General features: G+C 34.6%; 4 protein-coding genes, 4 long non-coding RNA genes and 1 pseudogene across 13 annotated transcripts; 5 read left to right on the top strand and 4 right to left on the bottom strand.

The window, feature by feature from the left end:
• The first annotated feature begins 4,771 nt into the window (after positions 1-4,771).
• On the top strand, positions 4,772-10,418 carry LOC104759783 (disease resistance protein TAO1-like). The gene is made up of 5 exons (XM_087496824.1): positions 4,772-5,235; positions 5,377-6,481; positions 6,634-6,918; positions 7,130-7,287; positions 9,265-10,418. The coding sequence occupies exons 1-5, from the start codon at positions 4,772-4,774 to the stop codon at positions 9,791-9,793; spliced, it is 2,541 nt and encodes an 846-aa protein (XP_087352950.1). The 3' UTR covers positions 9,794-10,418.
• Positions 10,419-13,305: 2,887 nt separating this feature from the next.
• Positions 13,306-14,795, bottom strand: LOC104742172 (photosystem II 22 kDa protein, chloroplastic). The gene is made up of 4 exons (XM_087494490.1): positions 14,531-14,795; positions 14,333-14,446; positions 13,999-14,242; positions 13,306-13,684 (listed from the first exon to the last, which is right to left on the bottom strand). The coding sequence occupies exons 1-4, from the start codon at positions 14,720-14,722 to the stop codon at positions 13,437-13,439; spliced, it is 798 nt and encodes a 265-aa protein (XP_087350616.1). The 5' UTR covers positions 14,723-14,795; the 3' UTR covers positions 13,306-13,436.
• A 6,496-nt stretch (positions 14,796-21,291) lies between these two features.
• LOC104757732 (uncharacterized) lies at positions 21,292-22,479 on the bottom strand. 2 transcript variants are annotated; one of them, XR_015586446.1, is made up of 3 exons: positions 22,345-22,479; positions 22,177-22,249; positions 21,292-21,870 (listed from the first exon to the last, which is right to left on the bottom strand). It is a non-coding gene; the product is annotated as an uncharacterized LOC104757732 (long non-coding RNA). The 2 variants fall into 2 exon arrangements; XR_762513.3 differs by lacking the exon at positions 21,292-21,870 and having other exon boundaries at positions 21,978-22,249.
• Positions 21,399-23,203, top strand: LOC147924539 (uncharacterized). Its single transcript, XR_015586445.1, has 3 exons — positions 21,399-21,799; positions 22,391-22,537; positions 22,935-23,203. It is a non-coding gene; the product is annotated as an uncharacterized LOC147924539 (long non-coding RNA).
• A 924-nt stretch (positions 23,204-24,127) lies between these two features.
• LOC104757954 (cyclase-like protein 3) lies at positions 24,128-26,003 on the top strand (annotated as a pseudogene). Its single transcript, XR_015586444.1, has 6 exons — positions 24,128-24,713; positions 24,795-24,839; positions 24,932-25,004; positions 25,114-25,211; positions 25,317-25,387; positions 25,668-26,003. The product of XR_015586444.1 is annotated as a cyclase-like protein 3 (transcript).
• Positions 26,004-30,901: 4,898 nt separating this feature from the next.
• On the bottom strand, positions 30,902-31,470 carry LOC147924538 (uncharacterized). Its single transcript, XR_015585856.1, has 2 exons — positions 31,300-31,470; positions 30,902-31,135 (listed from the first exon to the last, which is right to left on the bottom strand). It is a non-coding gene; the product is annotated as an uncharacterized LOC147924538 (long non-coding RNA).
• A 2,236-nt stretch (positions 31,471-33,706) lies between these two features.
• On the top strand, positions 33,707-37,211 carry LOC104757953 (uncharacterized). Of its 3 annotated transcripts, XR_002036241.2 has the most exons (8): positions 33,707-34,121; positions 34,213-34,289; positions 34,421-34,488; positions 34,598-34,652; positions 34,799-34,858; positions 34,942-35,020; positions 35,210-35,278; positions 35,530-37,211. It is a non-coding gene; the product is annotated as an uncharacterized LOC104757953 (long non-coding RNA). The 3 variants fall into 3 exon arrangements; XR_762588.2 differs by lacking the exons at positions 34,213-34,289; positions 35,530-37,211 and having other exon boundaries at positions 33,724-34,121; positions 35,210-35,465; XR_015586443.1 differs by lacking the exons at positions 33,707-34,121; positions 35,530-37,211 and having other exon boundaries at positions 34,179-34,289; positions 35,210-35,465.
• A 4,308-nt stretch (positions 37,212-41,519) lies between these two features.
• LOC104757952 (chlorophyllide a oxygenase, chloroplastic) lies at positions 41,520-44,665 on the top strand. 2 transcript variants are annotated; one of them, XM_010480746.3, is made up of 9 exons: positions 41,520-41,935; positions 42,089-42,328; positions 42,557-42,661; positions 42,754-43,029; positions 43,111-43,258; positions 43,338-43,522; positions 43,610-43,722; positions 43,808-44,102; positions 44,188-44,665. In XM_010480746.3, the coding sequence occupies exons 1-9, from the start codon at positions 41,849-41,851 to the stop codon at positions 44,350-44,352; spliced, it is 1,614 nt and encodes a 537-aa protein (XP_010479048.1). In that variant the 5' UTR covers positions 41,520-41,848; the 3' UTR covers positions 44,353-44,665. The 2 variants fall into 2 exon arrangements, 1 of the variants encoding a protein (XP_010479048.1); XR_015586441.1 differs by having other exon boundaries at positions 41,764-41,935; positions 43,610-44,102.
• A 29-nt stretch (positions 44,666-44,694) lies between these two features.
• On the bottom strand, positions 44,695-45,298 carry LOC104757951 (uncharacterized). The gene has a single exon (XM_010480745.3). It carries the CDS (start codon positions 45,192-45,194, stop codon positions 44,883-44,885), a length of 312 nt encoding a protein of 103 aa, XP_010479047.1. The 5' UTR covers positions 45,195-45,298; the 3' UTR covers positions 44,695-44,882.
• Positions 45,299-60,948: the final 15,650 nt, after the last annotated feature.

Genomic DNA, 60,948 nt, shown 5'->3' with positions numbered 1-60,948 from the left:
TCGCTCAAGAAGCCTAGACGATTCTGCCGACATCTCAGAATCTGACATATCAGAAGCCTGTTTTGATGGGCAAGCCCCAGAGGAACTAGGAGACGAGCGCTCGTTCAAATATTCTTCGCAGGTGTTCGACATCGAAATCGAAATCGGTGATTACAACAACAAATCCAATCAGGTACAAGTATAACTAATGCGACAAAGCCTAAAGAAAAACTAAAGAAAGAAAACTGTTCCAAGGAAGGAAAAGAAAGGGTTACCTCGGCTTTTGCGGCTGGAGAAGAAGTGAGGAAGACACCCTAAAGAATCTCCTTTTATAAGAGGCAGGGGAGGAAACCCTCGAAACGACGATTGGGCGCGAAACGGCACAACCCTAAGATGCAACGCTTTGATTCCCCTCTCCTTGGAAGGACGCAAAACCCTAGCTCGAAATTTCGATAACGGGCCAGACCTAATAATTCCCAAGCAAGCTCATTGGCTCAAGGCCGACCACAATGAACTAAGGGGGAGAAAATTGTTGGATATGGGTTCCACCCAGCCTTAACAGGCCTCCCCTCAGACCCATTATCGAAATAGTCAGCATAACTTCCAGGAATGTTGACTGACCGAGTCTCCCTTATTGGGCCGACAGAGCTTCTAGAAGGCCCAATTGAGACAGACAGCCTCGTTAGTGACGGCCCGCAAAAAAACGATCACCGCCTTTACTTGAAGACAGTACCACATCGATTCCAAGGCAGAAAGATGAAGCGTCTCATCAACTATAAATACCGAAGGAGTGATGTGTAGAAGGGAAAAAGGAACAGAAGGCATGAGTCTGGAGCTCGTGCGATTCTAGCTTTCAGTGTTATTAGTCAATTTGAGAATACATAACTCTGTAATTAGCCAATCGACTTTTAGCAAATACCTTGTAATTCGACGATCTTTGACAATCTTAATAAAGTCCTTTGTTACGCCTTTTTTAAATATTATTCCTGAGCTAGTAGCATTACTCGTTCAACAATGTAAATAATGTTCTGTACAAATATTACTCCACAAGATGTACGAGTCCAACTCTAGTAATTTTTTATTTAAGTTGTGTGACGTTTGAAATCATGCAACGAACAATACGTGCATAATTCTCTATTGGCTTATGAGAACGATGCTATGCGCCTCTCAAACCTCTTTCCATTTTAACTTGTTACAAATTTTGCAGTATCACTAATTTTTTTATTCTGACCAAATCGTCTCACATTTTATCTTTATGTTTAATTTAAACCGCATGCGGTGCAGATCAAATTTTGTTTCTTAATTAGAATTTTACAAAAATATTTGTATAATTTATTTAGTGGTGACTTAGTCGCGGTTCTAACCAGTATTGGAGAGAAGGTCTGTTGAATCTCATCTCCATTAATATAATTCTGAAAGTCATGTTTAAAAATGATCAGAACATGATCAACTTCGTGGAAATTAAAGAGGCAATATTGTGCATGTAAACAATTTGAATAAGTAAAAGAGATGGTCAAATTACTATAGCTTAACCACGAGGTGGTGGGCTAGTGGCTCTAGTCTTGGTGGAAGAGTCGCCCTGTTGGTCTAGACCAGAGATCAATTCTCCCCAAACGCAAGAATTACTCAGGTTTATCTCTTTGACCACATGGATATGGGCTCATTGCTTACAATCCATTTGCATAATTGGGAGAACCCTACCCGTGGGTTGCCCTTTCCCTAGAGAGATTGGTCTCGGACCCTCCATAGGTCTGGGGATTTACTTTCTGAGTTAAAAAAAAATTATTATAGCTTTAAGTTGGGGTTGATCCATTAGTAAATAGGATTTTTTTATGAATAAATTTAACATTCATACAAAAAAAATTAAAAATAATAATCTACATTCTACAGGGTATATTTTAGCCCTGAGATAAGTAATTAAAACGACCAAGCCAAACTGATTCAAACAACTTTTTTTGGTTTTGGGGTCGGTTTAGGTTCTCTCTGCTGAACCGATCTGCATGATTCTAATTTTGGTTAGGTTACTCGAGAATTCTTCTGTTCAGATCAAACTGATTGGTTTATCAGATTATTGATTTTAAAAAAAATAAAAAAATAAATAACCGGACTATAACAAAATTACACCATTTTCGACTGGTTTTTATTAATATTTGAACCGAATCGAATTACTCAAAATTTAACTGAAATAACTAAATAAAGCCAAAATAGCCAGAATTTGAAACAAAACAAACTCTTCGGTTAATTTCAGTTTTGAAACTTAAAACCAAACAAAACCGAGAACTGAATTGAAGCAAACCAATTTTATGTTTGGGTAATTTTGGCATATCTCTATTTTTTGTTAACAATTATCGACCTAAACGTTGTGGGATAAGCGAGTATCATCCGCTGTCTTTCCTGGTACGGATGTGCCACAACTTTATTTCAAAGGACTAGAATGTCCGGATTTCTCATGTGTATTGAGAAACTAATTGTCCTGCCGATGGATTAGCAAGCTATGTGTTTTCTTTACCTTTAGGTCTTCATACTTTTGCTTCAGCTCCGGCTTTTATGATTTCTCTGTTAGACGATGATCTTCGGGGACACTCACGGCCTCGAAGAGTCTGTTTGTAATTTTTTCATTTTAAGTTTTGAATAAATCATGGGGGGCTCTTGCAGCCCGGTCTCCAACCAAAAAAAAATTATCGACCTAAACGAACTGACTAGAAGAACCAAAGTCACATGCCTTGTATATATTGTACTAGATTAAGACCCGTGCTAGAGCACAGGTTGAAATTCATTTTATTTCTATTGTAACTTTTATATAAAGTATAATTTATGTGATATTCTTAAAATCTTTTTTGGATAAAACATTATGCAATAAAATCATATGCTAAATATGATGGCTTGAAAAAGACACCTGTTTTGTAAGTTTTATATTGTTAATGATTCTAGATAAGCACCCGTGCTATAACACATGTTAAATTTCATTTTATACAAAATTTTGTATATTTTATATTTTAAAATAAAATTTTAATATGTTGTATTAGTTTATGTATGTGAAGTTATTTCAACAATGTATATTCTACTTCATGACTTGGATGTCATTATAAGACATACTTTTGTAAATTTGGTTTTTAAAAAGCAAGTTATTATATTATGAGTAATTTAATATATTGTTATACTTTTTGTTTTAATATACTTGGTTTCTTGAAATTTTTTCATATTACAGTGACATATTATTGATATTGCTATAACAAATCAATTTAGAGTGTTTATAGTTTCTAACTTTTATATCAAGTTTCAATATTTTAATTTTTTCTAAAATAAATTATTTAAAGTTTATTATATTAAATTAAATTACAAATTTCAACAAAAAAATAGGAAATTAAATTTAAATATTCAAATTTTGACCGGTTACTCAGTAAATTTTTTAATTCAATAGATATTATTTTTAAAGAATAATATTACTAAAACTTGAATATTTTATAGATTGAACACTTTATATTTGTTTTTGAAAATTCAACCTATGGTATATCCGGAAATAAAACTATTTTTTAATTATAATAAATAATATGATAATTTATTTGTTTCACGAAATAGACTCGTATATAAAAATGAGAGGTAAAGTATAATGATAATTAACAAATTAATATGTTAAGTTAGTTATCAAAAGATTTTATTTGATGAATAATTGAATAAAGAAAATTAATATGGTAAGTTAGATGATATCAAATGATTTTTTAGAATATTCTCTTTTAAGATTTTTGGAAACAACGTACTCCACTAATAAAATCTTCCAAAAATAAATTAAGATTTCACCCACTATCTTACTTGTAATCAGTTAATCTATCAATTAATCTATAACCTATTTGTAACCAACTTATTAAAATTATATAGTCTACAAAACAATTTTGTGTACTTCCGTTTTATTATAAAGGGGATATGGATGATTAATTTTAAATTTGAAGGACATATGATATTCCACCTCTAATTAAATAGATGACACTTAATAAAATGAAAAGATGATGCTTAGAAAGAAAAAACGACGATGCTTATGGTACTGACCCTAAACAAAATAAATCATGACAGTTCAAATTAATAATCCAGATTTTGAATCGTAGTCTAAAACTATAAATAAAACAATGATTTTGAAGTAGAAGTTTGAGACATTCAATTCGGTAAATTCAAGGAGTTATTATTTTCATTTTCATTACCCGCGTAGACCACACAAAGGAAACATCCCGGCCCTGAAGCTTGCTATTGACTTATTGTAGTGTAGTGTCAAGATAATGAATTCAATAATGTATGCACACAAATCTTTCTTTGTTAATATATAGCTGAGATGTAAAAATTTCTTTTGATCTTGATCGTCTCTAAACTTATTGTTGTACCCACGATCTGTCATCTCGGGCAATAGGCAAGAGGGCCTAGGCCGGGCTTGTCTAATGGGCCAAGAGCGTATTACTGATCAGCCCATCAGGCCCGGAGAAAGGAAGAGAGCGCGGAGATGCTTCGTGCTGGTCAGCTCGCAGCTCGGGCCCGGTCAAAGATTCCCGCATTCAAGAGGATTAATTAGACCGCGCAAATCGCGTCCTATTAATTGTGCATTAATTGGGTAATAAATTGGTCGGTATAAATATGTAAGGGGGGTGTCAGTTGTAAAGGATCAAACATTTTTCCAAAAAAGCAATACAAATTCAAATACTCAAAAACTCTCTCAATCCAGTTCGGAACTATTTAACGGCGATAAGCTCCTCCACATTTAAATCACTTCGGAAGAAGAAACTCGTTTTCAGTTCTCACACTTATGCTCATGGATTCTTCTTTATCTTGCAACAAGATTCACCATGTCTTTCCGAGCTTCCGTGGGGAAGACGTTCGCAGAAACTTTCTCAGTCACATTCAAAAGGAGTTTCGAAGAAAAGGAATCACTCCTTTCATTGATAATGAGATAAGGAGAGGGGATTCCATCGGTCCTGAACTCATTAAGGCCATTAGAGGTTCTAAGATCGCAGTTGTCTTGCTCTCTAGGAACTATGCTTCTTCAAAGTGGTGTCTTGAGGAATTGGTGGAGATTGTGAAGTGTAAGAAAAAGTTTGGTCTAACAGTATTTGCCATTTTCTATGAAGTTGATCCATCCCATGTTAAGAAGCTGACTGGAGAATTTGGAGCTGTCTTTGAGAAAACTTGTGAGGGTATGAAAAAGGAGGACATTGGGAGATGGAGACAAGCTTTTGAGGAAGTGGCTACAGTTGCTGGTTATGATTCAAACAACTGGTTCGTCCTTTTTTAAATTTCATTAATTGTGTTCTTATTCTTTCAACTCATCAAATTACATTTAATTTACAACTTTTGAATCCATACGTAAAACTTCACTTTTAATTTAGAGGATTTATTGTTTCTCTGTTTTTTTGGTAGGGATAATGAAGCTGCAATGATTGAAGAAATTGTCACTGAAATTTCGAAAAGGTTGATTAGTTACACACCATCAAGTGGTTTTAAAGATTTAATTGGGATGGGAGCTCATATGGAAAAGATGAAAAAATTGCTTTGCCTAGACTGTGTAGATGAAACGAGGAAGGTTGGGATTTCAGGTCCTTCTGGAATTGGTAAGAGCACCATTGCTAGAGTTCTACATAGTCAAATCTCCGATGGTTTTGAGCTGAGTGTTTTCATGAAATTCAAACCAAGTTATGAAAGACCAATTTGTTCTGATGATTACGATGTGAAATTGCAATTAGAGCAACAGTTTCTATCTCAGTTAATTAACCAAGAGGATATCAAGATTCGTCATTTAGGAACTGCACAAGACTTTGTGATGGGAAGGAAAGTGCTTATTGTTCTTGATGGGGTAGATCAGTTAGTACAAGTACATGCCATGCCCAAAGCGGCATGCCTCGGTCCTGGATCTCGTATTATCATCACCACACAAGACCAAAAACTTTTGAAAGCAATTCAAATCAAATATATTTATAATGTGGGATTTCCACCAGATGACAAGGCTGTTCAAATCTTCTGCATTCATGCTTTTGGTCAGGATTCTCCTGATGATGGTTTCGAGAAGCTTGCATGGGAAGTGACAAGGCTTGCTGGTAGGCTCCCTTTGGGGCTTAGGGTTATGGGTTCTCATTTACTAGGAATGTCTAAGCAAGAGTGGAAAGCCGAACTACCAAGGTTAAGGGTTTGCCTTGACGGAGAAATTGGGAGAACATTAAAGTTTAGTTACGATTCCTTGAATGTCGAAGACAAAGATTTATTTCTCCATATAGCCTGCTTTTTCATCGATGAAGGCATCGATCATACCTTTGAAGATACTCTTCGTCACAAATTCTCGAATGTGAAACAAGGACTTCGGGTCTTAGTTCAGAAATCTCTCATATCCGAGGACATCTTTTCCCCGATGCATAAACTACTAGTTCAATTGGGTAGAGAAATTGTTCGTAACCAATCCATCTATGACCCTGGGAAACGTCAATTTTTGGTTTATCCTATGGAGATCTATGAAGTACTCACTGATCAAACAGTAAGTATTGTCATTTATTCTTCAATTCATTTACTCTTTTTTTTTTTTTTTTTTTTTTTTTTTTGAACTAAAAATTCCTTTACTCTCAATACATATTCTTTACATTTGATAACTGACCATATGTACTTTATATATGTGTGTGTTTTTTTCAGGGTAGTAAAAGTGTTATAGGCATAAATTTGAACTTTTCTTCAATCGTGGACGAATTAATACTAAATGAGAGAGCTTTTAAAGGAATGTATAATCTTCAATTTTTAAGATTCGCTCCCAAAAGATTGCACTTTCCACAAGGTCTAAGCTATCTACCTCCAAAACTTAGAATTCTAGATTGGGATTATTTTCCGATGACATGTTTTCCGTCTCAGTTTAATCCGAAGTTTCTTGTCAAGATATTATTGAGATACAGCATGCTCGAGAAATTGTGGGAAGGAATTCATGTAAGTGCTTAACATTATTTTATGAGTATATGATTTTTTTTTCTCTATGTAATTATTGTTCTACAAAATTGTTAGCTTAAAAAACAGAAGGTAAAAAGAGTGAATTTAGCCTTTTAAATCCTTTAGTTTGACAAAAAAAAAAAAAAAACCTTTTAAATCCTTCACTACTAGTCTTGTTCTCGTATGCTGTTTTTTTTTTTTGTCACTACAGCCGCTTATCAATCTCAAAGTAATGGATTTAGCTTACTCAAGAAATTTGAAGGTTCTTCCTAATTTATCAACGGCCACTAATCTCCTAGAATTGAAACTTAATGATTGCTCAAGTTTGATAGAGCTTCCTTCCTCAATGGGGAATGCTACTAATATACAGTGCTTAGATCTAAGCAATTGCTCAAGCCTGGTGGAGATTTCCTCATGTATTGGAAATATTATTGGTCTCCAGAAAATGAGTCTTAGTAGATGTTCAAGTTAGTGTATAGAAACTTTGTATATGCAAAAAGAAAATCGCTCCCAGACACTATTATCGAGGCCTTTATCCTGCTTTCGAGATCCGACGCCGGTAGAGCTCTAGCTCGCCGGCGTCGGAATATTTCCTCTGCTCAATAGTTCCTTCACTCTCTTGTTCTCTCTTCTTTGTTAAGCTTTTTGTTTCCCCTTTTGTTTCCCCTTTTAAAATCTTTTCAACCCCTACCATTTCCAAATCCTTTGGTGAGAGCTTCATCAGCAAACAATTTAGGGAGAAGAAGGTATCAAGCGATATCCATCATTCACCCTCAATGTGTATCACCTCCGCCGAATTCAACTCTAACAGAAGCACCACACTCTAGATCTGAGGTTTCTTTCTGCCCCTGTTTCTCCTCCTCTGTTTCGGTCCTTAAGCTAAGCTACCAAGGGGGGACCCTACCTTCACCGGAGATGCTTACCTCATCGACAAAATCCTCGTCACCTCCGTACGACGGCCGCCGCAACACAATCGTCTCTTCGCCAGTCAGGAAACTAGGTTTCCAATTGGTGGACCTCATCAACTTCGGCCCATTAAGCTTCCTAAAGCCCAATCCGTCAAATGGTGATCCAGCTTTTCATTTACTAAAGCCCAGGTGTGCTCTTACTCTTTCTTTGTCAAACCTTAGCCAACCTAAGTGGTTATCCAATGCCTTTGTCCGAAGACTGCAAATGGCTCTTAACACGCTTCTGTCGCTTTGGTTATACAAGAATTCTCTGAGAACCCTGCCATTAGTTTCACCTAGGATTATTAATCATGAGCTTATAAGCTTCATAAAGAAAGGTTGTTTGTGCCCAACTCAAACTTTTATGAGAACCTTGCCTATTGAATCATCTAGGATTAGTACTCATGTTGTTAAAGGCTTGAAGAAAAACGGCATTATGATCATGTCGCTTAAGAGCGGTGATTACCGAAGCTTCTTCAGCCCCTTTATCCCATACCCCCGATTTCCTGAACCTCTTTATGTGCAACTTAAATTCTTAATGGAAACGCCTCCTACCCTCAAGAGCTTGGAACCGAATTTTAACCCATCCTTCTTCAACCTAACCTTGTCCGTGTTGTTAAAAACTAAATCGACCAGGCCTGCTCTGCATCTTCTTTTGTCATATTGGCTACATGCTTTGTGTGGACTTCTTAATCTCCTTGGCCAAGGGCTCCAAGTGAGAGAGAACCCACCTGTATTGTTACAGTTTGACATTTATCTTTGGCATCTTCTGGCTTTAGTTCTCATTGGAAGGTCTGTTTTTAATGGCTTAAAGTTTTATGGTCTCTCGCCCTGCAATCCATCTTACTCACTCGACGACTTCAAGCCAATTTACTGCAGTACCTCTGCCATCCCTCGGATCCTATGGTTTGAAGATTACCCTCGCTCCAACGGAAGCTACCTTCTGATTTGGGCTTCGCATCAGCCTACCCTGGACCTTAACACCATGGTCCCTGGAACCTCCGCCATTGCGCTATTAGTGTACCTCGTCTCGGCGAGTTGTTTGGCTTTGGCTCCCTCTTTAACGTCCAAGTGTCTAATGACCGTGACAATCTTCTCATTCATCGATTCCTTCGATGATGATCATTCGAGCCTCCGTGATCTCTCATGTTCCTATTTGCTTCACAGCATTTGTTTCATAGCTCTCATGGTGTTAATCTCGATGTCTTTTATCTTCTATTTTATGGTATTGGGGAATACCTTCCTTTGTAACCTTTTAAACTTTGAGATCTGTGAATCTCCACCTTTGTACCTTGATTTGGTTTGAATGAATGAAATCATATGTTTGTCCAAAAAAAAAAGTAGATGTTCAAGTCTATTGGAGCTTCCCTCATCTATTGGGAATCTCATTAATCTTGAGGAATTGTACTATTTTTGGATGCTCAAGCCTAGTGGAACTTCCCTCATCTATTAGAAATCTCATTAATCTCCAAAAATGGGAACTCGGTAAATGTTCAAGCCTAGTGGAATTTCCTTCGACTATTGGTAATATCATTAATCTCCAGAAATTAGACTTTTTTGGATGCTCGAGTCTAGTGGAGCTTCCCTCATCTATTGGAAATATGATTAATCTCCATGAATTGGATCTTCGTGGATGCTCAAGTCTAGTGGAGCTCCCTTCATCTATTGGAGATCTCATTAATCTCCAAGTATTGGTTCTCGGTTGGTGCTCAAGTCTAGTGGAGATTCCTTTATCTATTGGAAATAACATTAATCTCAAACAATTAAATCTCGGTTGGTGCTCAAGTCTAGTGGAGCTCCCTTCTTCTATTGGAAATCTCATTCATCTCCAGGAATTATATATTCGTGGATGTTCAAGCCTAGTGGAGCTTCCCTCATCTATTGGAAATAACATTAATCTTCAGATTTTGGATGACAGATCCTCGTGAAGGGTATATTAGCCAAGTCCCTGGTAATTTGAAATTCTTTAAGGTGATTTCTTAACCTGTTGAAAATCTCCCTTGTGCTGAACTAGCCTGGTTCGTACTTTGGATACAAGTTTTATTTCCTATCATTTCAATATATCTTGTGTATGATCATTTCATTTCAATATGGCTTGGTTATTCTGTAATGAGATAACGGAAAAAAATTACTTATGCAATTCATACGTGCTACGTTCTGTGATGGGAACCCATTTACTTAATTAATGAAGCTTCTGTTGTTGATCTCTTGTTTCTGTTTAACCAAGAGGACTTATCACATGTCTGAAGAGTGAAGAGGAGGTAGAACCGTAGTCGGTAGAAGAGCCAGACCAGTCTCTGCAACAAGTCACTAGTCTCTGCAACAAGCCAAGTTCAACTGTTCAAGGCCCTCAAAATGAAACTTAATTTGAAAGTCTCTCACTTTTTAGGAGTGAGGAGTTGGTGTAGTCAGCCATTTTACTCGTCAGTTATCTTCTTATGAGAATTTTTTCTTGTGTCTATTGTAAATCTTTTACTTTACTTCATAGTACTTGGAAAAATACAGTTCAACATATAACCAGCTTTAAGGAAGAATATCATCAGCTTTTCTATAGTTATTCCTGACTACGTTACATATTTTCCAATTTCCATTTTCGTAACTTATTGATTACTAGCTGATGATTGTCTAACCTATTCCGGAAGAAAGATTTTGCTCCTAAAATCAAAAGACCAAGGCAATCTTGGTGTAAGCTATTTGATCTTTAAGAACGTTTTGCAGACTATCTATGTATATTTTGATAGTTTTAGTCTTTTAGATAGAATTATAAGCCATGTACATCTTCTCATTGAGTCGATGGTAATTTTATGTAAATGCTATGTTTGAAAATTTAATCGAACCAACCAGAATTTTAAGCATAAAAAATTTAGATTTGTCATATCAAAATATGCTTTGAAAGATTTACTTATATTAAAAGATAATTAATCTAGAGTAATATTAGCAAATACCACAATTATGGAAAGAAATAAAGAAAATACCACAAATTTTTTTTTTATAGGAAAATACCACTGGGCCCACATTTATTGTGGAGTGAAAAGACATAATTACCCTATTTTGTTTTAATGTTAGATTAGAAAGAATGAATAATGCATGAGATTTTTTAAAATAACATGTTATATTAAACTAAAAAATGTTCAATATATAAAAATACCGTGTTATATTAAACAGTATCATGTTAAAAAGAGAAATTAACTAATATTGCATGTAATTCGAAAAAATAGCATGTTCCAAAAAATAATAGCAGAAGTTCCAAGGTGACTGGATATGAGAGAAAAGAGAGAGAGTTAGTGAAAGAGAAAGAAAAATAGAAATAAAATGACAGATGTTTCATGGTGAATGGGCATGAGGAAAAAGAAGAGAGAGAGAGCTGAAAGAGAGAGAATGCATGAGGGAAGAGAGAATATGTGAAAAAAAAAAAATGACATGATATTTAAAAAAATCACATGTAATATTTGAAATGGATATAATTGTAATTGTGATGGAAGAGAGAGAACACCCTCTCTCACAGTTGTGGTATTTTCTTAATTATGTTCTGATCTTGTGCTATCTACTGCATATACTCATTAATCTAAGGGTCTAAAGTATATATGTGTTAGGTATATATAGACGACGGTTTCATAATTCAATTTAAATTTGTATTTTTGTTTGTTTGTTTGTTTATATAGAATAACTAAAAATAAGTCCAAACACATTTTGAAAAATAATTTAGCGACAAAAACATTTTATAATTAGTATGACATAAACTTTCTGTTAATCAAAAACAACAATAAAAGTTAGATACAAACTTATCTTTTTGTTAAAATGATTACTAACTAACCTGCTGGAAGTGGTTTTAGGTTTCTTTAAGGTGTAACACTAGGAATGACACAAAGAAAAAAGAAACCATAATATTATACTTTAATCAATATATATAAAATTTACATATTATAATACAAATACTATATATAATTTACATAATATATTCAATTTATATACTCGATATATATATATATCCATAGATATGAGAAACTGAGAATCCTTGTTGAAACATCTACAGTTTATTTGCTTATTCAAACACAGAATTTTAATAGACATTGAGAAACAAATTTATCTATTTCACAATCTCATATATATATATATATATATATAGCTCATAAACAAATGAGAGAAAAATACAGAAAATGAGATAAATTATATTATTTATAAAAATTCAAATGAAATATGAATAGTAAAGAACCTACATTTTGATATTACAACGATAATTTTTCATGTATTATAATTATTATTTTTGTAACATTTTTTACCAATTTTTTATCCTCTATTCCATAACCATGGTATTTTTGTCATTTTTAAAGTTTTTTCTCAAAATTATTTTAAATATATAGAATGACTGTTTTATTTAGACGTTTAATTTAAACCATTCTTTAGAAAATGTCGTGCGTATACAATTAAGTTTTTATTGATTTAATAACCTGACCATACTTGGGTTCACTCCTTTCATTTACCTCTCTTATTTTAGCCAATCTAGTAATGTCATGTCATATTAAAATAAATAAAAATTATATAATTAAAATATACATTTTAAAAAATCATCAACAAAAAAAATAATTTAATTAAACCCAAACCAATGCATAATCTTGTTTAAGTATAAAATCTTAACCTTAATTCTCTTTTGTAAACCCAACCTGATATATAAACTCGTTTAATATTATAAAATCTAAACATTAACTATCATTTATAAATTCAAACCAACATATAATTTCGTTAAGTTGTAAAATATAAATCGTTATAAACCCAAACCGACACAAATTATCGTTTAATTGTAAACCCTAATCCTTATTTATAAACCTAAACTGACATATAATTTCGTTTTGTAAAATTTAAAACTTAAATCCTCATTTATAAACTCAAACCGACGTACAATTTTCTTTAATTGAAAATTGAAATCATAATCATTTTATATTAATTCAAACCTATATTTAAAATTGTTTAATAAAAATTCTGCATATTTTGTTTCCTTAATTTGTTTTGTTTTTATAATTATAATTTTGATTTATTTTTAATATAGTATTACATGGCATATTGTTGTATTTTGATTGGCTAATAAAAAAGGTGATGTTTTTATTGTTTTATCAACATCAAACAGGGTGAATAAAAGTGGATAACCCAAGCAAAATTATTGCTCCGATCGTTCTTGGCTATAAAAGCTGAATGCCCAACTCCATCCACACAATTACCTCAACAATATGCTTAGATATATGGTAACCATGTTAAGATTGCATGTAAACTCTGCTTTGTAATCAAATGAATTCATAGCATGTGACTTAACATCAATATTCAATTCTATTTTATCTACCAACATGTGTTCAATGATGAACGTTTTAAAATTGCAGTGTTATGTCTGTTGAGAGATGCTGAATGATATCACCTAGTCACTTAGATGTATATAAAGAGCAACTATGTCTGTTGGTAATCAGAAAATTCCAAGTTAAAACAAAAGGATTTAAGTATTACAACAATTTAAGCTGTCCATTTCCTTTTGTCTCAACATGAAGAGATGGTCACACACTCTACTAAATTTAAATACATGAGAATTTAGCTTTCTTCACCATCATCAGTGATGAATTTTCCATTACCAGGATTAATGGCAGCAAAGAAGAAGAAAGCAACGTTTAAGAGGACAAGTGGTTCGATATCTTGAATCGGTATACCGGTCTCAATGTTAAGTTGAGCTAATGCTCCTTTCCCGGTTATAATCTCTCCAATCAGTGAAAATGCTATTCCCAACTGTGCCAATCTTCCTACGAATAGCTCGTTCGCCTTGGTGAATCCAAACAATGGACCTTCACACAACCAAACAACAACCACATAATCAATCTATTTGAAACCATTGCACTAAATTAGACCATATAACTCTCAATACTATCATATTTGTATCATAGGATAACGATAAAATCAACATAGAGAAGATTCAGACACTATACTTAATTCAATTGCAATCATACGTACGATTTAATCTACAGAAAAATGTTGGTATGGAAGATTATATTTGACTTAGGACTAATTAATCTAATTTCCGGCATTTGCCTAAGTCGCATCTCCTACTACGTATCCTATGCATTGTAACAAAGAATGAAATAGAAATCTTGAGAGTGACCTTGTTCTTTGAGGCCGAGGGCAGATCGGACGCCTTTGCCAGGAGGAATGACGGCTTTCTCAAGTCCGGTGGGAGGATCGTCGACGAATTTTCCTCTGTCTCCGAGCGCTCCAATGGCTCCCAACAAAGTGAACAAGATGAAGAAGAGAAGCAATGGTTCTGCTTCGTAAATCGGTATCCCTGTCTCCAGATTCAGCTGAGCTAATATCCCTTTCCCGGTCAAAGCCTCACCCAGCAGCGATGCCTACACATGCATATAAACTCAAAATTCATATCAATGCTTCTTTCTTGAAACACTAGTTTGTTGTGTCTAAGTGAAAGAGAAGGGACTTACGGCGAAACCGATCATAGCCACACGACCCACGAAGAGCTCATTCGCCTTTGTGAAACCAATCCCACCTGACGTTCCGAAGATACCGTCCTCAACCTTCTCCTTCGGCTTCACAACCTAAAATTCGTACGAAAATCTTTACATTATCATCAACACACAACATATGTACCTTGTGGGACAAGTAAAAGGGGTTGTGTGAACCTTTTTGGGAGCAGCTTTGGTTTTGGGTTTGAAGAGAGCAAGAGGAACGAATGATTGTCTACGGGATGGTAGAGCAACCGGGGAGGTTCCAGAGAGGAAGAGATGGTGAACTTTGGGCTGAGCCAAAGGGTTCTTGTTCCTCAAGAACTGGCCGGCGGAGACACCGGAAGTAAGCAGCATGGTTTGAGCCATCGAAGAGATATTTTGTGTGTTGTGTGTTGTGCTGCTGTGTCTGAGGATGAGAGAAGGATCAGTGATGTGTTGTGGTGTGGAAGTAAAGAGATTAAGAGATATCAAGGAAATCTGTTGACGGGCTTACAGTGCGTCCACGTCTCCCAATTGTCCTTTCTATACTCTCTCTGTGGAGATAATGTTTTTGTGGAGAAAAATTATTAAATATTTCCATTTTAATTTTATATTTCTTTAGAATTTATATTTTATTTGTAATTTTTGTGTCAATAGACAATAACTTGTCAAAAAAAAAAAAAAAAAAAAAAAACCTAGAAGGTCATATCATATATACATTCAAAGAACCATTTATTACGAACTAAAAGATGTCCAATGTCCAATGTTTTGTTGTCAAAAAAAAAAAAATGTCCAATGTTAGATTCAATAATTTTTTTCCCCCCCAAAATGTCACTTATTGTTTTCATGAAAAAACATATTTCGAACTACATCAGGTTATGTCTAGAATTTTCCAGGTTCTTAAATTCTTCTTTTTATGACATGATTTTGGACCGGTTTTGTTGAAATAACATATCATGCCCAGGACCCAATTAACTGATAACCTCCCAAAAGATATTTTCTTCTACATGGATGACATAATTTATGTTTAAGGTATAACTTCAATTGATGTTCATGATGAAATGTGAAGATGGAATTGAAATTTATAAAACAAATTTTGTAAATAACTTTCATTGCTTTTTAATAATTTGACTTATGTTGACCAGTTCGGCTTATTTTGTAAAGGAAGATTTGAATGTTCTAGTTTTATCGATTCAAATGTACAGCATGTCTAGTCAATACGTAAGATACTTAAGATTTGGTATGATCCTTTTTCTTTTTTCTTTTTTCTTTCTATTATATGCAAGTTCTACATTCCACATGAATTCAAATGTTTACTACATGTCTGTATAAATAAATTAGAACCCGTATATTGAAAAGAGTTCACATCAATCACACGTTCAATAAAAATATTACACAGAATCTCTAGATAGTTTTGAGAAAACCTGATTGAAATGGCAACACTTCATTCGGGTCAAAAGCATTTTGTGTCCGCACAACACTCCGGAAAGAATAAGACTGTCGCAAGTGGTGTGTAATAAATTGTCTCGATGTAAGACGTGTTCGAACACAAACAGCTCATCTCACGTCCATAAGACGACAAGCAGGCTTAGGCATATTTTCTGTGGGACGTAAATTTATTAAAGAGTACAATAAAGGTGAGATACCAAAACTTTAGAAACAAAAACTAAGTAATACAATAATATGGTAATGGCATGAGTATTTTGGATGATTTTACCTTTTATTAACCAGTAATGATCTAGTCATTTTTTTTCTTAAAACCTTCTATTTAATTTACTTTATTTTTTGTAGGCCTGGGCAAATAAACCGAACCCGAGGAACCGACCCGAACCCGATCCGAAAATATCCGAACCCGACCCAAACTAATTTTGTTTAAATAACCAATAGGTTTTGGTTTTCAAATAACCACTGGTATCGGGTATTACCCGAACTGAATCCGAAGAACCGAAGATACTTGTTTATACCCGAGAACAATTATACACGATATCACATTATCACATATGATATGATTTCATAAAACCGTTTGCCTTAACTTCCCTCTTCGAATCCTTGTGAATTATTTTGCGAGACATGGTATGCTCAGTTTCATTTGTTTAAGATTTCATTGTATGCTCAGTTTCATTTGTTTAAGGTTTAGTTCATTGTTTTTTGGTGAATTTGTTAGATTATACAACTGTTTGTACAATTATAATTCAGGTTTTTGTGGGTAATTTGGATATGTTCGAGTAGGTACTATCCATAACCGAATATATTTTAGATACATTACAGATTTCGTAAAGTCAATACCCAAATAAGCCGAACCCGATAGGAACCGAACCTGAACCCGATCCGAAATTATATGAACACATGTTCGGATCCTATATTAGTAAACCCAAAAAACCCAAACCCGAATTACTCGAACCTAAACCCGACCCGAACACCCAAATGGCCAGACCTACTTTTTTGCTTAAATATGGATCACAAATTCACAACAACCAGTAAATAAAAGTTTTAAACTGAGAAAGATAAAGATAACTAAAGATGGCCTTAACAAAAGTGACAAAAGATTTAAATAACCGAAAATACGTTACAGTAAAAGTTATATTAAATAGGTTCTTGTACATGATTAGTAATTATGATTAATTCATTTGGTGACACTGTGAAGTACTAAACTACCGAAAATACTTTACAGTAAAAGTTATAAAGAAACAACTTACAGTTAGTAATGAAATACAAATATATAAAAAAAAAAAATTATTATACTTGTCGCTTTCTTATGTGCTCTTAGACTGCGTAAAAAAAAACAAATGTGCTCTTAGACTTAGTGTCTTTTGACAAATTATACATAAACGTATATAGACGATAAATCTCTTACCATTGTAATAATTACTAGGTTCGAACCCGCGGTACACCGCAGGTTAAATGTTTTCTAATTTATGAGTTATAATCTTTTATGTTTATTACTAAGAGAGTGTTATTGGAAGAAGTATTTTCATGGATTTCACTTATTAGTGGATTTTAGAATTCTATAGCTTTTTAATGCATTTAACGTGGATTTGTTGTCATTACTAGTGGATTTGAATGACATTACTAATGGATTTGAAAGTCATTACTAGTAGATTTTATTATTTTTGAAGTTAAAAAAAAGATTTGAAGAGGTCGTGTTTATAAAAACACTCATGTACCTTAATTACTTTTCTGATAAGCACTTGCAGCCTGGGGAACCAAAATTCTCATCTGTCACAAATGGAAAAGTAATATTTAAGTTTCGACACCACAGAGTTCTCAAACTAAAATGAGCAAATAAAATAAACCTGCAAATTAGTAGCTGCGTTGGAAGCTTGTTTGATAAGGGTATTTTCCTCTGCAGTAATATGGTTGTATACACTTTTTTTTTTTTTGAAAACCCTTAATTATATTAAGATAAACTCAAACTCCAATGAAGGAGGAGACATAACAAGAAACAACAGTAGACTGCAGTACAAGATGAAAGGAAAATGTGAGAAACTTGGTCTTTTGAAACCCGATAACCACAATGATACCGTCGACTTCATTGCTTGGCCATCGACATTGAGAAGAAGGATGAATTCTTTGCAATCCGAATAACAGGCCAGCCTTAATACACCCGACGTTAAAGCCACGCTGATCGCCGCCTTCAAAGCAGTGCCTCTGCTACTAGAACAGAGGAAACAAAGGGTCTTAAAAATGATTCTTTCTTGATTGTTGCCTTAAGTGGATCCTTTATGATCCACCCAGAATTGCAACCAATACTTGTAGCCATGTCCACTCGATGAGCTTCTATCTTCTGTGGTGGTAGCTGGATTGATTGGGTCTTTTTGACACAGAAGTTATCTTCCGTCAAGCCTACACCTCCACCCAACCTGTTTACAACACAAGATATACCAACGCTAATATTCGGGACTAAGCCCTTAGCCGCAGAAACAGTTAAAACAAAGCTAACAATAACCTCAACACAAGGCAAAACGGAATCACCATTAAGGTGATCCGAGGGATAAGCTGAGCCGTTCAAATCCACACCAAAGCCAGGAACATTAGCATCCACAGACTGTCTAACAGGAGACAATACACCCATTTTAATAAAGCTTTGATCAAACTTGATAAAACGAACATCCTCATAATGTGGTAAACAAACTTTGCGAGCCCTCATAATGAGGTAATAGGGAACTAACAGAAGGCAGTATCTAGACCATTGCATCACAAGCAAGTGGGTCACAAAGAACATACCTTCCGACGTCATATTAGGGGAGAAGGGAGACCGTGAAAACCGAAGCTGCCATTTGATAAGAGAGTAGATCTGGGACCTTGTAAAAGCTGAAGTCTTGACGAAACCGGACCATAATCTGCGTACAGCATGAGAGGAGGCCCATGGGAAGGCTACAAACGTATCACTGTTGGACCCGATAGGCTGAACCAAACCCAACCATCCCAACGAGTTCACGACGAGAGCAAGCAGGCCGAAGTCTTCTAAAGAGTCACTCACCCTTACGCCTAGATGAAGATACGCGGCGGAGGCAGAAGCGGAGAAAACCTCGGAGAGGGCTAGAGATGGTGGCTTGGCCGGTAGAGGTGCAGTGTAAGTAGCTTGTTTGATAAGAGTATTTCCCTCTGCAGTAATATGGTTGTATACACATTCAACATAAGTAATAAAACTAAAAAGATTTGTGAAATCCTCTAATTCCTAAGTATGATGCAGTGCAAGAACCTATAACACATATACGAAATATAAAAGAGCAATAGCTAGAAGAGAAAAATTGAAAAATCTCATATGTATCACAACCTTTTTTCTAACTAAATACTACAACAACAAGTCTATTACTGAAAATCTCATATGTATCACAACCTTTTTCTTGGTTGAACATCAAATCATGTAAGTCAGAGGGACATAGTTTATATTTAAAACAGAGCATAGACAGAGCATGGCATATGTCAAGGCCGAGACTGAAACCAGACGAGGAGGGCGTCATCTAGTTTCGTTGATCCAGCTTGGCTTAGGGATAAAATACGATGTCTGACCGTACGGTCAAGCTGAGTTATAAGCTGAGTATGAGATAGAGGGAGCTCACCTTGCCGCGTCTATTTCTTTCCTTCCAAATAAAGTAGATAGAGGCCTGGAGAGTATAACGGAGGAGGAAAAGTGTAGAGCCCTGGTAAGTGATACTGGAGGCCAGCAAAATAATCTCCGTGAAGCAAGTCGAAAAATGTGGATGGATGAGCTTCTGAATCAGCCCTTCCCAAACTTGTGTGGAGAAACTGCAGTCAAAGAACAGATGCGATAGATTATTTCTTCAAGTACAGGAAACATAGCTTCCTCTGCATCTAAAGACATGCACTTTGTTTCATCCATATTCCATATGTTCCAATCAAATTCAGCAGCTCTTTTAGCGTCCTCTGTCTCGCGTAATCACAGTCCATTGGTAATTTTTTTAAAAAAAACATGAAGAAACAAACTGATGAAACAAGAAAGAGATAAACCTGAAGAAAGTCTCTTGATCAATATAACGACGATGACGATGACGATGACGAGACGACGACAACGACAATGACAATGACGAACGACGACGACGCCGACGCTGACGCCGACGACAATAAAGATGAAGACGACGATGACTATCGATTTTTATCGGGAGAGATACTCATAAGAAGTATGAGAGAGATGAAATACTTCAAAAATTGTTAGGATTGTGTTTGTTCATGTTTTGGATGTAAAATACATTAAAATCTGAAGTGAAACAAAATCCATTAAAAATGGAATAACGGCGATTTTACAAATGCTTTAAAATCATCTAACAAATGTTTAATCCAATAACAGCAGATTTTATTGTATTTTCTAAAATACCTAATTGAATAACGCTGAATTTTGAAATCCATCAAACTCCATTAAAATACAAGGTTGAATAACACCCCCTAAGTAAATTTTAATTTGCAATTATTTAATCTCTATTAGGTTTGAATCTGCAGTATCGAGAGACTATTTTTCCTATATATTGTGTTTTTAATATATTGTGGGTTTGCTGTATTTTCGATTGTTAGTTATTTAGGGTAAGAGTTATTGTATTATACATCGAATTTAAGTGTAAGTTTTAGTGTTTTACTATTTATCAAAGTGAATTAGTAAGTTTATGTGTTTCTTGGGGTCATATATTGATATTGGTGTAGTGTTGTTATTTAATATTAGTATTGTGAATTGGAATATATATTTTTTAGAGTTTGTGTGTTGTTAAAATGACTATTGTTTTCATATTATTACTTTCTAATGTCCTGTGACAGTTTTTCTATTGTTTGAGTTAGATAATTTTTATTTTTTAATAAAAATGGTCAATTACATATTATAATTTTTTTTATTGTTTGATATTTTACAAATTTCTCAGTGGTATACCACGAAGCAATTTTTTCATCTTTTACTTATATATATATATATCAAATTTCTTTGAGTTTTAATATAAATGTTATAATATTATATATTCTTACAGTAATTAATGGTATGTGTTATTGGATATATGGATATATGAAAACGTGTAAAAAATCATTGGACAAAATGATTTACCCATGTTGTAGCACCATGTGAAATTATTTTAAAGTGATATGAATGTCGGTCCAAACCCGTCCTACCATATAGTTCCGTCCAGTGATATTTATACTCTATAAGTTTTGAATGTTTATAATATTTTAAGTTTTAACTTATAACTTGTTTGGACCCGTGTTACAACACAAAACAATATCGTTTTTTGTTATGTTTTACATAGTTTATAACTTAAAATTAGAATTTTTAAAACTTATTATTGGATAATTTGTTTAAATTTGTTTCGTATTGTAGAATTATATACGGTGGGTTAGTTTATATATCTTTTATGTATATACAACTTAAAAATACTTTTGTTTGGAAAAAAATTCAAGTAAAATTACCTGTTAAAAAGTAAAAAGGTGTGTATAATATTTTTTTGGGTTAGTATAAAAAATATGGATATAATTTGTAAGTTAATTAATTCTAATCTATTATTACAAATCTGTGTAATATATGAAATAAAGACAATAATACAAATACACAAAAAAAAACCCACTAATCACTCGGGCCTTAACTAATAAAAATGGACCATAGACCTTCTTTCTTCTCTCTTCTTCTTCTTTCTTCCACGACAAAGACGTTTTCTTTTTTTATTTTTTCTTTTTACAATTCTTCAAACTTTCCCATCTTCTCACACCTCTTTTCTGATTTTTCTTGCATCTTCCTAGTGATTTCCGATGAAATTACTCAACGACCTTACCACACAGCCGCCATGTATGGGTATCCTTGTCGAGATTTTTAATCGGAATTGTATGCTGCTGAAATCGTGGGTTCGTAGTCAATTTGTTGATTGATATGTAGTGGTGTTCTCGAAAGAGTTTATCGGCGGATAGTGGATCAAACTTCGAAATTTCCGATTGATTCTCGAATAGCTAAGCTATTCTTATAGTCATCGCGTTGCCGTAAGTTCTTTGTCTTCTTCTTCTCTTTTTAATATGTCTTTCTTGGACAGCCAATTGTTATAAGAGTTAACCTATTGATTATGTACTCAATTTTGTTAAGAATTCAACAACTTAATTGGTTGGCCAAGAAAAATTCTTACAGGATTGTTAATAGAAGAAAATACAGGCAAGGTTTGGGTTGTTTAGTGAATTTAGATTTGACAATTTCATATATATATATATATATATATACAATTGTTTTGCTTCGTAGGTGCCACTTTATGATCCAAAAAAAAAAAGGAAGAAGCTAAGATATTAGCAATCAATCTCGACAAAGTTTAGAAACAAACTCATATATATATATATATAGTTCTGTATCTGTCGATGAAATCGCTCACATAATGATTGAAGTTTGCTTGGTAATAATATATGATTTCTCCTTTTCAACACTCACTTTGTAAATGGAGTCACCTGGCATTTTTTTTTAAAAGGGCATGTTTAATACGACATATAGAAGGCCTTCATATAACACAGTATTATCATAGTAGAAGTATAAGAAAACGAACCATTGGAGATGTCAAAATTAATTTGTTTGCTTGTGCTTTGGAATAGTCGGGTCGAGCTTGGTGATTTTGGGTGAGGTGAATGATAGCCCTTATGGGTACCGAGGTTTGTTCATTAGAACAGCTTCTTTCTTTGAAAGATGACTTGGCTGCTTCTGGACATCACTGAGTGATTTTGGCTTCACGTCTCTCGGAGGTAAGCGTAAGATGCAACCATTGGTTTCTTGTTCTAATGACTTGTATGCTTGAGAAATGTTTTTTTGCTTGATGAGTGATGAATGTGTTTAATATTGGATTATTTATAGTGGTCTAGTAGTTTAGGGTATCGTATAGGATCCGTTATTGATTGAGTGGTTGATGATTGCGAGATTATTGGTTCTGTTTAGGATTAAATTATGATTGTGATTGAATTTGAAATCAATGTTGATTGATAGTCAGGCAAATGGAGATAATGCAGAGAGATTTGAGGGCGGGATTGATACAGTAAATATTGTGTTTATAGTTTCCATAGTTTATCCTTTGGAATATTCTTGAGATTGATTGTCGATAGTGTCAAGTATGGGCTGATGCACAATCTTCTTATAATTAAATAGGAATGCTAATATGGCCTTTTTCGTGTGAGGCCCAAAAGAGATGGAACCGGGTTTGCTGGAAAAAGACGCGGATCCTACGTTTAATGGGTCGGGGTTTTTTTATTTTAAATTTTTGGACACATTTACCGTGCTCAATTAATCGATTCATTGTCCTTTTATATGTATTCAGTGGCAATTGCTGTAAATACAGTGAGGATTTCGGACATTTTAAAAAACGTACTCCTCTTTTAATTATAATTATAAGAAGATGAAAACGCATCCTATAAAAATTATCAAGTTCAAACTCTTATAATTAAAAAGTTGAAAATAAATTTAAATGTTATAGATTTTACTAACATCTCTATGTTGTTTGCGGCCAATTTTTTTGATTAAAATTATTTGATTTAATTAATGAATCTCAAACTTTTTTTTTATCATGTTGTAGAATTTTAGTTCCATTGATTTAAATATATAACTTTTTTTTATTTATCATGGTGTAGAGCTATAGTTCCACTTAAGAATATGATTTTCTCATGAAATATATATGGTTTATATAACACTTTTTTTAACGACTTACATATCACTTTTTGTAGAATTTGGCATTGAATCATAAAAAATATGATCATTATTATTATTTTTAACATTGATTACTATGTTTTAGATTTTTCAAGATATTCGTTTTATAATTTTACATTAAGTGTGACCCTTACAAAGTGAATTAAAATTTTAAGGATGACTGCAACGCACTAGGCCTACAACGCACAAACCACATGGCTTCAACGCGTCCTATACCTCTACACCCGAAAACTCGAAAACCCGAAATACCCGAACCGAACCCGAACGGGTACCCGAATGCCCAGGCCTACAATGCACAAACCACATGGCTTCAATTATCCGAATAACTTGATGTCTCTTAAAGGCTTTTCAAACAGATGATTTTTCACATGTTCTGCGAAATCGACAATAAGGGAACAAACAAAATTGTCTATGAAAAGAAACAGCAATAGAGATTAGCATAAAGCCAATTTCCACAAGTTGGTAGCTTCTTGCCCAGATTAAACGATTTGCCTAAGAAATGCAACAGTAGATAAAGTGTTGTTGTTCTTTCGTTAGGTAAAAAGTGGGTATATGTCATACTAGTGTCGTCCTTTGGTTCGGTATAGATCCCCTCGCAAGACTAACTTAATCATGTGATTAGGCTGGTCCAAGATTTCAGATATCCAAATAATACATTGAATTCAGAAAATTCCACTATGAGACAAACAGTTTTCCCCCAAGCTCAAAACTCAATTTGCTATTTGCTACTATTATATAGATTATATAACATTATCAAACCTAGATTATATAATCTATATAATAGTAGCAAATAACAACGACCCGAAACAATGACCGAAACCGTAAATTTCCATATCCTCATCACCGTCACTACACTATCCATCTCAATTTTAACTAGCTTCGCCGTTGATGAAGCTTTCCCTTCAATTCTCAGTACCTTTGGCGTCGCAACAAAACACTCGGACGATCTTAAACCAATCCGTTGTGAAGTTTATGGCGGAGAAAGGAAAATATTCGATATCAGCCACCGGTACACCCCGGAGATGCCTGTTTGGGAGTCTTCAAAAGGATTAGGAAAGTTTCTGAGACTTGGCGTGAGTATGAAGAATGGATCAGAAGCTAATATCTCGGAGATGAGGCTATCTGTTCACTCTGGAACTCATGTTGATGCTCCAGGCCATTTCCATGATCATTATTATGATTCTGGTTTTGATGCTGAATCACTTAATCTTCAAACCCTTAACGGTAAAGTTTCTCTTAATTGTTTTTTTTTTTTTTTTTTGTAGTGATAATTTTATTATTTTTGTTTTTGAACTTATTCTATAGGTCCTGCTTTGTTGGTTGATGTTCCAAGAGATAAAAACATTACTGGTGAGTTGAGATTAGGCATTTTTTACTTAAAAAAAATATATAGAGAATTTGTATAAAATCTTTGTCTTATGTTTCTGTTTGTGTCATCATAGCTGAAGTAATGGAATCACTTAATATTCCAAAGGGAGTTCGTCGTGTGCTATTCAAAACATTGAATACTGATAGGTGAGTCTCAAAATACGAACATAGTGTTAGTGTGTACAAGTTACCAAAATCTTGAACTTATTGCATAAGACTTTTATAATTAAGAGAACAAAGGCTTACTCTATATCAGGCGGCTTATGTTTAAGAAAGAATTTGATTCAAGCTTTGTTGGGTTCTTGACTGATGGGGTGAAATGGTTGATTGAGAATACAGATATCAAACTTGTTGGTGAGCGATGGATTTTTTTTCGGTTTTGTTAGCTTTTTACGCCGTTAAGTATCTCTTCTTGTATAATTTTTTCTGAAAAGGGTTATTATTCGTTGTGAAATCCAGGGCTTGACTATCTTTCATTTGCTGCTTATGATGAAGCACCTGCGGCGCACAAGGTTATACTTGAACAACGGGTGGGTATATTTTTTTGCACTATTAGAATATCAAGTACGTAAACATTGCTTTTACTTTTTTGAAATTGTCTTTGCATTGCCAATTTTGAAGGAAACCATCTTTGGATTTGTGGAAATATATCAAACCCCCAGCTTTTGTTTTTTTTTGTTTTCTCTTGTTGATGTGTCGATCCCAAGATTTCACATAGCAAGAAAGTGAGGGATATTTTTGTTAGTTAAGTAGGCATAAAGTGAGACGAGGGATGAATGTGAATGAAATACATCTTTGATATGATTTCAGGATATAATCCCTGTGGAATCGTTGAGGTAGGCATGTACTCGCTTCATTGCTTACCGTTGAGGTTGGTTGGAGCGGAAGGAGCACCAACGAGATGCATTCTCATCAAGTGATTCAGTTCATATTCTTCTCTATAAGATGTTGCGTATACGAAATTAAAACAATAAATAAACAATAGGCTTCTTTCTTCCATGATATTAATCGGTATTGAGTCAAATCTTCTCCAGTCATCATCTGGTACGTTTTGATAATTTCCAAATCAGAAACATGAGATGAATATAAATGTTTTAATTGTTGATTGACCTCATTTGGTTGGTGAAGTAGAAGAGTTTTGTTTCATGTTGGCTGCTATTGGATTCACATAGATTTGGGGATAAACTAAGGATTCTGGTATCGTGTTTAATTTGATACAAAGGATTTGGTAGAGAGAAGTGTCGATCGTGTATACCATCCACTGTTTTATTTGGTGCTCTTCTATGGATTAAGCTTAACAATATTTATTAATCCAAGCACAACTCCTTTTAAGTATCAAAATCAAACACAAATACAGATCTAATCAGAAACACACTAACGCCTAACGAAATTGTATATACAATAATCATTTTTGACTCAACGTTACCTTCTAAATGAGAAAAGAGAACAAAGAGTAACCTTCTTAATGAAATACTAACGTTATTGTTCAGACATTTCTCTTCATTTTCTTGCTTCCAAAACTATTCCTCTTTTAACTCCCAAAAAGTAACACCGTGTAAAACCAAGAAAGCATCAATTGTCTCACACTCTCACGTTTTATATGTGCGCCAATGAGCATACTCTAGATTTACGTCGGAGACTCTCTCACCCGTCTCCTTCTGATATAGTAAGATCTGTTGAGCTACGGTTAATTACTCTTGACAGTGTTCTTACTAGAATTAATCTCTTTGAAGGCTATTTTTGTAATGTCCATATTGATCACTTTTTGTTGGTCTGATACAGGAAAGTCTCGAGACAAGAAAATTTAAAGAAGCGAGAACAAAAGAAACTGGATGAAGTAAGGTGTTGATTGGTTCTCCTACCACCCTCAAACACTGCGTTGCAGTCGATTGTGATTGAGATTTTTTTTTTTATTTTAAAACATAATAAAAAACAATGAAAATATTGTTTCTTATATCTTCTACTAGTAGTCATTCCGTGCTACGCACGGATTTAGTTTACATTGTTTTTGGATATTTGTTTGTTATTTTTTTTTTTATCGTCAACATCTTTTTTTATTTCAAAAACATCATATCTTATTAAGCCGGTTCAAATAGGATAGTCTCGTGAGCTACCCATTCCGGAACCTACGGACTTATATAGGAAAAGAAAAATCCTCGTATTCGAGCCGCTTTTGCAAGATGGTCGACATGGACATTGTTCAATCTAGGTATACATCCAATAGAAAACCTCCTTTGATAAGATTGAAAAGAATCTAATTCCGAAGCAAACGCTGGGCAGTCTTTTAACTCATCTATGACACTTAAAATCTCTTGACAATCTATCTCAAAATGAACCATATCATATACCAGAGAGAGAGAGAGAGCACTTTCCATACCCCAACATAAAGCCTCTAGTTCTACATGGTGATAACAAATAGGGCATTGCTCTTAGGCCCTTGATAGGCCGCTCTAAGCCAGACAAAAGAAAGCCAATACATGTAGCTGTGTCGTTCTTTTTGTAATTTTGGAGAATGTTAGTTAAGACAATATTAATTAAATAAAAATATTATGTAAGATTTGAGATATGAGGGTTAGTAAAATGTGTATCTTTCTATTTATAAGAGAAATTGTAGTTAAGAGCATATGGAAAATTTATTATTTATTTAGATAATAAATGCACTAATCATTATATCAATTAGGTAAATGTAATTTATACTTTCTCCGGCTTTTTACCTGTCATTTAAGGTTTTCTCACACAAATTAAAAAAAAAACTATTAAATCGTCTGTTTTATCTTTTATTAATATATTTTATAAATATTTCATTGGTCAAAATTTTAAAACAGCAGGAAAAAAACTGGAATATTCACCAAACATTTTCATTGAAAACCTTAAACGACAACTAAATTAAAACAGAGGGAGTATTTCATTGTTATAGGAGTCACATAAACTTTGTGAGAGTTATAGATATGCAATCATTACATATTAATATATTTTCATATAAATATGTAATATTTCTAAATACTATTATTAGTCATTCATTGCATTACTATAAATATTATGAAAGTTACAAAAATGAGAGTTAATTAGTACAACATATGGGATTGATGAGACAGAATAGAGAAGTTAATAAAAAATGTGTCAGGTTTATAAATATACATTATTATGAATTAATAACTAAAATATCTATTGTTTTAAATATATATTCAAGAGTTATATGTTATAAATATAGATCTATGAACAGGCATCTTAGCTAATCAAATCATGAATTTTAATACATATTCACTTCTCTCTTTAAACAGAAATATATACAGTTATCTCTTTATCAAAAAAAAATATTCAATTCTCATTTAGTTATTTAGATATTATATATTAAAATATACTTTAGTTTATTAAATGGATTGAAAATAAATAAAATAATGTAATATCAAGATCATGTGAATTATTTATATTAAAGCGTGAAAATAAAACAGCCAGTTATTACTCGACATTATCCTATACAACCCAAATATATATATATTATAATCTTATATCCTTAAACTATTTAATCATCAAATTATTTGTTAAGCAAAAATTTTATTATGTAAATTCAATTAAATGAATTTGTTACACTAAAAATTTAAAGAAACAAAATGACACTTGTGAAAGAAGAGAGCATTAAATGACAATCTTTTGGAGCTTTCCAAAAGAAAACTTTACTTTATTATTAGATGATATAATATAGTTAAGTTTCTTTCAACTCTTACTCTAAGAATCTGACGCCCAACATCATTATATATTAAATTAAAATCAAATACACATAAAATTATTTATTTCTTTTATAAATATTTTAAAATGATTGCATAAATCATCGAAAGATGAACAATAGTAAAAATAATTTACATTTTTGGAAAAAATATTTAATACTTAGTAAAATAATATTTCTTCTAAAGTTAGGAACTTCCCGAAAAGGGATGATCCAAACAACGATACTATTGTTACCGGTGTTTTGTTGTTCGTTGGAGATTGAATCGAGGATAGAATAGAAAGTAAGAGAGGTGTATTGAAACCATGATTTTGGAAGATTTTATTGGATTTAGAAAATTTGGAATTCTGATAGATTTTAGGGAAGTTGATATGATTTATGGTGAAATTATTTCAAATCCCATCAAAAACCATGAGATTTGGATTTCTGTATTTTTAACTAAATAAATCCCCTCCAATCCTCCATAATTCCTAAAACTTATTAAAATCCAAATCCATAAACTGTTTTGAATAACAGTGGATTTTAAAGTAAATTTATAAATCATCAGTTCAATAACAGTGGATTTTAATGGACTTTTTAAAATCAATAATTGAATAACATAGAATTTGTAAATTTTACACAAATCACTTAAAATATCAAGTTGAATACACTCCCCTAAATGTTTTAGTTTTCACAATAGTCTGAAAGAGGATATGTTTGTAACTTTGTATGGTAATAGGTTGTTTTTAGAAAACTAAACTTTATAGAATGTTTGAGCCTTTAAGAAGGAGAAGGGATTGAAATCAAATATTAATGATCATAAATTTGCAAGTGTTTCAAAATAATAAGTTAAAAATAAGAAGTAATATAAAGAAAAATAAAATTGAGAAGAATAGTGGGTATAAGGTAATGCATAAAATGACGGTATTATTTCAAATCAAAACATAACTGATTATGTTCATAATTTATTCTGAAATTCCTAATATGAAAACTTATAAATTTTATATAATTCAAAAATACCATGACGTTTGAAACAATAAGTGTGAATCAAATATAATAATTATAGAATTAGATCAAAACCATCTAACAATCTTACGTAATTTTCCAGAAAGTATGCTCAAAATTTTATATGTACAATTTTTTTTAAAAAAAAAACTAAGTTTCTTAAATAATACATACCCACCATCTTACTTAAATTTGATTCCGTTTGTGCCCGTGAAAATTATATAAGATTCAAACACAAAAATTAAACCCAAGAATTCAAACCTATAAATTTAATTTAATGTTGGTATAGTTCCGAGATAAAATCAACCACAGACTAATATAAGATAGCTTTAGATTCTTGGGGGCTGCATATGTTTCTGAAAGGAAGGAAGAAAATGTAGATGGTTTTTTTTTTTGGGTTTTATGGGCATGTGTAGTTAGTTAGGTTTAAAGTATAGTTAATTAGATCCAGTAAAAAAATACATGTGTCAGAAATATAGTAAGCCAAGTGTCATCTCTTTAGCAAAAGTTGAGAGAAATATAGTAAGCCAAGTGTCATCTCTTTAGCAAAAGTTGAGAAAAACCTAATCATATTATATAAGATATATATTCAAGTAATTCTATTGTTTTTATCACATTCTCAAACTCTAATCAACTTTTTGTAATCCTATTCTCTCAAACTTTCAAATTATGGCTTCTATCCAAATTGATGAAAATTAAGAAAAATCAAGAAGGAAACATAAATATCATATCTCTTTATTCATTCATTATAGGCCATGTGTAACTCTTTTAAACAAAATTCATGGCATCAATCTTCTCCATTAATTATATGTATTGTCACATTATTTACTGTAATTTTAGGTGGTGAACCAAATGCATACAGTAATAAGTATTTCACTATGAAATTTATTTGTTTTTTGAATAATTATTTTAGTACTTTGTTTATAATCAATTTGAATTATTAATCAAGTTTAATGAAGTTTTTGGTGTTTTTAAACATTTGTATAATTATATATTACGTTTATTTTTGACATTAATGTTTTAATTGCTATTGCACTGGCTAGTCAACCGTAAAACTTCCGCAAATGCATCTATTTTAGAACGTTAAACTAATCGTTCAAAACGCTTAATAACGTTTGAAATCATAACCGTCCACTTCTGCAATCTCCTGCAGCTGTAACCGTAAATGCTGCGTTTGTACCAGTCAGACTCTTGGGGGTGTATTGAATTTCATATTTTAGGAGATTTGATGGGATTTTAAGATTTCATAATTTTGAGAGATTTGAGTGTAATTTTGGGAGATTTTACTTGATATTTTGGCAGAATTTTGAGATTTGGGTTTTGGGACTTTGTGAGATTTGATTATTGAATTTTAGGTGATTTTAGAATATAGAAAGGAAAGAAAAGAAGAGTATAGATTTGGGTGATCGGAGTACATGATGCAATACATGATGATCGGAGTACATGATTATCTTTTGAATTTTTTAGGTGAAACGGGTTGCAGAGCTCGGAGCTGGCCACTATGAATCATCTCTTGATTCGCATCACAAACTTCCGCAGTGGTCTCAAACGCCATTTTTTTTGTTCTCACCTGGATTACGGATTATGATCAAAACAAGTAATTTGGAGATACAAATCGAAATTAATCTGGGTAAAGTGATGATATATTCACGGTCAATCAATCAAAACCCACAAGGAAAATTACAAACTTTTATCCAAAATCCATCTGGATAAACTAAAACTCATTTCATTCACCTGAAATAGAAGAAACTCGGATGAAGAAGAGAAGACTCTGTGGGCACAAGTCTCAGAGAAACGAAGTTGATGATCCTTTATTTAAAGGAGGGCAATAAAACTCAAGCAGCACCTTAACGAACCCATGATATTCTAATGTTTTTTTGGATCATAAAGCTCATAATTTTTTCCTCTACTCATTCCCCTTTATTTTTAATTCATGGATTAGTTTACTATGAAGCATTTGCTATCATGGGTTCTCGTACAAATCTGATCAGAGAGAGGCCTAAGCATTTGCTATCATGAATTCGTATAAAGACATGTTTTTTTAAACACCAATTTGATTTGATTCACGTTTGATGAATTTGATATTATACCATCAAATTAACAACAATTTGATTTGATTCCTGCAGAAGATGAATTGGATTACACATCAACAAATTATTTTAGGATTTTCTAGAGTAAAGAGAAAAAGAGAGAAAGAGAGAGAGAGTTCGCAAAAAAAAAATTGTTAGTGTCGAAGAAGTCTTTTTTTATAGATCGAAGAAGTCTTTTAAAACAAATATTTTAAAGTTTCACGTGTGATTTTCAAAGACATATTTTTTTTTTTTTTTTGTCAAATACTTGATTTCATTCATTTCTAAACAAAATACAAGGAAGAGGATTCAAATATCCAAAGTTTAAACCATACCACAACAGAGGCATTCCCCAATGCCAAACAATGAAAGATAAAATAGATTAACAAGGAGTCCAAGAGAGCTTTGAAGCAAAAGCTAGATAGTAGGTTGCCACATGTGAGATCAAGGTTTGTTGAGAGGTCTTCCATGAGTAGCTCAATGGTAGACAAGTTGGTCACAGTCAAGCTAAGACTTAATGACATTGAAAAGGTGTTCTTAGCGAACGGCTGGGAGACTATGGTTTTGTAGTCAGGACAATATTGCTTTACCAAACAAAGCATGAGGATTGGATCATATCAATAATTCGCACTAAACGTTAGTTGGTCTGGGATCCGAGTGGTAGGGGTGGGACGAGCAAGATGCTTTGAATCATCAGGTGTCCAGCTTAAGTGATAATCGTCAATGAGCAAATCAAAGCCAAATTTATCACTAGAGCTTGAACAGATCGAGAAGCATAACCTAGGGAACCATATTGATTCATTCTCAAACCGCAAGCCCCTAAAAACATCTAGAGCCAGGTTCTGTATAGGATGTATGAATAGCCAAAGCAGAGCTGGTGTTACCTTTCGCCGATGGAGTCTTCGACCATCAGTTATCGGGAAACAGATCAGGTCAAGGCAATGGCGATTCATAGGCAGTGAGGAGTTGGGCTGTGAGACGCTATTGAAGCCTATTTGATAAGAGTTGAAGGCCTCAGGGCTTTTTTGGCTTAATAGGCTTAAGCTGAAGACTAGGTCCACTAGGGAAAACCCTAGTTTCAGCAGGAGGAACCGCGCAGGATGTCCAGGAAGGTCGCCGTCCGAGAGCTGTCGCGAGATCTGCGGTGCAGGAGACTTCTCCGGTGAGTGAGAGAGCAGCGGTATCATGCGGTATCTGTGGTAAAGATCGCCATTGGTAGTTAGGTCCACTGGGGAAAATCCTAACTTTGAAACCGATTGCCAAGATGAAACAGAGATGTGGCGGCTTCCCGAGACTAATGGAGGGGTTTGTGCTGCAAAGCGCAACTCCGGTGATTGAAGGATTGGCGGGGACAGCTGTGACCTTGGTTTGGATCGGCGATGGAACCTAGGTCCACTGGGGAAAATCCTAGTTCCGCTTGAAAGAGCCACGGTGAGGAAAGAGTATGGTTTGTGTCCGAGCTTTGTGAAGAAGTTCTCTCCGGTGAGTAGCAGATCGGCGGACACAGACGGTTTTCGCTGGTGTAATTTGAGATAGGTTTTATTAGGGGTTGGAAAGGGTTAAAAAAGATAACAAGTTGGGGAAAAAACTTAAAAAGAGCTACACTAGAGAAAGCAGAGAAGAATTGAGCGAGAGATTGATCGAATTTGTCCTGACGCCGGCAGCCAAAGGCCTCACTGACGCCGGGTAGCTTGGTTGCAGAAAGTGTCTTGATAACCGTGTCTGAGAGAAAAGAGTGTTTTAGATAGAAGACCGTATGTAATCTGGTTTAGATTTCAAAACTAAAAAATGTAATGAAAAGTCTTCTAGAATCACATTCAATAGATTTTTTAATTTTTTTGTGATTTTTGAATAACAGTGGATTGGAAGTGAGATTTATAAATTATTGATTGAATAACAAGAGAACATAAATGATTTTTATAAATTTCACTTTCAATAACACAGGATTTCAGATGATTTTTAAAAATCATCAATTGAATAACATGAGATTGAAGAATATCCCAAAATCTCTTAAAATCTCAGTTCAATACACTCCCCCAGATACATGATACATGATACTAAAACAAGAGATCAAGCTTCTTCACATTATGTTGAATCAAATTGTTCTTTTATTTTTTTAAATTCTAAAATCACTTAAAATTCAATATCCAAAATTCTATAAATTCTAATCAAATCTCTTAATAAAATTACACTCAAATCTCTCAAAATTCTGAAATATTAAAATCCCAGCAAATATACTAAAATCCTCAGTTCAATACACCCCCATCGATGTTTGCAATTTTTTTTTTATTAATCTCTTCTCTTTAATTGATTTCTCCCGTTTCCTTTTTTTCTCTATAGGGATGAGATAGAAGATGAACAGTATATTTATTTGATTTGTTATAGTGAGCGTGGGTTGATCTGTTATCTTTGTTCTTTGAGAGATACAAGAAAGAGCTTTATGACCACGTGAAGAAAAGAACACAAGATGAAGATAATGTCGAAGAGGTAACGTTTCATCTCCCTCCTGGTTCTTTAGTTTTTTTATATATCTAACACATCTCCCTTTTACTCCGATCCTATACCTCTCGGAGTTTAGTATAGAATTCCAGATGCTTATGATTAAGACGGAGGTATTGATCAGGAGAGGTTTTCTATTGCTGTACAATGATACAAGTGAGCTGACAAAGAGCGCTTTGCTAGTGACCCAACACATTCTTATCTGCTTGCAATAGCAATATCTATCTTTATTATTTTGCAAAATTCTTTTTGGGCGTTCTAAATCATACTTTTTTTCTTTTGTCTAGGGACCTGGATTCAACGGAGAAAATGAAACCATATGCAGAGCAAGAAGCTTGGGAGGACCATCAGATTAGTAATTTCTGTTTTAACTCTATTTCTGTTGACCAGTCTTTTAGTTTACTACCCATTGATTTAAGTGACTTTTTTACTTGTATGCTAATTTAAATGACATTGTTATGCAGGAAAATCAACATTAAAATTTGGTGCAAAGAATAAGCAAGCCTCAGACGATTATCAGTAAGACATGTTGCATATTTTTTCTTTTATACCTATTCTACTGCTTTGGAATTTGTTTATCTCGTTTGAAAAATAGTCCTTTCTAGCTTTTTAACATGGAATAGGCCCATGATCCGGAGATTCTAAATGATTTTATTTTTTTGCAGTCGTTTGTGTTTGAGAACCAAATAAATTTCATTAAGGAATCTGTGATGGCTGGTGAAAATGTATTGCCTTAACATCTATCAAAGCTGGTGATATCTTTAGTCATATGTCGAGTTGTAGCTAAGTGCTTGTACTTGTCATGCAGCATGAAGATGATATGGATATTGGATACAAAACAAAAATCTCAAGATTTGGCAGAGAAATAAGCATTAGAAGAACTTCAGGTGCTATCCATTTTTTTGGGATTTTTCTCCATTATCTCTGTTTAATCAAAACTCAACCACCAGATCTTCATTTTAATTAGCGTGTGAACTTAATAAGTTCAGATTGTATGTTTCTTTGAGTTAATATCCATAGCAAAAACTAGAACTTATCCTGACATGTTCTTGCATCTATGTTTATTTGTGAATCAGGAAGTCAGAAGAAGTTAGCCGATTTATGTGTATCTTGATCAACTGCTTAAGGCTGTGGAAGAGGATCAGGTAATTCAAGCTGAGCTCATGCCATTATTAAAATCATCTAATAACAGACGAGAAGCTCACTTTACCAATCTATAACATTCGAGAATGTGTAACTGATACAAAATCAACAGAGAAGGAAACACTTTAGATAAAAGCATGCATCAAAAATTCTTTTATGTGCATATGAATTCCATTCACAATGTCAAAACCTGGCTCACAAAATTTCTTCAACTGCTCGTTCAGGTAGAACTCTACGTTTATTGCTCGTGCAGGTAGAAGTCTTTGTTTATTGCTCGTTCAGGTGAAGTCTATGTTTGCATCAACATTAGGTAAGTTACCTTGGTATTCTTTAGTAGTCATGAAAGGAAGACAAGCTACCTTGTTCTTTGTCATTGACTGAACCTTAACGTTGACTGAACCTTACCATATGGTAGTATGGTACCTAATCTCTGGCATTCGGGCAGTAGCTATATCCCTCTATGACTCTGTCACACGTGAAAAAAAAAACATATAATTAGCAGATTACACGATTCATATATCAGTTTCAGAGCTACCTCTGTAGGATATCATATATTCACAAGACACGTTTCTCGAGGAACAAAAATAAATAATCAAGAGTTTTCCTAGCACGTAAGATAACAAAAATGCTTAATCATGCAAATAATATAGGTACAAACCTAAAACTTGAGTTTAGCAAGCTCACTGTAAGATAAATTGGTTTTCTACTCGTTTGTTGTCTTTAAACTAAATATATTTAAATGAGATATTTTTCTTCTAACAAAAAAAATATTAAACATACAAATAAAAAATAAATGAGTTATTTTCGGCTTTTTCCCAATTTCAGAATCCAAAAATGAATGTTTTACACATGAAAGTATAATCTTTCACTTAATAAAAAAACCAACATGTGAAAAAAGTACCAAACAAAGTTTAAAGTTTTCAAATGATGGCATGTTTTTAAAGCTTTCACTAATGGAACTAGTCACGACCATATAACACAAGTGATACAAACATCACAAAACAAGAAATCAAGCAAAACATATTTACCTTAGTAATCACCAAATATGATTTTTTTTTTTCCTCAAAGTAAATATATTGATGAAAATTAGCCATTACAAAGAGAGTTAATTAGCCAAGGAGGCTTTAATACAGAGCTGGAATAGTAAGAACAGTTAGCACAGCCAAACTTTGCTAAAGAATGAGCTACATTATTACATTCTCTTTTAGTAAATATGAAAGAGCAGTCTATTTTAGAAGCCCAAGTTTTAATATCTTGGAGTAGGTTTGTTAAGGAGACATCAATTTGATGACCATTCACTAATTTGATTAAAATGTCACAGTCTCCTTCAAAAATAATTGAACGGTAACCTTTTATCCAAGCTTGTTGTATGCTAGCTAGTAGTCCTTTTGTTTCTGCTTCTAGTGGCGATCTTGTATTAGGAAGTCTAGTCGCACCCCACAGTATAGCTTCACCCTGAGAATTTCTGAAAATCCATCCACCTGTTGCTCGTCTTGTTGTATGATCATAACTTGTATCAAAATTGCATTTAAGATACGGAGAAGTCGGTGGTACCCATTTAGTTGAGGATGTCCTTATGACCGGCATTGATGTTGGAATATGGTGTAAGTTCTTAATCCATTCCTTTGTATCAGATTTTGCCTGGAGGACCGTTTTGGATATACTCTCTCGATAGTTGTTGAAAACCAGATTATTACGTGCCTTCCATATTCTCCAAAGCAAAACAAATGAAAAAATCGTATCATAGATGTTAGGAGATTGTGAATGAATGGATAACAAATATGATATCTCGATAAGGTTGTTACAAAGATCTGAAATAATATTCTTTATTTTATATTGGGAGGAGACCATATAAAATGTTCTGGTCCCTGGACTGAGGGAGTATACAAGTCTAAGCCCGGAACCTCTTAATAATTCAAAAAAAGAAAAAAAAAATCCTAAACAATATTCTTGACATGATCAACAGCTGCGGCGGTTGATAAGGGCTCCGCCTCTTCATATATTTGTTCTACTTAGAAACGAGGGCTCGAGTTCCTGAATTTTTTGCTCTGTTTCGTAAACTGCGGCGACATATGTGGTCTTGTGAAAGGTAAGGCTCTCTTGTGCGACGACGACGACATTTCTAATTCCGTCAAAGACACCATTTTCTTTTGCCATGACGCTGTTCTGTTGGAACAACTTGTTTTCATGTAGTGAGACGACAACGTTTCCAGTTCCATCATAAAACCCATTATCTTGTGCCATGGCACCATTTCGTTCCTTTAACTTGTTCACATGTCCCAAGACAATGACATTCTGACGTAGCGACATAGCTTTTGTGAATGAAATCGGTTCTTCACCAATGTGGCCATATCTGATATCCCTCTATGCCTTCTGGTTTGATACTGCATCGTTTCATAGGAAACTCACGTAATTTGTTTTCATGATCGAGAATAAGATTCTATGTTTTCTGTTGATTAAAGGTTTTTCTGTTTGAGCGTGGAGACTAGATTAGCCGTTACTTAGGGTGCAAATGATTGCACAATTGAAAAAGTTGAAGGAGTTTAAAAAAATTATTCAACCAAGTTTCACCATTTGAATGGAAGAAATTGGAAAAAACTATCCAACCTATTCAATTAAAAAAAAAAACTAATCATACAGCAAAAATGTTCAACTTATTCAACTACTATTTTGGAGATGAGTGAATTGAATATTTTCATACTCAATTTTGTTCAACTCACTTTTTAAATTTTAAGCAACCATTTGGAGCCTTAATAAAAGAACAAAAAAATACCAAAGAATCATCTTGGACCTTTCTTCAAATTTATATATTCACCAATTCAATATTGCTCTTAGGAGGCACATAATCTCATTGATCAAACACTTATATATTCACTTGGGAGAAGATTTAAACAGTTTTAGAAGTGTGGACAAACATTTGATTTTTTTTGTACACTAAAACCTCTATAAATTAATAATGTTGAAACCATGACATTTTATTAATTTATAAAGATATTAATTTATCTATAAATTAATATTTCTTATTTTATAGTGTAAAATAATAATTATTAATTTATAGATATATTTTTAATTGTTTAAATTCTTAAAATTCTGAACTGAAAATATTTTAGCAAAATAAGATTAGATTTGTGTATGTCATGAACTTTTATGATTTTGGAATCGATTATAAATTATAAATATTATAGACAAATTCACTTATACAAATGATACATAAATTCAAATTTATGAATAATAATATCAATTGTCATATTTTAGTAGCCTATAAACTATCAAAATGAAAATGATACACATCTAAAAATTGAAAACTTAAAAAAAGTTAGCTATTTTTATGACATCATATAGAATATTTTATATCATTATAATTTGAAAAAAACAACATAACCACAGTTTTATAGATATGAGTTATAAGAAAAACTTCAAAATTCTAAAGCATACATTATGAAATATATCAACACACACACACACACACACACACATATATATATATATATAAATGTAAATTTACGTGATTATTTATTTATAATCTTATTGGGACCATATTTTACATAGAATTTCTTTTTTAAAATTATCTTATTATCTTATCAAATTTTGTTATTATCTTATAGGCTTGAAGCGTATTCTAATTTATAGAGGTTTTACTATATATATTTTGGAAGCAATTAAATTTAGTGAGTAATGATCGGTGAATGACATTGTGTATCAATTTTGAAGATTACAAAAACACAGGAATTATAAAAAAAATTTTTGGAATAATTTAAGTTGTAAGCTTAAATTTCTTTTTGAAAAATTAATACGAGTAAACTACAAAAAAACCCATCAAAATAATCGCAAGAAGCTTTCAAATATGGATTTCTTATTGAATATTGTTGATGATTTTAGTTTCACTTGATTTTTGCCGAATATATTTTTTTTACTGAGTAAGAAATTTTATTTTTGACCAAAGTATATGACCAAAAACAAAATTTAAATAATCTGGTTATTTTTTTGTGGTGAAGACAAATTTTTTACCAAAATTAGTGTTTAGGAGAAAATATTATAAGAAACAAAATCAAATAAATTTTGGTGAAGATATATAATTTATCAGTATTATCATTATTATTTTATATAAAATTTCAATAATAATTTTATAATCGTTTATTAAAAATACCAAAGATCATGATTTCTAAACAAGATTGTGAAAACCTTGTCAGCACAGCACAAAAGAAGACTGACATCAAAATCATCCCAATATGAATCCCCTATTTAATAAAACGGAAGTACACAACTTCAAACTTGTAGACTATATAATTTTAATAAAAGGTTACAAATGGGTTATAAAAAAAATTGATATTAATTTGTATTAGATATATGTTATATCACGTTGAAAGTCTTAATCTGTAACTCTTCATTTTCGCAAGATTTTAAGAGAATAATCTTAATTCTCTTTTACACTAAAATATATCCTTCAAAGATTTAATTGCTACATCACGTTGATTACAAAAGCAATAAACAGAATATTCCAAATTAATTTTCCACAGAAAAAATACTGGTAACCATAAAAAAAGAACAAAATCTAAGCAAATAATAACAATTAATCGTGATTCCTAATATCTTAATCTACAAAATCTTCAAAACTGCCAATATAAATAATACAAATCACCTCTCACAAAAAATACCTCGCTCATATTTATATACCTAAACACGAATTTTTTTTTTTTTAAATTAGTTATATAATAAAACGAAAGTAAACAACCTTTTTTGTAGACTATATAATATGAATTATAAAATTAATTATTTAATTATTTGGTAGGTTATAGGTTATATGAGTTGTAACCATTAGTTAATCTCGATTTAAGATTTTCTAAAACAGTATTCGAAAACATAAAATAAAATCTCCAAAGAATATTTAATTAACCATATATAGGCAAACAAATCTCAAAAAATAACAATTAGTTAATCTTGATTTAAGATCTTCTAAAACAAGTTATTCGAAAGAATAAAATAAAATCTCCAAAAAATATTTAATTAACCATATATAGGCAAACAAATCTAAAAAATAGTCACTCTTCCGCAGATTAAGAGGGATTTATAATTATACTATAAAATAAACCGATCAATAATCTATCGTTACCTTTTGATAAGGTATCATCTTTCGGTTCATGTCTTATAATTTTATCATACTTATAATGATGCTTATTATGTTTATACACATTAGAACATTACAATTCATGGTGTACTGCGAGTTAAAATATTACACGACGGGTTTATATGACATGACGTATTTGAGTAGATACTAATATAAATTTAAAATTTTGTTAATTCGGTGCTACACGGGTAAAATATTATTTCATTATTTTTTTAATAATATGAATATTAAATTAATAGACATATCTAATTAAGTTGATTAAATTAATACTGTAACAAAAAATTAACAAACAAATTATTATTTTTTATCAAATAACTTAATTCGCGGTGTACCGCGGGTCAAAATCTATACAAAATATACGTTCTTTCCATAAGTCATATTCAACATATGATTTAATGGCATAGTGTTTTCTAAAATAAAATAACTTTAAAACAAATAAAACAATCACATTTATAGTGATTTAAGTAAAAATATTAAAAATTTGTGCTCTAGCACGGATCCATCAGTTTTAGCAAATGATTTTATTGCATAATGTTTTATTCACTAAAACTTTTAAAATAAATCACATAAATTAGATTGTATATAAAAATTACAATATAAATAAAAAGAATTTCAACCCGTGCTCTAGCACGGGTCCTAATCTAGTTTACATAGTAAATTAATATACTAGGATTTTAGTTTACAGTGGGTTTTCACATAATTCTCCAAATAGAATATCAAAAAGTAGTAACTAAAATATAAAACAAAAATACCTTAATGTAAGATACTAAGATTCAATTCAAAATGAACAGTTTATTTATAAACTTCGCCATTTTAACTTTTAAGTCTAAAATACATATAGTTTATTAAAAGAAAAAAAAAAGTATTTGTCTGAATATATATGCTTTAGTTCTCATCTTTCTACACTTTTTTTCTTTAATCACTCTTTCAAAACTATATTTTCCTTCTACAAAATACCGTAGTAACAGTTGTATACCAAGTTTTGTATATGAAACAAAACCAATTAAGTGCATTTTTCTCTACAAATCGGGAAAAAGAAGTCAGTGACGTTTTCCAAATCTATCTGCTGTTCAACATTTCATTATTTGGGGAGCCAACAACAAAAGAAAATAGTTAATATTTTGACCATTCCAAAAAAAAAAAAAAAACTTGTGATGGAGAAACCAAAGCAGGAAAATAACAAAAGCAAAGCAAAGAAAATTCACAAAAGGCAAAGCTATCTTAGAGAATCCGAGCTGGCAAATCCCTCTTCACCATCATGTGGATGATAGTACTGCCATGTATACAATTACTTATCCACGTGTCACCTGTCCGAAGGCATTCTGAGATCGCGGGCAAAATCCAAACTCTTATCATCAAAAAAAATCTCAATTAAATAAAAGATAAAATCTCAGAACGTTTCTCTCTAATCTATTGTCTTCTTCTTCCTTCTCTCTCCGGTGACGCCATGAACGCCGCCGTGTTTAGTGCTTCTGCTTTATCTCTTCCTATCTCCTTCTCTAAAACTAGATCATCTTATCTCTCTAGAAAGAAGGTAACTTTACTCTTCTTCTCCACTTGGGTTGTGAAATCCAGTGTCAAATTTTGAATTTTTGGGAATTGGGTTTAGTTATATTTGACGGTAGAGTGATTGTTTGATAGAAAAGGTTTGATCTTTAATTGGTTAAGTGATTGTTTTTGGTTACAGGGAGTGAAAGGAGAATTCAGGGTTTATGCTGTGTTTGGTGATGAGAGTGGATTAGTTGAGAAGAAGAGTCAGTGGAGACCTTTGTTTGATGTGGAGGATCCTAGATCAAAAGCTCCTCCTTATTATAAAGGCAAGTTCTTGGATGTAAACCAAGCTATTGAAGTTGCTAGATTCGATATTCAATACTTGGATTGGCGTGCTCGTCAAGATCTTCTTACCATTATGATTCTTCATGACAAGGTTTGTTTCTTCCTTGAACTTCTTCTGCATTGACCTCTTTTGAGCTTACATATGTCTATCTACTTGGTAAAGTTGCGTTCTTTAGCTTATGATAAGAATAGAGCTATGAAATAGCTGTAGTTTGCTACATTTAGTCCTAGGCTAGATATAGTTGGCGTTTAGCTAAAAGTAGCTCATTATTGGTTTGTGTTTAGTGTTGGTTGGGTTTTGATGCTATGTTTGTGTCAGGTGGTAGATGTACTTAACCCCCTTGCTCGTGAGTACAAGTCCATCGGTACTGTGAAGAAAGAACTAGCTGGATTGCAGGAAGAACTATCAAAAGCACACCAACAGGTTCTTAAGAATTCTATTCTCTGGAAATGATTAGCTTTTTAGTGAGGGTTCATTTTCAGGCTTATTTCTAACTCTCTGTCAAAACAAAACAGGTTCATATATCTGAAGCAAGGGTTTCAACTGCTTTAGAAAAGTTAGCTCACATGGAAGAACTGGTAAATGATCGGTTGTTACCTGGCAGAGTTGTAACGGATTTAGATAAACCCTCCTCTTCAACCTCTACTTCTACTATCGAGTTAGACAGGGAAAAGACAAACACTGGTGCGAAGAGCTTGAATGTTTCTGGTCCGGTTCCGCCTTATAGTCCAAACTTGAAGAATTTTTGGTATCCCGTTGCTTTCACTGCAGATCTCAAGCATGACACAATGGTATAATACCAGTTCTTGCCTGATTTCTCCATCTCCCTTTACTTATAAGTTTCTGAGAAATGCTATTGTTTATGTCTCAAGGTGCCAATTGAATGTTTTGAGCAACCATGGGTTCTCTTTAGAGGTGAAGATGGGAAACCAGGATGTGTACGAAATACGTGTGCGCATAGAGCGTGTCCACTTGATCTTGGCACAGTGAACGAGGGGCGTATTCAATGTCCTTACCATGGTTAGTTACTCATTCTCTACAAATGTTGACAACAAAGTGAAAAACCACATCTAGTATCTTATTATATGTGACCTTGTAGGATGGGAATACTCAACCGATGGAGAATGTAAGAAGATGCCATCTACAAAGCTACTGAAGGTGAAGATCAAGTCGTTGCCTTGTCTTGAACAAGAAGGTATGATATGGATCTGGCCTGGCAGTGATCCACCTTCACCTACACTTCCTTCTTTACAACCTCCATCAGGGTTTGTAATCCATGCTGAGGTAATTCTTACATTTTAAGCGTCTCTCCAATCCAATGAACTCATATCTATGCGTCATTTTCTCATTTGTTATCTGATAAACTCTCAGCTTGTAATGGAACTTCCGGTTGAACACGGGTTGCTTCTAGATAATCTATTGGATCTTGCACATGCCCCATTCACTCACACATCCACTTTTGCTAAAGGCTGGAGTGTCCCAAGGTTTGTTTTAACTCTTATTACTCTGTTCAGCATTAGGATGAATCTAAGTGTTCTCGTTTTAAGTTTTTTGTTTTTGCTCCTGCAGTTTAGTGAAGTTCTTAACGCCTTCCTCGGGTCTTCAAGGGTACTGGGATCCATATCCAATCGATATGGAATTTAAACCGCCTTGTATTGTGCTATCGACAATTGGGATCTCCAAACCAGGGAAACTAGAAGGAAAAAGCACAAAGCAGTGTGCAACACATCTTCATCAACTCCATGTCTGTTTACCTTCTTCCAAAAACAAGACAAGACTTCTATACCGAATGTCACTAGACTTTGCTCCTATATTGAAGAATCTTCCATTCATGGAACATCTCTGGAGACATTTCGCTGAACAGGTAAAGTACATCACAAGTGAATTTGATTATCGAGATACCATCATTGCAGTCCTGTTTCTTAAAGTTCCCATTTCTATGTTTCCAGGTCTTAAACGAAGATCTACGGCTGGTTCTAGGACAGCAAGAACGTATGTTGAATGGTGCAAACATATGGAACTTACCCGTTGCTTATGACAAGCTAGGAGTTCGGTATAGACTATGGAGGAACGCGGTAGATCGTGGCGACATAAAACTACCGTTCTCTGACTAACTGTTACTGAAGAAACAAAATCTAACGTTTCAGCAAACGTTGGAATTTTTTAGCAACTTCACATTTACCAGCAAACCTCTCAAGAAAAGTTCAGGTTGTTATCTGGTTCGTTCTCGCCGCAGAGAAAGCTTGACCAATTACCCGGGGTCTGTGGATTCATCTAGAAGAAGTTGATGAAACAAACAACTTTTGGTTAGATAAGAAAAGTAAAAAACATGCACTGTAAATCCAAAGGAAATAATATTGTTATTCATTTTTCCCTGTGTACAGCTCACTCTCTATGAGAAATTGAATATCAAGTTTTTCCCATTAACAGTCTCATGCCTTCCAAGAACCATTTACTTAATTCGTAACCATCTAAATTTGTATATACGAAAGACAAAAAGTTACATTACATGTATCATGTATGGTTATGATTTTAAAGAACAAAACACAACTCTCATAGACTTAGTAAATTAAACATGCATGTAAAGTTACTAAGACATCTTGAGAGATAAAAGGTAAGTACAAGTATTTAGAACAGAACAAAGTTACAGGGCAGAGCCACAAAAGGGGCAGAAACGGAAATCAGGCTCCACGACACGATCACAGAAGCGGCACATAGCTAGAGAAGAAACTGGTGGCGGTGAAGACAGTGACTGAGGGAAGAACAGATCGCAGTCTTTACAATGAAGTAGAGGATCTTTGCCAGGCCATCTCCAGACAGGAACGAAGAAGAGTTTCAAGACTTTGTCGTAATCGACCAAATCAGCTTCAGAGCCGCATCTTATGCATGTTCCGGCGCTGGATTTAAGTACCTGTCTCACTTGTTGCCCTAACCCACCAACGAAGAAGAAGAACATTCTTTTTTTATCAGCTCTTAAGGGTTCTCACCAAAATTGTCGGTTTATGATCTCGAATCAAGGTGATAACACGAGTTTTTATTTGCCTTTGTTGTTGTTGTCGTTGTTGTTGTTGTTCTAGTGGTTTCTAGTCGACGCACGATAAATAATATAAAATGGTTTTACCCTTTTTTCAAAATTTAGTAATGGTTTTACTCTTACATTTTCCGAGTTCCGACAATGGTCCAAAATTTTGTTTTTGAAAAATAAGAATTTTCATTTTCTTTTTGTGAAACAGAATTTCATATTATTTTATATTTTAAATATTAACAATAATCTATATATATTATTAAGAAATACTTAGTATTAATTTAAGTTTTTTTCCAAAGTTCACACATACTCTCAAATGATCCAAAATACCATTTATAAATACAGTAAAATCTCTATAAATTAATACTCTATAAATTAATAAACACTATAAATTAATAAATTTTGCTGGTCCCAAGTCGGATCAGTGTAAAAGTTAACAAAATTCGACAAGATAATAAGATAATAACTTTTTTGAAATCCCATGTAAAATATGGTCCCAATAATATTATAAATTAATAATCATATAAATATATATATATATATATATACTGATATAATAATATATATTTCTCTTAAAGCTCATTTCTATAGAACAATTGTAATGTAGTATTTTCAAACTATAATGATATCTCTAAAATATTTTATAACATATCATAAAAATAGTTAAATTTTAAAGTTTTCAATTTTTCAGATATGCATCATTTACAATTTGATAATTTGACAGATTATTAAAATAGGAGAATTGATATTATTATTTATAAATTTGAATTTATGTATGTCATGTGTATAAGTCAATTTGTCTATAGTATTTGTAATTTCTTGTCAATAATTTTTTTTAAATATTACAAGTTCAATTCATAAACCATAAAATTTACAACATCCGAAAGTTTAATCTTATTTTACTAAAATTGTCTTAATTCATAATTTTTAAAAATAAACAATTAAAAATATATCTATAAATTAATAATTATTAATTTACACTATAAAATAATAATTATTAATTTATAGATAAATTAATATCACTATAAATTAATAAAATGTCTTGATCCCAATATTATTAATTTATAAAGGTTTTACTGTATAAAAATTATTATTATTGAGAAATAGCAACATGTACTGAATCTCTCATCATGTTCCATCGTCTTTGATGATTCATCATCTCCGATGCTTTATTGTCTGCGGTGTTCCATCGTCTCTGATGATCCATCATCTCTGGTGCTTTATCGTCTGCAGTGTTCCATCGTCTCTGGTGTTCCATCATCTCTGGTGCTCCATCGTGTGTTTACGACGTTGTTTATCTCTGACTTCCTCTGATGCATAAGATTTAGAATTTGAAGATTTGGAAGATTTTGCAAAATTGAAGAAATTGAAGATCGAAGATGGTATAAGATTCAAAATTGTCACCAATTGCAGAAGTCGTCTCAGACGACCATGTTGCATCGGAACACCACTATGCGATTCTCTTTCGTCATCTCTCTCTCTCTCTCTCTCTCTCTCTCTCTCTCTCTCTCTCTCTCTCTCTCTCTCTCTCATATCATTTCAATTTCCTGCTAATTACCGCTGGATTAAATTAATTCTGAACAAATAACACATCTTAGAGATAGGATTATAGGATCTAGACCCCTAACCGGCTTCAACTCAAAGGCCGAGCTAAAGGTCAGAACGATCAAGTGGGTGGTAGAAGCAGGAGGTTTATCCCGCTTAACTAAATTTCTAGTCGTAGACGCACCACCAATCTATAGTGCGATCGTTAGTACTCCTTAGCTGAACACCACATGAGCAGTTTCATCAACTTACCACCTTTGCGTAAAATTTCCAGTCTCTAGCAGAAATATTTACACCTTATAAGAAAGCCAACGGAAGGCAAGACGTGCTTTGCAATTGAAAATAAAAACCGAATGAGCGAGAAAAAATTGGAGTCGGGAGACATGACACACGAGCCCCTCAAAAGATTGATGCTAGCAATTGAAAAAACATTGCAAGTTTCCATCGACGAGTCGGACCCTACGCGCATGCGTAGCGATCTGGAAATGACTTGAAAAAATTAGCAAAGCTGACCTCATTAAACTCCTCAAGGAACACTTATCAACCTTTTTGTGGTCATTCTCGAATATGGTGGGCATCAGTAAAGACGTAAGGAGCTACAGGCTTAACGTTGATCTCACCTTCAAACTAATCCGACTGAAGAGAAAGAAGCTAGGACTGAAATGAGCTCCAGCCGTTAACGACGAGAGAGAATGATTGTTGAAGGCTAAGCAGATCGTCGAAGTCTAGTATCCAGATTGGCTCGCCAAACCGGTAATCTTCAAAAAGAAAAATGGCAAGTAGCGAGTATGCGTAGAGTTCAATGACCTTAATAAAGCTTGTCCTAAGGACATATTTCATTTGTCTCATATTGATAGACTCGTGGAAGCAACTGCGAGGCACAAACTCGTTTCCTTTATGGATTCCTTCCCAGGTTACCACCAAATCGTCATGCATCCGATGACCGAGAAAAGGCAGCCATCATAACCAATTGAGGCACCTACTGTTACAAGGTAATTTCATTCATATTAAAGAACGTAGGAGCGACCTACCAATGAATCATCAATCGTATGTTCACCAATCTTCATGGCACTACCATAGAGGTATATATCGACAATATGCTTGTAAAATCTCTTGTCGATGTTACCCAGCCAAATGTGCATCCCTATATAAGTAAAAAAGAAGTACAAAATGGACAATGGGTCGGGTCAATTAAGTGAAAATAATCCGAAATTAAAGAAACGAATACTTACTAATCGGGCAAGAAAACGGGTTTGGATATAACCACTTGCATGTTTTAAAAGTCGATTTAGAATAAATTTATTATTAATGACATCTAATTAGTTTTACATAAACGGTTGTCAAGGGCTTTAATTTCGGCACAATTACCATTTAATTACAAAGATATCAATCTATAATTGATTTCGAAATCGTAAATCTAATAAATTTATATCATAATTGAAACCTAATAAATTACAATTACTATAGATGGAAGCAAAAAAATATTGAAATTTATATATGTAAACTTATTTAATTTAGCAAAGTAGCAATAAATAATTTTGGAACTATTTAAAAAAAAATTATTGGTTGGATATTCACGTATTTCCTTAACTAAACTATAGTAATAAATTCGGATTACTATAGATATAAGCAAAAAAATCATAATATGTAAACTTATTTAATCTAGCAAGGTAACTAAAAATTATTTTCGAGATTCTTTTTAAAAAAATATTAGTTAGATATAAGATATTTCCATAATTCCTTGGAAAAAATCCACCTAAATGGCTAAATTGATCCACACAAAAAAAACATACCAATTTGAGTCTTTAGCATTTAAATAGATTTCCATAACAAACGTCCATATTTGAATTTGAAAAATAGTTATAGTAGCATATTAGCTTTAGATCTTGATTAAATAGATTTCCATAAGAAACCATTTCAACCAATATAAAATAATAGATATGGATTTTTTTAAAAACTAATTTAATTAATAATTATCTAAATATTTGCAAATCCTAATTTTCAGTGGTCATATATATAAATTTCCTAATATATAGGACTATCGTATCTCAATGATTTTCTTAATTTCACAATTAACATATTATCAAATTTTCGAGATTTTCTTAAAAGATCTAAACTACAAAATTGAATTAAATTCCGAAATAATAATTAATTAAGATATTGAATTTGTTTTGAAAATTTAAACTAGGTTAGCCTATTCTTTTCTCATTAACTCCATCTCTCCCGATAAATATATGAATCATGTGACTAAAAGTCACAGAGACTCATTAGTAAATGATTCTTTATATTTTGTTTTATGATAATTTGTTGTTATATGATTACTTCTAGAAATTTTACATACGTTTTGATGTTTTCTTTTTCCAGGTGAAATTCACTACATAGAATCAATTCACTACATACAACTGCTGGACCTGGTTGCTAAGTTGCATGATATTGAGCTGTAAGTATATTTTGCTTTGATTATATTTAGACATTGTTTGATTTATGTAGACATCACCCATTTAACTTTGATTTTTTTTTATATTGTAAAATCAGATCGAGATTCTGTGTGGAATCATTTAACTTATATTTTTTTAATTATGTAAAATCAGATCAAGATTCTGTGTGAAATTTATTATTTTATCTAAGTTTCTAACTAATCACGAGACACATATTTTTTCACAGAAAAAAGTTAACTTCGTCAAGATAATTATTGTAACACTTCTTTTTTTTTTCTTTGAGTTGTTATTAAGAGGTTTTTATTGTTGGAGTATATAAAAACGTTGACAGCATTATTATAAAAATCGTATAAACATATTTCTTTATTACATGTTTCATACTCTAAAACTTTCTTTTCATACAAATTTTCATCTTAAAAAAAATTCTCTTTAATATGAGCGATTAGATATTCACAGGTGAGAAGAATACGAGACTTCAAAGTATGAAACAAATGAGGATCAAAAAGATAGAAATGAACAGATTATAGCGTCTAATGTTATCTTGAAAAGCAATATTGATATATAGTTGTGAAGATTGTAATCTTTCAAATATATACTTCCCACATCATGTTGAATTATTTCATGCCACATTTAAAATGACTTTTATATTTGAAATTTTAAATTTTCAAAAATACCAAAAACATATTATATGTTTAAATAATTTAAATAAATAACTTAACTTTTAATTTTAATTATTTTTATTATATCACCATTTATTATATTCACCTTTTTATATACTATTTTATCAAAACTCATTAACAAAGATATGATTCACTATAATTGACTGTAATATAGTTATGAAAATGTAACATGTTTCATTTCATTGAAAATCATATATATATATATATATATATATATATATATATATATATATATATATATCTGTAAATATTCCTCCGCGCTGTAGCGCCGGTCCGATCCTAGTTCACAGTTAAATCTGGTGAATTCTTCGCGATCACCGAACGAGGCATCCAAGCAAATCAGAAATAGATTGCGGTGATACTCGAGCTACATTCTCCCACAAATAAGAAAAAAGTCCAGTGTCTTACGGGATGGGTAGCTGCGTTAAACCGCTTCATCGCCAGATCGACCGATAAGTATTTGCTATTTTATCAACTACTTAAAAGGAACAAGGACTTTAAATGGGATGAGTGATGCAAAACAACCTTCTCCGAGTTGAAAAAGTACCTGACAACACAACCAGTGTTAGCAAAGCCAGAGCAAGGGGAAACCTTATCTTTATACATCACCGTCTCATCGGCAGTTGTCAGCAGCGTGCTCGTGCAAGAGGACAAGGGAGTGCATAAACCAGTATTTTACACATGTAAAACACTACTCGATGCTGAGTTAAGTACCTAAAGATTGAGAAGCTGGCCTTCGCCATGGTAACCATAACCCAAAAGTTGCGTCCTTACTTCTAGTCGAACTCTATAGTCGTACTCTCAGACCAGCCGCTACATTCCATCCTTCATAGCCACACTCACTAGGACCGAGTGGTTAAGTGGGCAATTGAGTTTAGCGAATATAACATCGAATATTGAGGACGCACTAGCAAAAAGGCGCATGTACTTGCAGATTTCATAATTGAAGTCCCTGTCGAGCTACTCGGAGAGATAAATATACCAAAGATGTCTAGACGTTGCACGTCTACAGCTCTTCCTCCCAGCGCGGATCAAGAGTAGGTGTGCGCCTAGAATCCCCAAAAGAAGAAGTTATAACATCCGTGAACCGAAATCCTGGTTTGGGGGATTGCATCGGTCGATGCAGGTGGTGCATCGGTCGATGCAGGTTCATGTTTCTGCGTTTTGACTTAAGTTAAACGCTGCGTTTTGGGCAAAGGGAGAAGGAAACTCTTAAGTCGAGCTTTTGTCTCATTCGACGTTTTGTGGCCGTTTTCGAGAAATAGAAAGAGAGAAAGAGTTTTGTGAGTGTTCTTGAGGATTTCTGGAGATTTGAGGCTGTTCCTGTAGAGATCTGTAGCTTGGATCGTTGTAGGAGATTCCTAGAGGTGTTTTCTTGCTAGTTTAAGGTTCAGTTTCGTCTTGGCAAAGGTAAGTGCAGGATCATGGTTTATCTAAGTTAGAGAACTCTCTAATTTTCTTGTTGTGTGTTGTTAGACTTGTTGGATCGTTATTTGGACGTTAGGAAGCTTTCTTGTGGCTTGGGATCGAGTTTTGTGGTTGTAGGAATGAAGATCCGGCGAGAAGCTTCGGAGAAAACACGATGCTCGGCATTGCATCGGTCGATGCATATCTTGGGTCGGTCGATTCAAGTGCGAGGACGGTGCGTAAAACTCTAGGGTTTTCGTGTTATGTCGAGCATGCGTCGGTCGATGCAGTTTGGGTGTCGGTCGATGCATGTGTAACTTGCAGCGGTCGATGCAGCCCTTGTGTCGGTCGATGCATCCCAGTTGGTGTCGGTCGATGCATGTTGGTGTCGGTCGATGCAGAGTCCTGGTTTGTTATTGTTGATTGCTGATTGTTGTTTGATGGTTAGAGATGACTTTATTGCTTGTGTGTATAGCCCAGTAGATGGGAGGATTGCCTTACTGAGTGTTTATAAAATACTCATGCATTGCAATATGTGTTTGTGGTGCAGGTAAAGGCAAAGTGTGATCGTGGAATCAAGGCAATGAAGAGGAGGATGTTCTAGGGACTCGATTGGATGTTGTCTGGCATTGCTAGGTTGCTAGAGTTGGATCATTAGAAACATTGCTAGGTTGCTGGTTTCATGTTTCCTGATGATTGGTTATTGGATTATTGTTATATTTGATTATTGGTTATTATATTATTAGATTATTATTGGATATTGGTATTGTTATTCCGCTATTGGTTGTGATTGTGGTTAGGTGGCTAGTGGGTATGGGACCACTAGTTGTAGTTTATTTATTATATTATATTTATTATTTCTTAAAAAAAAAAAAAACGGGTCGGGTCATTTCAGTTTGGTATCAAAGCCCTTACGGTTCTAGGTTTGGGTTCACTAGGTTTCTCTTGTGATGTTTAGGATTGCAAGTCTTGATTGATTATGTGAGTTAGTCAATTGTGTGTGGCATGGAGTCCTAAAACATCATTTTCGAGCCGACTGTGTGATTCCACGGTGAGTTTATGTTTCTGTGTGATAATAGTAATTGTTTGCTTAGTCTTCTATTCATGGTAGTGCAGATGGCTAGAGATGGTACTGTTGCTGGTTGTGGTCATGGACGTGGACGTGGTCATGGACGCGGACATGGTCGTGGACACGGACGTGGTCGTGGTAGGGGCAGAGTCCCAGAGGTTAGTGAGACCGAGGACCAGAGTGTGACAGTTGAGGGTGTTGGCGAGTCGCAGGATGTTCCGGGGGATTCTGTGAGTGTGGCCGGAGGGGGCGGTGTTGATGCTCCAGTGTCCGGTGGTGCTAGGGTCCCGGGTGTGGGAGTCCCAGCGGGTGGAGTCCCTGGTGCAGACTTTACGGCTATGCTAGCACAGTTGTTGGAGCGGTTACCACCAGTGGTACCGGCTCAAGCTCAGGTAGTACCACTAGTGGTGGCGGAGGAGCGGCAGCCAGTGGCTGCATATGCAGGAGCTCATGGACATTGTCCATGCTCAAGGAGATGAAGGGTCTTTTCACTGAGAGGTTTTCGGGTGGTACAGACCCTACTGTTGCGGATGCATGGAGGACGAGTGTGGAACATAACTTCTATACTCTGAGATGTCCTGAGGAGTTTTGGGTGGACATAGGGGTCCATCATTTGAGTGGTATTGCGGAGGTGTGGTGGAGATCAGTGGCTGCTAGGAGAGTGCAGAGGGAGATGACTTAGGCTGACTTCATCTTAGAGTTCAACCGCAAGTATTTTCCTAGAGAGGCATTGGATCGGTTGGAGGTGCAGTTCCTCCAATTGTCTCAGGGGACACGGTCAGTGCGGGAGCTGGACGTGGAGTTCAGTCGACTTCTTTGTTATGGGGGTCGGGCTATGGATCCTGAGGAGGCCCAGATCAGGAGGTTTATGAGGGCTCTTCGTGATGACTTGAGGGTCCATTGTAGAGGACGTAGTTATGCTACGCGTGCAGAGCTGGTTGAGACTGCAGCAGAGATTGAGCAGGATATCCGAGCACAGTCAGTGGCGGATAGTCCAGCGGTTCAGTCTAGTAAGGCTCAACATCATGGGGGTTCTAGCAGGGGCGGCAAGCCTATGCAGGGAACCAAGAGGAGGTGGGAGGCTACGCAGACTCAGAGTGGTGTGGGTTGCTTCAAGTGTGGGAGCAAGGATCACAAGTTTGCTAGCTGTCTCAAGAGGAGTGCTCCGACAGCAGGACCTCGAGTATGCTATCATTGCAGGGAGCCAGGGCACATCAGGCCCTTGTGTCCCAAGTTGCAGCCGGCAGCAGTGGCAACGTTGCAGCAGGTGCAGCCTGTGGCACGGATTGAGCAGCCGCCACGGGTTTACATGACAGGAGAGACTGGTGGAACCAGTGCCGGGGTGATCACATGTATAATTTTTGGTACTTAAGCTTTGTGAATTTTTAGTAGGTTCAGATTTTATGTTTCTTGTGATAAAGTGTTAGGTTCTCAACACATGAGGTTTGTGTAGGGACCTTGTTGGTGGGCGGGTTTATGTCCCATTTTATGTTTGATTCTGGAGCTTCTCATAGCTTCATTACTCTGGAGTGTGCAGAGAGTGCAGGAATCAGAGGGGATCCCGGGGAGCGTGCAGAAGTTGTCAGAGTTGTAGGAGGCAAGTTACTAAGAGTTGTTGGATGAGTTAGAGGAGTTGATATTCAGATCGTAGGAGACTCATGACTAGCAGATTTGCTTATCAGTCCAGTGGAGTTGTATGATGTTATTCTCGGGATGGATTGGTTGCATCGGCATATGGTGCATTTGGATTGCCATCATGGTGGAGTGGAGTTTGAGCGACCAGGAGGGAAGTTGGTTTTTCAGGGTATTAGACCGACTTCGGGGAGTCTCGTGATCTCGGCCATTCAGGCTGGGAAGATAATTGAGAAGGGCCGTGAGGCTTATTTGGTTACTATATCTATGCCAGAGTCAGTGGGGAAGTCTACGGTTAGCAGGATTCCGGTAGTGGAGGAGTTTGAGGATGTCTTTCAGTCATTGCATGGATTATCACCATCTTGGTCGGATCCTTTTATTATTGAACTGGAACCGGGGATAACGCCGTTATCCAAGACTCCTTACAGAATGGCTCCAGCAGAGATGGCAGAGCTGAAGAAGCAGCTAGAGGATTGTTGAGTAAGGGATTCATCCGTCCTAGTGTATCACCGTGGAGAGCGCCGGTGTTGTTTGTCAAGAAGAAGGATGGGAGTTTCCGGTTGTGCATTGATTATCGGGGTTTGAACCGGGTCACTGTGAAGAACAAGTACCCTCTTCCTAGGATCGATGAGTTGTTGGATCAGTTGAGGGGTGCTACTTGGTTCTCCAAGGTATATCCAGCATCGAGTTATCATCAGATACCGATAGATGAGGCAGATGTGAGGAAGACGGCTTTCAGGATGAGGTATGGGCATTATGAGTTTGTGGTGATGCCTTTCGGGTTGACTAACGCGCCAGCAGCGTTTATGAGATTGATGAACAGCGTGTTTCAGGAGTTTCTGGACGTGTCTGTCATCATTTTCATCGACGATATCCTGGTTTATTCTAAGAGTCTTGAGGAGCATGCAGTGCATTTGAGGGCTGTTTTGGAGAAGCTGCGGGGGTAGAAGTTGTTTGCCAAGTTAAGCAAGTGCAGTTTTTGGCAGCGTGAGATGAGTTTTCTGGGTCACATTGTTTCTACAGAGGGGGTTTCTGTAGATCCAAGGAAGATTCAGGCTATCAGAGATTGGCCTAGACCGCAGAATGCCACAGAGATCAGGAGTTTCCTTGGTTTGGCAGGTTACTACAGGAGGTTTGTGCAGGGTTTTGCAAGTAGAGCACGCCCTATGACTAAGTTGACAAGGAAGGATGTTCCTTTTGTGTGGACACAGGAGGGGTTTGAGAGCCTTAAGGAGATGTTGACTACTACGCCAGTGTTGGCTTTGCCTTAGCAGGGGGAACCCTATGTGGTTTATACAGATGCATCTAGAGTTTGTTTGGGGTGTGTGCTGATGCAGCATGGGAAGGTGATTGCCTATGCTTCGCGGCAGTTGCGGAAGCATGAGGGCAACTATCCTACTCATGATTTGGAGATGACTGTTGTAGTTTTTGTCCTGAAGATTTGGAGATCTTATCTTTATGGTGCAAATGTACAGGTGTTTACAGATCATAAGAGCCTGAAGTATATATTCACTCAGCCTGAGCTGAATTTGAGACAGAGGCGGTGGATGGAGCTTGTGGCGGATTATGATTTGGAGATAGCCTATCATCCTGGTAAGGCTAACACAGTTGCAGATGCTCTGAGTTGGAAGAGGGTAGCTTCAGCTCAGGAGCAGAAGATGGAGTCTCTGATTGGAGAGATCAGTGCATTGAGGTTGTGTGCTGTTTCACAGGAACCGTTGGGTTTGGAAGCAGTTGATAGAGCAGATCTTCCGAGTAGGGTGCGGTTGGCTCAGGAGAAGGATTTGGGGCTGGTGAATGCCTCAAAGGATGTGGATTCAAAGTATCAGGTCTCAGATAGTGGTACTATCTTGGTGCACGGTCGGGTTTGTCTCCCAATGATGAGAAGTTGAGGCAGGAGATTCTGAGAGAGGCTCATGCGAGCAGATTTTCTATTCATCCAGGAGCGACTAAGATGTACCGGGATCTCAAGAGGTACTATCACTGGGTCGGATGAAGGAGGATATTGCTAGTTGGGTCGTGAGGTGCAATGTGTGTCAGCTAGTGAAGGCTAAGCATCAGGTACCTGGCGGGTTGCTGAAGAGTCTACCCATTCCTGAGTGGAAGTGGGTATGATTATTATGGACTTCGTGGTGGGTTTGCCATTGTCCATGACGTTTGATGCTATTTGGGTCATTGTGGACCAGTTGACTAAGTCAGCACATTTTCTGGCCATTAAGAAGACTGATGGAGTAGCGGTTTTAGCTAAGAAGTATGTGAGGGAGATAGTCAGGTTGCATGGGGTACCAGCGAGTATTGTGTCTAAGTTCACTTCGGTGTTCTGGAAGGCATTTCAGGCAGAGATGGGCACTAAGGTGCATATGAGTACAGCTTATCATCCCCAGACAGATGGTCAGTCAGAGAGGACGATCCAGACGCTGGAGAATTTGCTTAGGATGTGTGTTTTGGATTTGGGTGGCCATTGGGCAGATCACATGAACCTGGTAGAGTTTGCTTACAACAACAGTTATCAGGCGAGTATTGGGATGGCTCCTTATGAGGCTTTGTATGGGAGGCCGTGTCGTACACCGTTATGCTGGACTCAGGTGGGGGAGAGGAGCATGTTCGGGGCATATTTTGTTCAGGAGACCTCAGAGAAGATTCAGGTTCTCAAGCTGAACATGAAGGAGGCTCAGGATAGGCAGAGGAGTTATGCTGATAGGAGGAGGAGAGATCTTGAGTTTCAGGTAGGAGACAGAGTGTACCTCAAGATGGCTATGTTGCGGGGTCCGAACAGGTCATTGACTGAGACTAAGTTGAGTCCGAGATATCTGCCCTAAACCATCTCTTAGATCTTGGGCACCTAGATGCTTCACGCTGCTTGTCAACTGCGAACCTCATCGGAATCTCGAAGCTGCAACGATGGCTTTGGCGAAGATGTTGACGGCGGCAAGAGAAACCCTAATCCAACTGATTTCTCCCCTTGGTGGACCTAGCCCACTAAGCCTACAGTCTCGGCCCAACAACACATTTGTTATAAATTTTACTTTACCATGCCGGACCAGGTTTGTCTTTTTCCTCCTCTTGGAAAGCCCAGTAATCTTTGTTCGTCCATATGGTGGCGATGGCCGTAAACACTCTTCTTCCACGGATGCAACAAAAGAGGATCCTAATGCTGCAATCTCCGCCTCTCCTCGATGGTGGCTGACCTATCCCTGGATTATAAAGCACAATTGTCACACATTGGTTATTGCCTTCAATTCCAAGGGAATCCAATACCCAATCACTTCCACATGTAAGGTTCGTTTTCAGCTCCCTTATCAAGACTGCTATTTGAGTGCCCCCGAACCAAATACTAGAACAGCACATCAATTCATATCTCATCAATTCACCAATATAAGAATGAAAAGGAACGGCATTATGATCCCGTCTCAATGGAGCGGTGATTACCGTATACTCTTCATTCTGTCAGCTCTGTCTCTTACAAAATCCAAACCTCTACAAGCACCTTTTAGCACCATCAAGGATAGTATACGTGAATGTAGAGATGTAGAGAAGAATGGCATAAGGCTGGTCTCAAACCTATCTCTTATCAATTCCGGGTCTGATCCAAGTATTTGTTGGCCAAACCTTAGCAGATGGTTGTATCAAGATTACAAACTCGCTGGTCGAAGACTCCAGCTGAGAAGTAATTCATCATCATTGCAATGGTTTTGTCTTAAGCAAACGAGATCTCTGGTACTAATATCCCTTATGTCTCTGACTTGTGAATCCCAAAGCGTGCAGAGTTATGACATGTGTGGCCCGACTTCCCTCTCCAAATCGCCTAATGGATGTAACCTCGGGTTTGTTTGCCTCTTCGAAAGCAAAACCGGCTATAATCTTTGTGTGGAATTCCTTAACCTCCATGGCCTTTGGCTTCATGGTAGGGAGGACCCACCTGCTTTGTTACGGTTTTGCACCTATCATTTGAGAAACCCGACAGAAGCCTTACCTAAAGGTATGTGCTCTGAGTTTAAGAGTATAAAAAACGTTGAGTTATGGCTCTTAAAACGTCCCTTTCCGGCGAGAACCCTTATTTGTACCCTTCACATGGTACACCTTTCTAAAAGCTCCTCTGCGTGTGTCGCACGAGCCGTTTATGACCACTTGTTGGTTAAGGAATTCGAGAAGTTTTTCTTCATGTTCGGTTCCGCTTTGGTCCCAAAAGATTCTTCAAAACCTGCAAGTCTCTCAAGGTCATGCACCTTCTTGGAAAACTCATAGAACCCTATCTTTATTTGCTTTGTATCTCTTTAGCCTTTGATTGTTGCTACCACTTTGTTGTAAGCCCTATCATTGTACTCTTGCTCTCATGTAACTTTGTTTATTCTAGATGAATGAAAACAAGTTGTTTGACAAAAAAAAAAAAATGGTCCCCCAACCAAAACTAAGAATAGTATTTTATAAGACCCAAAAAACTATTCCTTTGGAATACGGACAATAATATTACAGCTTCGCGAATAGTCTACGAAAAATAGATTTTATAATCCGATCTAACATTAGTATATTACTATATTTTAAGACCAACAAAACCAAAATTCTAAATTTACAGATGTTTAAAAAACAGAAATCAAAATAGTGATGAAAGGTTTATATGGTTCAGTTCTGTTCGAAAAAAATCAGTAGTTGATTTCTTCGACCCTAAAATGTTCAGTTTGAAAATAAAAGAATAATTTTTTTTTATTCAGTTTGGTTTGATTTGACAAATTTGTTTGGATTCGGTTCCGATTTTATAAAACAGCACACTAAAAATACTATGTAATCATGTAATTAAATGTACTTTGATTTTTGCAGAAAATATCGCTTAGATTTGGACTTAATTAGTTTAAATAATTTGATATAAAACTTTTGTACCAAATTTTGGCATTTGTTGTTTTGTTTTTGTATACTTTTCTCTATGTTGGATGTAACTTTTAGTAGTGTTTAAGGACATCTCTAACAGACGCTCAAACCTTTAAATTTGAAGGATTTTTGAATTCCAACAGACATTTAAACTTTCAAATTTTAAGGGTTTGAATAGTAAACTTTCAAATTTGAGGATGCACTATTGAGATCTTTAAATTTTTTTATAAATTTCATTTTAATCCTTGTCATATATTTTATCTTACAAATAATTCTATCAAATTCAATTGTTATAAAAAAATCTATATAAATTCAAACACACTAAATTAAAATTGAAGTTATTGATATATAAAAGATATACCATTTACAAAATATTTTTTACAATAAAAATGCAGTAATTAATCATATATGAGAGCATTATAAAAATAGTTTTTTTTATCAACCATTGGGCCATAGGCCGGCCCATTAGCCTAATCCCTACATTCATAGGGAGCGGGACTCTATCTCTGGTGTGATGGTGCCTTGTGCATTAAGAACTTACCTTTGGGCACTGCACTAAGGTCACTTCACTATAAAAATAGTTATATTGAGTAATTTAATATTTTTTACATGAAATTTATGTTTTTTTGAAAATTACAAATTATTTTGTTTTTTCATATAAGATTTTGTAGTTTTTTAATATTGTTTTATATAACTTGTTATTGTGTGTTTTATATATACTAGATAAGGACCCGTCTGATGTGCGGGTTTAAAATTTTTGTAAATAAGATTAAATTTAACAAAATATATTAAAATTTGTTGTACATTATTTATAAAAAACATTTTTTGCTATAATACACTGATTTATATCCATTTACAAATTTTTGATTTCTGTTACCATTAAAAGTATATTTCTTTACACCTAAGTATATTGTATGTTACATATATATTCTTTAACATTACCTAGGAAAATATCTACTATTATATGTCTATTTATTTTAGCTTTTGCATAGTTTCTTTAATCACTAAAATTGTTGATTCAAGAAACTTTTCGAATAAATAATATATTACATAGTATACTAATCAATGATGTATCATCACAATAGTGTATGACCAACCATGGAGAGAACCTTGGCTCCGTCCTCCTCCCTTATGGAGAGAATCATGTGTCCAACCTCCTCCACCGTGAAGAGAACCTTGGCTCCGCCTTCCTCTCTTGGGAAGATAACCTTGCATGCGTCCGACCTCTTCCACCATCGAGAGAACCTTAACTTTGCCCTCCTCATGTGTGGAGAGAACATGTCTACGTCTTTTAGCTATCTCAAAGTGGCATGCTCCGGCAACCAATGAAACTAAAAGCCCTTTTCCAGTGTCACAAAATTTTTTGATAGTAACTAATGTTAAATTTCCCGATGTATTCATGGAAGTTTCTTTGACACATCATGATGTATGTAACCTTTGTCTCCGAGCTCCTATGGATCTATCAAAAACAGTTTATAGTTTTCCAATCTATCTATCTATGTTTGTTGTAAGCTTGTGTATGATTAGCCTATTTTATCCAACCATTAGGTGTATTTTTTTACATCTAAGTATATTGTATGTTACAAATATATTTTTTACCATTCAATCCAAGTAGCTGATTCCCATCTTTGGAACAACTCCCCGCACCCTTAACCAACCGTTCTTTCAAGCTGATTGTATTCTTGAGTGTCAGGCCTTTTTCCGAGTTGAGCTTGTTAGAAAGTGTTAGGTTCTAACCGACAAGAGTAGGATCCTGTGTAGTTCTAGTTCGCGTTATCCGGACTAGTAGGACTAGGTGAGAACTCGATTTTGGGTATTGGGTATGGATTTGTGCAGAAAAGTGTAGTGTAAAAAGAAAGTAAAGGGTAGAATGTCTTTAGGAGAGGGATGTGTTTTCACGGTTTACAAGTCTAGTAAAGGATTTGGGTTGAGCAAAATAATGAGTTATTGGTTCTGGGCATAAAACGAAAAGATTAGACAAAGAAAAGAAAGTAAAATGTTTAAGATGTCTAGATTCCTTAGAAGAAAAGAAAAACAACCTTACTGATAGT

This window comes from Camelina sativa, chromosome 17 (genome assembly GCF_030686135.1).
Source record: "Camelina sativa cultivar CO46 ecotype springtype chromosome 17, ASM3068613v1".
NCBI lineage: Eukaryota > Viridiplantae > Streptophyta > Magnoliopsida > Brassicales > Brassicaceae > Camelina > Camelina sativa.
Note: the sequence above shows the minus strand (reverse complement) of the source record. Positions and strands in the feature narration are given on the sequence as shown.

Coding starts and splice junctions, on each gene's coding strand:
- LOC104759783 (XM_087496824.1), top strand. CDS start 4,772: ATGGATTCTTCTTTATCTTGCAACAAGATTCACCATGTCTTTCCGAGC. Junction 5,236..5,376: donor GGTTATGATTCAAACAACTG/GTTCGTCCTTTT, acceptor TTTTTTTGGTAG/GGATAATGAAGCTGCAATGA. Junction 6,919..7,129: donor AATTGTGGGAAGGAATTCAT/GTAAGTGCTTAA, acceptor TTGTCACTACAG/CCGCTTATCAATCTCAAAGT.
- LOC104742172 (XM_087494490.1), bottom strand. CDS start 14,722: ATGGCTCAAACCATGCTGCTTACTTCCGGTGTCTCCGCCGGCCAGTTC. Junction 14,447..14,530: donor CCAAAGCTGCTCCCAAAAAG/GTTCACACAACC, acceptor TACGAATTTTAG/GTTGTGAAGCCGAAGGAGAA. Junction 14,243..14,332: donor TGGCTATGATCGGTTTCGCC/GTAAGTCCCTTC, acceptor ATGCATGTGTAG/GCATCGCTGCTGGGTGAGGC.
- LOC104757952 (XM_010480746.3), top strand. CDS start 41,849: ATGAACGCCGCCGTGTTTAGTGCTTCTGCTTTATCTCTTCCTATCTCC. Junction 43,723..43,807: donor AAAGGCTGGAGTGTCCCAAG/GTTTGTTTTAAC, acceptor TTGCTCCTGCAG/TTTAGTGAAGTTCTTAACGC. Junction 44,103..44,187: donor GGAGACATTTCGCTGAACAG/GTAAAGTACATC, acceptor CTATGTTTCCAG/GTCTTAAACGAAGATCTACG.
- LOC104757951 (XM_010480745.3), bottom strand. CDS start 45,194: ATGTTCTTCTTCTTCGTTGGTGGGTTAGGGCAACAAGTGAGACAGGTA.